This window comes from Zingiber officinale, chromosome 8A (assembly GCF_018446385.1).
Source record: "Zingiber officinale cultivar Zhangliang chromosome 8A, Zo_v1.1, whole genome shotgun sequence".
Lineage (NCBI taxonomy): Eukaryota > Viridiplantae > Streptophyta > Magnoliopsida > Zingiberales > Zingiberaceae > Zingiber > Zingiber officinale.
In genome coordinates this window covers 36483581-36555669 of record NC_056000.1, presented here as the reverse complement: position 1 = coordinate 36555669, position 72089 = coordinate 36483581, and the positions used below count along the sequence as shown (strand labels likewise).

The following is a 72089-nucleotide window of genomic DNA, read 5'->3' as shown; positions in this document are numbered from 1 at the left end:
AATCCTACACGGCCCAAACACCTTGGAAGCTCTAGACTCCACTTAAGCTCATTTTTGCTCCAAATTGTGTCCTGTCAATGAGAAAGCATACAAAGAGCAGATTTCTGAACAAAAGAGTATTTATGCAGAATATATGCTAAGAAAGGTGAACATGCATAGAATATACGTGAATAAAGTAAATGATTGTGCGTTAAAATATGTATAAATGATCATAAGATCTACATACATCAAATATACACCACTTGGTTTGGGAATAAAATTCTAACCCGCTATATGAATTATCATCCTCTAATATGAATTTAATTTATTATAATAACTTTGATCCTCACTAACTGAGAATTGTATATTTCATCCATAATCCTCATCAGATATGAATAGTTCACCATGATATGTCCAATTATAGTAATTCAAGGTAAAACCAAATATACATGAATGTTCACATATGTTAGGGTCGATTTATGCTAGAGGGGGGGGTGAATAGCTCATCGTGTGCTCGTCGTTGCTTGCTTTGTGATGATGTGCAACGAAAAAGGGATTTACTTGGTATCCACCTCAAGAAGAGGTGACTAATCCAAGGATCCACACACGATGCTCGCTCCACTAATAAAAACACTCCTTCTCAGTAACTACTTGAGGTGGAGAAACCTCGTACAAGACTCACACAACAAATACAACACACGCAAGAAGAAAAATACAAGAATACAAAGAAAAACCTTCTTCTTGCTCACTTGTTGTTTGTTGATGCCTCTTGAACCTTGGAAGTGCACCTACACTTGTCTCCAAGTGCCTCCAAGTACTAGCAGTGAATGTCGTGGAAGAGCGCGTGAAGATCGGGAAGAAGGGTTGCAGCGTTTGAATGCTTTGTCGCCTTTATATCTACGCTTCTAGGGCTTCCAATTGATTGGGGCTCATTCCAATCGATTGCCACGTCATATCCCAACAATCTCAGTCGTCCAAAACCTATATCCTGCGCAAAGGTTGTATCCCAATCAATCAATTGATTGATTGGGGAGGCTCAAATCAATCGGTTGATCGATTCAGAGTGCCTCTGTGCTCTCTGGACGAAGGCTTGAATCGATCGACCGATCGATTCAAGTTTCCTCGCTATCACGCGATAAAACTAACTGCCAATCAATCGGTCGATCAATTGGCGGTGCCCAATCGATCGGCTGATTGATTGGGAATGCTTCTGTGCACGCGATATAAGCTCCCAATCGATTGGCTGATAGATTGGGCTATTGTTTATCACATCACTATCCCAATCGATCGGTTGATCGATTGGGCTTCGGTTAATCGATCAACCGATCGATTGATATCCCCTTGACTTGCCTAACTCAAGTCCAAGGTCCCCAAACCCAACATCCGGTCAACCGTGACCTGTTAGGACTCCTTGTGCCTAGCATCTAGTCAACCTTGACCTGTTGGGACTTCTTCATCAAGTGTCCATTCAACCCTTTGACCCACTTGGACTTTTCTCCTCGTGCCAAGTGTCTGGTCAACCTTGACCCACTTGGACTTACCATCTCGCGCCAAGTGTCCAGTCCTCATGACCCACTTGAACTTCCAACAGATGTTCGGTCACCCGTGACCTATCTAGATTTCCTCATGTCAAGTATCCGATCAATACTTTAACCTACTTGGACTTCCCAACACCATGTGTCCGGTCAATCTTGACCCACCTAGATCTCTACGTGTCTGGCTTCACTTACCAGGTCTTTTCCATCTGCCTAGCTTCACTCACTAGGGCTTTCCATCTGTCTGGCTTCACTCACCAGGACTTTCACCTAACTCCACTTACTAGGATTTTTACCTAGGTTTACTCACCAGGATTTTCCCACTGCCCCACTTCACTCACCGAGACTTTCCCATAACCCGTCTTTACTCACTGGGACTTTCACCTGTCTAGCTTCACTCATTAGGTATTTCACCTGGCTTCACTCACCAGGATTTTCCAACTACCTAGCTTCACTCACTAGGTCTTTCAACTAGCTTCGCTCACCAGGATTTTTCCTTGTCTAACCTCCAGTTAAGACTTTCCCAGTCAAGTATCTGATCAACCTTGACCTACTTAACTCTTCTTCATATCTAACTGGTTAGTCCTTGACTAGAGAGAAATTGTATCAATAATCTTTCCAATCGAATGATTGTACCTGCAATCTCCATGTATTGTCAAATATCAAAATCCAAACATCAAGACTCAAACTTGAGTCAACTCAAACTTAATCAACCAGGTCAACCTTGACATAGGGATATTACACCAACAATCTCCCCCTTTTTGATATTTGACAATACCTTTAAGTTACGATAATCTCATAGCCTCAACTTATTCTTCATGTCAATGCCCTTTGGATAATGAAGGCATAATTTAGACTCTACATTCTCCCCCAAACTTTCCTTGATGGACAAAGGCCTAACTTAAACCCTACATTTATCCCCCTATTGGCACACATCAAAAACTCTCTCCCTGAAGAGTTACTCAACATTGTTCACAACCTTACATGTTGTTCACAACACCATAATGAAGGTCCCATACCCTTCACTATATCCAATGCTCACCCTTGAGCATTAAACAACTTCACACTCATAATGAAGGTCTCATACCCTTCATTATATTCAATGCTCATCCTTGAGCATACTCTTTTTCAACAATGAAGATATCCCATCTTCCATTGATCCCTAATGCTCAACCTTGAGCATTTTTCTAAATGAAGGATTTACCACCTTCAATGGTTTCCGAAAAATATTTCCATGTTTTTAAAGAGTAGCTTCCCCTAAAAACATGCTTCAACCTTCTGTCATTGCGTCAATAATGGCTTGGAATTCCTAAACTTTTAGGAAACCCAAAACTTGAAGTTTTGAGGTTCAAATATCAATATTTGAATGCAAACCTCAACCTAACTTCAATCTAGTGGTCCTTAACCAATCCATCCTTGTTTTCATCATGAAAATTTCTCCTAAATGTATACAAATGTGTTTCAAGGGATTAGGAATGGTTACCTAGACTAAAAATGGTTTAAAGTGTAGAAATTAGACATTTACAGTCAAAAATAGCCTTCCCAATCGATTGAAGTTGGGACTCAATCGATTGAAACCATTCCAATCGATCGTTTGATCGATTCTGCGAGCTTCTGTTCGCGGAGAAAGTGTTTGGATCGATCCACTATTCGATCCTGACTTGAGTGAATCGATCAGCTGATCAATTCAGTGAGCTTCTGCTCATGGGAAACCCCTCTCAATCGATCGTCCGATCGATTGAGACACTCCAATCGATTGGGTGATCGATTGAAGGTCTGATTTCCTGAAAATGAATTTCAACCGAAATTTAGAAACTCCCAAAAATTCTACAAAATTCAAAAAATCATGGAAACTCTTGTAGACATTATTTAGGGTATATACTATCATGGAAAAATAGTTTATAAAATACATCTTATTTTCAAAGATTGACATAAACTTGGAAACTTGTAAAAACTTCAATGTTTCTTCCAAGTTTGTGTCTAACTTTTCAATGATGAGTACTATCAAAAGATAGCCTTCACCAAGGTTTTTCAAAATATATTTAAAATTATTTTCAAAACCAATTTCCAACCATGTTCTTTGCGCTCAATGCACATGACTTGTACATTAGCTTTCCCAATGATTAGAGTACACATAACTATATGTTTTGATGAAATCAAAACTCAACTAGATGCACTAAATCAACATCTTAAGTCTTGTTCATCATCCTAGCATCTCACTTGTATTTAATGTGTACTAAAACACATGCAAGTCACCTTATAGTTTTTGTGAGATGTAGATTTTGGTTTTGCCCTAAACTAGGGATCATGCATATCTATCTAGGCATTTTGAATATTAAACATCCACTTAGAATGTTACTTGTTAGTAAATGTCATTATCCTTAATTGTAAGGAATTAAAAAATAATGCATGATGATTTATGACATACATCAAAAAGAAATGATTTTCAAAAAGAAAATACACTATAGCTACATGATGTATGTATGACATGCCATGGTATTTTTTTTTATATAATGAAAATGAATGCACACATGATGTCATGGCATATGATGGGAAAACAAAGCATGACAATTTAGTATAAGTAAAATACCTAGATTATCTATCTAAGTATCTTTAAACCTTAGCTAACTTAAAATTAAATCCTACATTGCCCACTTTTTCCCAAGAACATGTCAAACTCCCAATTTGATATTTCTTTTTCTTTTCCTAATTTGTGCCAATTTAAATTAAATATAATTCCTCAAGGTTTGGCACACTTTACTCTTTCAAAGAGTAATCATTTTAAATTAAGGCCTAAATTACCCTTATCTGCCTAAGAAAATACCAAAATCCCAACTTGACATTTTTATCCTTATTCAATTTGTGTCAATTTAAATTAAGTCCAATTCCTCAAATTTTGACACATTTTACTCTTCTAAAGAGTGAACAATTAATCCATTTCATTTTCAAAGGTTAACAAAAACCTTAAAAATGCTCTCCAAGTGCCAACTATATCAAGGTTGGGTTAACTACCCTTCTAATTGGAGTTGGCACTCTCTAACCCATCTAGAGTGTGGAGAATATACTCCTAGGAACCCAAAATCTATTGGTGCTCCTTGAGTATTCTAGGTATTCACTAGGGATAACCTTCCTAGATACCTTCCTAATCTTCTTAGAAGCCTTGGTCACTTTTTCTAGGTCAACTCTAGAGATAGCTTCTCTTGTGACCTTCTTGGTGACTTTCTTTGACTTCTTAAAAATCTTAGTCACATTTGTTGTTACAAAAATACTCCTAGGGATAACTTCTCTTGTATCCTTGACTTGACTCCTAGACCTAGGATTGGTTCCATAGGTATATGGAACCCTATAATATGAAGCTACATCCTCCTTAGCCTTAGGTTTGTATTTCAAACCTCTATGGCCATTGGATGACTTTCAATGTCCTAAACCTAGGTTATGCTCATTTTGCCCTTCTAGAATATTTTCCATCCTTTTTAGGACCTTTTCTAATTTATCAAGCCTTGACCTCAAGGTTTAGTTTTCCATCCTTAAATCCTTAGTTTTGGAATTTTTTTTTTTCATTATTCCCATGAGCATTTTTATGTTTGGGCCTATATCTAAAATTCTTAGAATTCTTTCCCAAATTATTATCTATTTTTCTAGCCCTAGGTGAGGTAGTCTTGGCATGAAGAGCCACATAATTTTCATCAATTCTATTATGCCTCCTATTTTTATGGTAAATTACATTAAAACGATATAAATTAGAACTAACATGCTTTTTACCATGATTCAAAGGGATAGACTCAATAAATGATACCTTGAGTTTTATCTTGGAAGCTCCCCCTTGACTTGTGCTTCCACCCTTGGCTTTGACCGATTTCTTCCCTTTTGGACATTGGCTCTGATAATGTCCTTTTTGGTTGCAAGGAAAACACACAATGTGCTCCTTGCTTTTCTTTGTTGTGGGGGTGGTCTCCTTGGGCTTCTCCTTGCCTTTTAGTGTCATTTGGCCTTTCATCTTGGCCAATTTAGGATACTTACTCTTGTAGTACCCATGTTCCCTACTCTCAAAATATATAATATGATTTTTATTTTTAATTAAACTACTTATACCTTCACATGTAGAGATGACACTTGATCCTCCATTTGATGTCTCTTGATTTTTGGAGGATGCCCCTTTTCTCCACTTGATCCAAAAGTAGAAGCTTCTCCTTCTTCTTGGTCCGGAGTCACCAAATGTCGCTCCCCCTCAATCCTAGAGGTGAAGACTTCTTCATCTTCATCTTGTACATGGAACAAAGAGTATGCTCTCTCTTTTCCCTTTACGTTGCATTCTTTTGAGGATGAAGCTTCTTGGACTCCTTCTTCGGATGTTAAGCATCTCTCAACTTCCGAGTCCTCTTCCTCTTAGTCTTGATCCAATGAGTTGCCCTCTTTGGATTTCTTTTGATTTGGTACAGTGGAGGGAACCTCATGGATTTTAGCCAATTTGCTCCATAACTCCTTTGCGTCTTCAAATTCTCCAATTTGCTCTAAGATATTGCTTGACAATAGATTGACCAATAGCTTAGTCACTTTATCGTTGGCCTCACATCTTTGGATTTGCTCTTGCCTCCACTTGCTCTTCTTGAGAATTTTGCCTTTTGAATTTGTTGGAGCTTCAAAGCTTTCCATTAGAGCAAACTATTGCTCTATGTTCATCATAAGAAAATTTTCGATCCTTGATTTCCAAGAATCGAAGCTCATCATCGTGAATGGTGGAGACGCCCTTGTGTCGAATCCCATTCTATCTTGGAATTCCATTTAAAATTGAGCCTTTGATGAAGTCTTCGACTTGTAGAAATTTACTTCAACTTCTTCTCCCTCTATCTCGTTGCCCCTTCTGGCAATGATTCTGGTGAAGAGCGACCTCGCTCTGATACCACTTATTAGGGTCAATTTGTGCTAGAGGGGGTGAATATATCGTCGCATACTCGCCATTGCTTGCTTTGTGATGATGTGCAGTGGAAAAGAACTCGAAGCAAACACTCACAATGCTAACACAAGGGATTTACTTGGTATCCACCTCAAGAAGAGGTGACTAATCCAAGGATCCACACACGACGCTCGCTACACTAATAAAAACACTCCTTCTCGGTAACTACCGGAGGTGGAGAAACCTCGTAAAACACTTACACAACAAATACAACACACGCAAGAAGCAAAATACAAGAAAACAAAGAAAAACCTTCTTCTTACTCACTTGTTGCTTGTTGATGCCTCTTGAACCTTGGAAGTGCACCTACACTTGTCTCCAAGAGCCTCTAAGAACTGGTGGTGAATGTCGTGGAAGAGCGTGTGAAGATCGAGAAGAAGGGTTGCAGCGTTTGAATGCTTCGTTGCCTTTATATCTGCGCTTCTAGGGCTTCCAATCGATTGGGGCTCCTCCCAATCGATTACCACGTCAGATCCCAGCAATCTCGGCCGTCCAAAACCTGCATCCAGTGCAATGGTCATATCTCAATCGATCAGCTGATTGATTGAGGAGGCTCAAATCGATCGGTTAATCGATTTAAAGCGTCTCTGTGCTCTCTGGATGAAGGCTTGAATCAATCGATCGATCGATTCAACCTTCCTTGCGATCACGCGAGAAAACCAGTTGCCAATCGATCGGTTGATGGATTGGCGGTGCCCAATCGAACAGCTGATCGATTAGGAATACTTCTGTACACACAATATAAGCTCCCAATCGATCGGTCGATCGATTGGGCTGATGTTTATCGCAGCACTCTCCCAATCGATCGGTTGATCGATTGGGCTTCGGTTCAATCGATCAACCGATCGATTGATACCCCCTTAACTTTCCTAACTCAAGTCCAAGGTCCCCAAACCCAACATCTGGTCAATCGTGACCTGTTGGGACTCCTCGTGCCTAGCATCCGGTCAACCTTGACCTGTTGGGACTTCTTCACCAAGTGTCCGGTCAACCCTTTGACCCACTTAGACTTTTCTCCTCGTGCCAAGTGTCCGATCAACCTTGACCCACTTGAACTTACCGTCTCGTGCCAAGTGTCTGGTCCTCCATGACCCACTTGGACTTCCACCAAATGTCTGGTCACCCGTGACCCATCGGAATTTTCTCATGCCAAGTATCCGATCAATCCTTTGACCTACTTGAACTTCCCAACACCCGATGTTTGGTCATTCTTGACGCACCTAGATCTCCACATGCCTGGCTTCACTCACCAGGTCTTTTCCATCGACCTAACTTCACTCGCTAGGGCTTTCCATCTGCCTAGTTTCACTCACCAGGACTTTCACCTAGCTTCACTCACTAGGATTTTCACCTGGCTTTACTCATTAGGATTTTCTCATTGCCCGACTTCACTCACCAGGACTTTCACCTGCCTAGCTTCACTCGCTGGGTCTTTCACCTAGCTTCACTCACCAGGAATTTTCAACTGGCTAGATTCACTCACTAGGTCTTTCACCTGGCTTCACTCACCAGGATTTTTCCTTGCCTAACCTCCAGTTAGGACTTTCCCAGTCAAGTATCCGGTCAATCTTAACTTACTTGACTCTTCTTCACATCTAACTGGTCAGGCCTTGACCAGAGGGGAATTGTATCAACAATCTCCCCAACCGGACGATTGCACCTGCAATCTCTATGTATTGTCAAACATCGAAACCCAAACATCAAGACTCAAGTTTGAGCCAACTCAAGCTTAGTCAACCAGGTTAGCCTTGACCTAGGGATATTGCACCAACAACGTACTTTATTATACTGTAAAAATTTACCATTATAACACTTTCTGTATAGACACTTTATCTTATCTCTATAAGTACCCCGTGGTAGTTTTGATGTGATTAACCAAGTCAAGTTAGGCCCTGTTATATTTTGATGTCCTGTGTAAGTGTGCAGAAACTTAGGAGCACAGGAAGTTGAGCAAAAGATGCAACTAGTGAAAAGGATGACACGGGAGAGAGTTGACGGACTTGGTGCATCCGAGGGACGAGATGTTGCGGAAGAGTATGCTGGCAAACGAGAAGGAAATGTGCGTTGGTTCTGAGGGACGAGAAGACGAAGTGAAAGACTGCTCGAGAAGGCCGGAAAAGGGGTTCGAGTGAGCCCTATTTAGGATGACTGAAATCACCCAGAGCGGAGCTAGAGCAGAATGTTGGTGCAATATTCCCTAGGTCAAGGTTGACCTAGTTGACTAAGCTTGAGTTGGCTCAAGCTTGGGTCTTGATGTTTGGGTTTCGATGTTTGACAATACATTGAGACAATACATGGAGACTGACAGGTCGTGGAGATTGCAGGTGCAATCGTCCGTGTGGGAAGTCCTGGTGAGTGAAGCCAGGCAGATGAAAATCCTAGTGAGTGAAGCTAGGTGAAAGTCCCGATGAGTGAAGCCAGGCAGTTGAGAAGTCTTGGTGAATGAAGCCAGGAAAGTGAAAGTCCTAGTGAGTGAAGTCGGGCAATGGAAAGACCTGGTGAGTGAAGTCAGGCACGAGGAAATCCAAATGGATTAAGGGTGACCGGACATCTGGTAGAAGGAAGTCCAAGTGAGTCATGGAGGACCGGACACTTGGCACAAGAAGATAAGTCCAAGTGGGTCAAGGTTGACTGAACACTTGGCACAAGGAGAAAGTCTAGATGAGTCAAAAGTTAACCGAACTCTTAGCGATCGTAAGTCCAATAGGAAGTTGGCATGGAACTAGGAAGTTCGGACGTAGTGAGCTTCCGAAGGCCATAACTTTTGACTCGGATATCGGAATGAGGTGATCTTGGATGCGAAACGAAGATAATTTCAAGCTCTACATAAATTTCTACTTCCCAATCAATTGTCTAATCGATTGGGGGGTTCAATCGATTGGTCAATCAATTGGGCGACGCGATTTTGTGCAGAAATGCTGTGAATCGATTAGGTAATCGATTGAAACTTCCCCAATCGATCGACCGATCGATTGGGAGAGTTTCTGAGCGAACAGTAAGCTTCTAAATCGATCGATTGATCTGTTGGAGTGTATACTGAAAGCCTAAGCTTTTGTAAACATTTATGTTAAATAAAGAATCACATTTGGTCAATTTATCTACATTTAGTTGTAGTTGTTCAATTAATTTATACTGTAGATAACATAGTATGTGGTGTCACATGCAGAAGATGATGTTATCAATACCTTATAAATTATAAACAGTAGCTCACGACCAAAATGGAAAGGAACAAACCATTAGAAGTTCGTAGTGTAATTAGGTATCAGTTTATCTTGACTGTATAATTACACTAGTACACTTAGAGTGTATTGAGTAGAACCATTTGAGGTCGTTTCTTTTATACTGATTTTATAAAGAAACAAAGACCTCGGTTATTATGGAAGTGTGTGCTCTTAATCCTGATATAATAACAAGCACATATATTTGATATTTATTTCTTTAATTTATCAATGGGTGAGATTTAGTTCGATGAATCAATAAGCCCGATAAGTTGGGAAATGGTATCACTTATAGTGTGTGTTGTTGATTATAGAAGGAAACTGTGTCCTAGAGATACTAGGTTGATAATGTCCCCAAGAGGAGCTCATAAGGATTGTCATGTTAAACCCTGCAGGTGGACTTAGTCCGACATGACGATAAGGTTGAGTGGTACTACTCTTGCACTAAGATATTAATTAAATGAGTTGTCAGTAACTCACTTAATTAGTGGACATTCGATATCTTAAACACAGGGAGACTAACACAGTCATAATAAGAAGGAGCCCAAAAATGTAATTTGGGATTGGTGCGGTAGTTCAATAATAGTTCTCTAGTGAAATGAATTATTATTGATAAAATTAAGTTGTGTGTTCGGGGCGAACACGGGATGCTTAATTTTATCGGGAGACCAAAACCAATTCCTCTTCTTGGTCCCTATCGTAGCCTCTTATTTATAGAGTACTATACCCACCTATACCCACCTTCTATACCCACCAATAGGGGGTCGGCCAAGCTAGCTTTGGAACCAAGCTAGGGCCGGCCTAGGTATAAGATTGGGTGGCCGGCCCTAGCTTGAACCCAAGCTAGTGGGGGCCGGCCAAATTAATTTAAAAAGGGAGTTTAATTTTAATTTTTATTATGTGGAAGACATAATTTATTAAAGAGAATTAAAATTAAAATATCTCTCTTGTAAAAGATCTACAAAAGATTAAAGAAAGAGATTAGATCTCTTTCCTTATTTGTAGATTGGTGAGATATTTTATTTTCTCTTTAAAAATTATTCACATGTTGAAAAATTAAAATTATAGAAATTTCCTTTTATCAACCATGAAGAGATTTTGAAGAGAAATTTTATTTTTTAAAATTTCCGGAAACAAATTAGGAAGTTTTAATTGTTGATTGAAACTTGTCCAATTTGATTTCATTGATGTGGTCGGCCATAAGATTTCAATTGGGGAAATTTTATTTTATTTTTCTCAATTAAATCATGTCAAGGAAATTGAGGAAATTTTATTGTAATTAAATTTCCTAATTTGCCTAGGCCAAGGAATATAAAAGAAGGGGTGAGGGTGCCTTCAAGGGAACAACCTCTATTATTTTCTCTCCCTCTTTTTTCCTTGGTGTTGTGGCCGGCCATCATCTCTTCTCCTCTTCCTCTTTGTGGTGGCCGAAACTCTCTATTGCTTGGAGCTCTTGTGGAGGCCGGATACTACTTGGAGAAGAAGAAGAAGAAGAAGAAGGAGAGAAAGCTTGCATCTCTTGGAGCTTGGTTGGTGTTTTGTTCTTCATCCTTGGTAAAGCTTTTTTGTGGCCGAACCTAGCTAGGAGGAGAAGAAGGTGGTTGGTGGTTTCTCATCTCGGAAGATTGTTGCCCACACAACGTCCGAGGTTAGAAGAGGAATACGGTAGAAGATCAAGAGGTCTTTCTAAAAGGTATAACTAGTAATTTTTCTTTCCGCTTCATACTAGTTATTTTTGGAAAAATACCAAATACAAGAGGCTTATGATTCTAGAATTTCGAATATGTTTTTCGATGTTGTGTTCTTTTGTTTTTTCTTTTCCTTGTGATTTGATTGTTCTTTTCGGTTAACCTAAAGTTATTTTAGGAAATTAAATATTAGTTTTCTATAAAAGGTTTTGTCTAGTCGGTGGTGGTTGCTCCCATATCCAAGAAGGTCATGTGCCTCGCCACGTCAGTACTGGGAACCGATTATGGAAATTAATATTTAATGAAATTAATAACTTAAGGTGATTTGGGTCGAACGTGTTAAGTTCCGCAGGAGACCCAAGTCAAAACCTAAAAGAACGAATAGATTAAGTTTTGGATCAAACGTGTTAAGTTCCGCAAGCGATCCAAAATTTAATTTAAAAGAACACATGGTAGCTAGGAAAAGGTTCAGACCTTTATACAAAATTTTTGTACAGTGGAACCTCTAGGTTTTCCAAGTAGCAACCAACAATTGGTATCAGAGCTAGGGTTTTGTCTCTGTGTATTTGGTATTAGTTTAATTATGCACATGTCATACATAATTTAGGCAGGATAATAGTAGGATGTGCTAACTTTGTGGATGTAGGATCCAACTATTATGGCTTTTAGTTATTATGTGTGTGATTGGACCCTTGGACATGTCAAGGGCATTTATATGTGTGTGCATGATTGTATTATAAAATACAGCAGGAGCTGTATTTAGTTTTATTAGGATTTTATTTTTGATCTAGATATATGTACATTCCTTTTATGGAATATAGGATCAAAAATGTAAAATTCTATTTATGTCGCGGATCGAATCTTGCAAAGCGTGGAACCTTCTAAGGACTAGAGGCGCAGCGGAACTAGGAGCAAGATGGATGTGACAGCTAGACCCGGTGGCGGTGGCCAAATATGGCAGCAACTTGGGATGACAACACACGGAGGACAACTAGAGATAAAAGCCATAATAGTTGAAAATTAGATTTTCTATTTATTGCTTTTATATTGTGCTGTGTGTGCATGTTGGTTTACATATTTAGTAGGCTAGCATAGTTAAAATTCCTCATTTATAAATAACTAAGTGGGAGAGGGATTTTTAAGTAAATCCCATGGTCTCCATTACTGGTTTGTAAGTGATGTAAACAAGCTTGCGCGTTGGCTCTGAGTGCCTTCCTCCATAACGGATGAGCTTGTTTGTGGATCACTAGAACAGACTTCCATTTTTGGATGACTATAGGACGTTAATTAAGAGCGTGTGATCTTCCCCAACGGAAGGGGCATAATCTTATTAATGGACTTAGTGTCAAGTAATGGTATACACTTAGACACATTTAATAATATCCACCCCAACGGAGTCACTACTATCACTTGTGTGACCAAAGGGAAACCAACTATTGATTTGTCATAAAACTAGATTGGCAATATAATAAAATTAATAAACCTCTCTTACAAATGTTTGAATTTGTATACGTCCACACTAACGTGGCATACAAGATTCATGGTGTTTGAGGTAATTTTATTTGTCAAAAGTTATATTGACAAGATAGTCAATGGGTAAAACCCTCCTCTTACAAATGATGAATTTGTATACGTCCACACTAACGTGGCATGCAAAATTCACGGTGTTTGAGGTGTTGGTGAATTTAAATAATATTGTTTGAGGAATCAATGTTATTTTAAATTCAAAGAGTTTTGACCAAATATTTGATCAAAGACAGATCAACTATTAATTTTATTCGTCATAAAGTAAAGTTGACGAGATAATAAAATTAATGAATAAAATCTCCTCTTCGATTTTGTATACACAAAATTCATGGAGATTTTAAGGAGTTGATCTTGACCAAGTATTTTTGTGATTCTTAGGATTTAAAATATTTGTCAATCCCCTAGTAGTCATACTATAAGAAAGACTTAGTAATCCCAATTGTAATGATTGGAAATAGGACTTGGACATTAAGGTAGACTGTCTTCTTAGAACTAAGAACAATATAGGTGTATTTAATTCATTAGTTGAAACATGTTTAGTGGTGTTATCTACCAGAACCTGGAGTGTAGATACAGATGCCATTAATCATGTCCGTAATTCATTGTAGGGTTCCAGGAAACCCGGCAACTAAATGAAAAATTAAAACACCGTCTACATGGGCACTACTATAAAAATGGTAGCTGTTGCAGTGGGAGATGTTTATCTTTTGATAAGAATAAAACATGGATTTTTGAGTAATTGTCTTTACGCACCTAGTTTAGAAAGAACTAGTTTTCAGTTTCTAAACTATTCAAAGAACTTGATATTCTGTCTCTTTTAAATAACAAAGTTGTTATTAAGAAAAAGAGAGAAGTTATCTGTTCTGGTACGTTGGTTGGCAATTTATAAATCCAATAACTCTCACGATGCAACAAATGGAAATTAGTAACACATCTTCTAACTTTAAGAGAAAGTAACCTTCGAAAATGAACCAATTATATCTTTGGCTTCTAAGGCTAGGTTATATTAACTTGAGTAGGATTCATTGGTAGCTGATGAACTTTTGGGTTCATTAGTAGTGGAAATCTTTTCAACCTACGAGTCTTACTTGGAAGGAAAAATAACCAAGAAGCTTTTAAGTCTAAGGGGTATGGAGTCAAAGATATATTGGAATTGGTTCATTCTGATTTGTGTGATCCTATGAGCATCCAGGCAAGAGGTTGTTTCAAATATTTCATCTATTTTATAGACAACTATTTGAGATACGGATATATTTACTTGATGTGCCGCAAGTCTAAGTGCTTTGATTAGTTCAAAGAGTACGAGGCTGATGTGGAGAAACGACAAAGTAAAAGTATCAAGACACTACGGTAAGATCGTAGTGGCAAGTACCTCTTAGGAGAATTTAGGAGTCATTTATCAGAAGTAGAGATTGAATCCCAACTAACTGCACCTGGTACACTCCAACAGAATGGTGTAAGAAAAGGAAGGTATAGGACTCTTATGAAAATAAGTAGATTGATGAGTTATTAAGAATATCATTTTAAGGATATACTCTGGAAACGGGAGTGAATATAGTACCTTCTAAAGTCAGAACTCTCTATTCATATAGAATTGCTGAATAGGCGTAAGCCTATTTCGAAGCATATTCGGATTCGGGTAATCCAGCATATATGCAGAAGAGAGATAATGATAAGTTGGACAGGAATTCACTTGTTTATGGGTTATCCTAGTGAAATGAAAGTAGGTTTATAGTCTTAAAAATCAGAAGGTCATTGTTAGCATCAATGACCGATTTTTAGAAAAGGACTATGTAATAAACCATGTGCCCATAAGAAAATTTGTTCTTAAGGAAATAATAAAAGACATGTCAATCTAGTACCAACTGTACAAGATGAGATACCACAAGGAAACTGCAACATGTATCACAAATGATACACAATTACAGAAAGTGTCTTATCGTAGTGGGAGGGTTGTTAGGCAACCTAAAAAGATTCATGTTTTGGGAGAGTTTTTGGACTCGATCCCTGGAGGACATGAACCTGATATCCGGACATATGACGAAACACTCCAAGATAAAGATGCAACATCTTGGCAAAGAGTAATGAATAACAGAATTAGAATATATGTATTCTAATAAAATCTAGAAGCTTGTAGAACCACCAAATGGTATAAAAGTCTTTGGGTGTAAAAAGGTCTATAATAGGAAAAGAGGGATAGAAAGGAAGGTAGTAACTTTCAAAGCAAGGCTTGATGAAAAAACTTTTTCACTGGTAGCCATGCTTAAGTCTATCCGGATTCTTTTATCTGGCAAGTGGATGTCAAGACAGCATTCCTTAATGGAAGTCTTGATGAAAGCATCCATATAAAACAACCAGAAGGGTTCATTGCAAAGGGCTAAGAGCATCTTGTGTGCAAGCTCAATCAGTCTATGGACTGAGGCAAAGCTTCAAGGTCTTGGAACATCCGGTTTATCAAAGTAATCCAGACCTATGGATTTATTGAGTAAACGGATAAGTCTTGTTTACACAAAAGGTGTGATGGAAACGTGGTGGTATTTCTTGTACTATACGTAGATAACATTTTTGGTAGTTGGAAACAATATCAAAATGTTGTCAGAAGTAAGGGTATGGTTGTCCAAATAATTCAATATAAAGGACTTGGGAGAATGTATATATTTTTGAGATCAAAGTAATAAGGGATCAAAAGAAAAAATATATTTTACTTATCCTAAGCTTGATACATCGGAAAATCCTTGCTCGTTTTAAGCATGCAAAACTCCTCGAAAGGTTTCTTACCTTTTAAGCATGGAGTGTCTTTATCTAAAGAGATGTCTCCGATGACATCAAAGGAGATTGAGGACATGTAGGCAGTTCTTTATGCTACGGCTGTTGGAAGCCTAATGTATGCTATGCACGAGATCAGAAATCTGTTTTGCCAAGGGCATAGTTAGCAGATATCAAAGTAACCCTGGACAAGGACAGTGGACTGCAGTAAAGCATATATTGTAGTACCTTAGAGGCACTTGAGATTATATGCTAGCTTACAAGGCAGTTGATTTAGTCCTTGTGGGTTGCATGGATTTTGACTTCCAATCGGATAGGGACAATAATAAGTCAACCTCGGGGTTTTGTGTTTACTTTAGGAGGTAAAGTCATAACTATGGAAAAGTGATAAGCATAGGTGTTTTTCTGGACTCCACCATAGAAGCTTAATATATGGCAAGCCTCTGAGGTAGCCATAAAAGCTGAATGACTCAATAACCTCAAGATAGACTTAGATATGATTTCTGGTTTGTCCAAAGATTATTACAATTTATTATAATAATGTTGGTGCAGTAGCAAACTCGAAGAAACCATAAGTCTATAAGGCAAGTAAACACAATAGAGCGCAAGTACCACCCAATACGAGAAATCATATAAACGAGGAGAAGTTGTTGCCGCCTAGATTGCATCAGGTAATGACCTATAGATCCTTTCACTAAGGTCCTTAAGGCAAGAGCTTTTGATAGGAATGTTGAAGGGTTGAGAATCAGATGTATGGCAGCAGATATGGTAGCTTAGTCTTTTAGTATAAGTGGGAGATTGTTGGAGTGTATACTGAAAGCCTAAGCTTTTGTAAACATTTATGTTAAATAAAGAATCACATTTGGTCAATTTATCTACATTTAGTTGTAGTTGTTCAATTAATTTATACTGTAGATAACATAGTATGTGGTGTCACATGCAGAAGATGATGTTATCAATACCTTATAAATTATAAACAGTAGCTCACGACCAAAATGGAAAGGAACAAACCATTAGAAGTTCGTAGTGTAATTAGGTATCAGTTTATCTTGACTGTATAATTACACTAGTACACTTAGAGTGTATTGAGTAGGACCATTTGAGGTCGTTTCTTTTATACTGATTTTATAAAGAAACAAAGACCTCGGTTATTATGGAAGTGTGTGCTCTTAATCCTGATATAATAACAAGCACATATATTTGATATTTATTTCTTTAATTTATCAATGGGTGAGATTTAGTTCGATGAATCAATAAGCCCGATAAGTTGGGAAATGGTATCACTTATAGTGTGTGTTGTTGATTATAGAAGGAAACTGTGTCCTAGAGATACTAGGTTGATAATGTCCCCAAGAGGAGCTCATAAGGATTGTCATGTTAAACCCTGCAGGTGGACTTAGTCCGACATGACGATAAGGTTGAGTGGTACTACTCTTGGACTAAGATATTAATTAAATGAGTTGTCAGTAACTCACTTAATTAGTGGACATTCGATATCTTAAACACAGGGAGACTAACACAGTCATAATAAGAAGGAGCCCAAAAATGTAATTTGGGATTGGTGCGGTACTTCAATAATAGTTCTCTAGTGAAATGAATTATTATTGATAAAATTAAGTTGTGTGTTCGGGGCGAACACGGGATGCTTAATTTTATCGGGAGACCAAAACAAATTCCTCCTCTTGGTCCCTATCGTAGCCTCTTATTTATAGAGTACTATACCCACCTATACCCACCTTCTATACCCACCAATAGGGGGTCGGCCAAGCTAGCTTGGGAACCAAGCTAGGGCCGGCCTAGGTATAAGATTGGGTGGCCGGCCCTAGCTTGAACCCAAGCTAGTGGGGGCCGGCCAAATTAATTTAAAAAGGGAGTTTAATTTTAATTTTTATTATGTGGGAGATATAATTTATTAAAGAGAATTAAAATTAAAATATCTCTCTTGTAAAAGATCTACAAAGGATTAAAGAAAGAGATTAGATCTCTTTCCTTATTTGTAGATTGATGAGATATTTTATTTTCTCTTTAAAAATTATTCACATGTTGAAAAATTAAAATTATAGAAATTTCCTTTTATCAACCATGAAGAGATTTTGAAGAGAAATTTTATTTTTTAAAATTTCCGGAAACAAATTAGGAAGTTTTAATTGTTGATTGAAACTTGTCCAATTTGATTTCATTGATGTGGCCGGCCATAAGATTTCAATTGGGGAAATTTTATTTTATTTTTCTCAATTAAATCATGTCAAGGAAATTGAGGAAATTTTATTGTAATTAAATTTCCTAATTTGCCTAGGCCAAGGAATATAAAAGAAGGGGTGAGGGTGCCTTCAAGGGAACAACCTCTATTATTTTCTCTCCCTCTTTTTTCCTTGGTGTTGTGGCCGGCCATCATCTCTTCTCCTCTTCCTCTTTGTGGTGGCCGAAACTCTCTATTGCTTGGAGCTCTTGTGGAGGCCGGATACTACTTGGAGAAGAAGAAGAAGAAGGAGAGAAAGCTTGCATCTCTTGGAGCTTGGTTGGTGTTTTGTTCTTCATCCTTGGTAAAGCTTTTTTGTGGCCGAACCTAGCTAGGAGGAGAAGAAGGTGGTTGGTGGTTTCTCATCTCGGAAGATCGTTGCCCACACAACGTCTGAGGTTAGAAGAGGAATACGGTAGAAGATCAAGAGGTCTTTCTAAAAGGTATAACTAGTAATTTTTCTTTCCGCATCATACTAGTTATTTTTGGAAAAATACCAAATACAAGAGGATTATGATTCTAGAATTTCGAATATGTTTTTCGATGTTGTGTTCTTTTGTTTTTTCTTTTCCTTGTGATTTGATTGTTCTTTTCGGTTAACCTAAAGTTATTTTAGGAAATTAAATATTAGCTTTCTATAAAAGGTTTTGTCTAGTCGGTGGTGGTTGCTCCCATATCCAAGAAGACCATGTGCCTCGCCACGTCAGTACTGGGAACTGATTATGGAAATTAATATTTAATGGAATTAATAACTTAAGGTGATTTGGGTCGAACGTGTTAAGTTCCGCAGGAGACCCAAGTCAAAACCTAAAAGAACGAATAGATTAAGTTTTGGATCAAACGTGTTAAGTTCCGCAGGCGATCCAAAATTTAATTTAAAAGAACACATGGTAGCTAGGAAAAGGTTCAGACCTTTGTACAAAATTTTTGTACAGTGGAACCTCTAGGTTTTCCAAGTAGCAACCAACACCTTCAACTAGAAGAAGGTGAAACCATCGCACACCTTCACTCAAGGATCAAGGAACTCATCACTGGACTCACGAATCTCAGAGAAAAGGTAACTAACTGAGATTCTCTAAAGTACGTACTTAACGTATTTCCTAGGAATCCTGGATGGTCAACCTGAGTAGATGCTTATTACATCTCTAAGGATCTAGAAGTAAGTACATTAAAAGAATTATTTTCTATACTTAAGTACATGAAACTAGATGTGCAGATCTGAAGAAAGAGCTCAAGCACAACATTGCCTTAAGGGCAAAAATGGACTAATCAGAATTTGAAACGACTCTCAATGATGATGAAATGGTCTTTATGGTAAGAAAATTCAAAAAAAATATTAAAACTAATAAGTTTAATCAAGTGCAGGGTAATAGAAGGAAAAGAAAGGTAAGATGCTACCACTGCAATGAAGAATGGCACGTCAAGGATAACTGCTTAAAACAGAAGAACAAGAACAAGGAGAAAGATAAAGAGGCGACCCAGGCGACCCAGAAAAGGCACAAGAACCTAAAGGTGACATGGGATGAAACTTCATCAGAATCAGAAATCAAAGTCTACACCGGACTTACACTAATGGCAAGTCACGAAGAAGGTGATGAAGCAAGCTCATCAGAAATGAGCATCGAGAGTATCGATGAAGGGGGAACAACGTCAAAGGCAAGCAGCTCTTCAAGGGAAGCATCTAAGATCGATAAGGTAAGTCATGTACAATCTCTACCTCTGGATAAATTGTTTAAATTTATAAAAATGTTGTCAAAAAGTTCTTGTAAATTAGAAATCGAAAATAAAAAATTATTAAAAGAAAATAATGAGTTAAAAGGAACTTTAACAATATCTTATCAATTAGAGGATTTCGACAAGATAAAAATTTTTCACATGTTCAACAAGCTTAAATTTATAATAGATTAAATTGATATTTTAGATATGATCAGGGCTAAATTAGAAAATTATCACCAAAGTATATTCCTAAAAAAATTTTACTTAACCCGGTTGGAAGGAACCTATTTTGGGTTCTAAAATCATGCATAATTTTTTTTTTTTTTTTTGCATATCGTACTTTTTAGTTGCTTAAAATTATCAAATAAATTTCTTTGCATGATTTCTATTAGAAATTAATTAAATTTTAATTTTTTTTTAGAAAGAAAATTTCATTATCATTTATGGAAAAAATTTTAAATTTTTTTACCATTGTCTTATTTTTCTATGATTTTTTTACAAAATTTATATTTTTTAATTTAAAAATATTTTACGGTGATATTTTTTAATAAAATTTATTTTTCTATGAAACTTTATCATTTTCTCTATCTAAAAAAAAAATTTAAATTTTTTGACCATTGGTAAATTTTCTATAAATTATTTATCCAAATACAAATTTTTAATATTAAAAATTCTTGAAAATTAAATTTTTGAAAGTTTTTTTTTTTGTAAAAATACTTCCACTATTCCATTATTAGAAAAATTCTTAATTTTTTTAGCTTAGAAGCCATTTTTAAGAAATTTTTAGTGAAAATGAATATTTATACAGAAACAGCTTAAATTTAATTCAATTTTAAAAAAAAAATCAGCTTTGGATATTTAATCTTAACAGTTAGAAAAATTCTTACAATTTTTTAATAATTAAAAATTATTTTAAAATTATGTTTTTATAAATGATTTATAAATTATAAAAATCTAGATTTTTGAAATTTAAATGTTCATGATTTTTTTTGGATAATAATCACCTTATTTTTATCCCTTAGACTCTGATTTAAATTTATTTTCATGGAATACTCCATTTTTAATATGATCCAAGGGGAAGAACTAGAAATTAAGTATAGGGAGAGGGTACATTCATTTTTGCACATTTTTTTCTTAAATGCAACATATGTACTTGCCATTTCTATTACTATTTATTTTTGGTTTACCTAACTTAATTTGGGGTTGCTCACATCAAAAAGAAGAAAATTGTAAATATCCCATGATAGTTTTGATGTGATCAACCAAGTCAAATTAGGTCCTGTTATGTTTTAATGTCATGTGTCTAAGTATGCAGGAACTTAGAAGCACAGGAAGAGCGAAAGACGCAGCTATCGAGGACGGCACAGAAGAGAGTCGACGGAATCGATGCTTCCGAGGGACGAGATACTGCGGAAGAGTACGCTGGCGAACGAGAAGGAAATGCGCGATGGTTCCGAGAGACAATAAGCCAGAGCGAAAGACTACTTGAGAAGGCCGGAAAAGGAGTTCGAGTGAGCCCTATTCCAGATGGACAAAATCACCCGGACCAGAGCTGCAGCGGAAGACCCAGATAGGAAGTCAACTCTAAGTTGACCCTGGTTTGAGCACCCGGAGCTATTCCGGCGCCCGGATCACCCGAGGCAACCAAGGCACACCCTTGGTTGCCCCGGGTGTAAGCCTGCTGTCGCGGGCTGGTTCAACCTAGTATGAGTGTCTGGACTAAAAAACTTATCGAAACACGCATTATCACGATCCGGTGCGATGCAGATAAAATTCTATCCACGTCCAGGCGTCTGGTACCCTTCCAAGCGCCCTGATCAGGGTTATAAATATAGCCCTGATCCTAGAAGCTAAAAATAATACTTGTAAACAATCTATTTTCAGTTTATCTTTGTAATTGAGTGCATTAACTGTTGTAAAAGACTTCTCCGCCTGAAAGAGGCTTTAGTGGGCTTTTTCAACATCTTGGATTAGCAATTTTTTTATTGCAAATCAAGTAAAATCTATGTGTCTCTCTTCTTTTAATTTGCTTACTATTTTTTTTACAAGTGTTTATATTAATTAAGCTGTAAAGTTTGAGAAAGGTATTTATTTTTTATTTTAGGCTATTCACCCCCTCTAACCGACCACAAAGGACCTACAATCTCTATCCATAAACTCAACATTATTACAAGTAAAATCTAAAATTATTCCAACCCAACTTTAAACTCATAAGTTAACCTCTGATGTTCAAAAAAAATTTTTTATACATTCAACTTATTTCTTTCTGCTTTTTTTTTTGTTTTCATCACACAATCCATACAATACATTTGTCTATCTTAAACATAATGATTTAAACTTGATTTCAAGTAATTGTACGAAAGAAAATGAAGGCAAATGAAGTATAATATCCTCAGCCAAAAGATTTAATACAATACATTTTTGTTAAAATTGTAAATCAACTAAAACAGTTGAAAACAAGAAGTAACAAGTGTAGATATACCTAAAATAGTTGAAAAAAAAATGAGTGTCCCTAAATACACTAAGCTCACGCCAAAATGAGACATGCACAAATAATATTTCAAAGTCAACAATCAAATATAAGAGTACACAAACAAGATAAATCAACACCTTATTGAGTTCATAAGGTATAAAATTTAACTCCATTATGAACAATTTATAAGGTGTAGATTCAAGATCAATTACTCATGGAGTATATTAAGATATAATTGACACATGATCCACAATTCACAATCGTGTGATCTAATAATCGGTTAGAATTTGGAACTACCATCTTCTATAACTACTAACCTCACACAAATAATCCAGCATTTATTCATCGCAAAAGAAATTCAAGACCTTGACTATCCAAAGAAATTCAAAGTCATAGCTCAGCAACAGCCAACTAACCACACGCCCGGCCAACCTCACTGCCCACCTAGATCCAACAGCCGAGGGATATGGCATATGATAGGGGGAGTGGGGAGGGAAAAGGAGAGGAGAGGAATCTTACCACTGCATCTCTTCAAGCTCACGAAAGTCGCTAGATTGGGGGAGTTGAAGGGATTGGGGAGTTGAGGGGAAGCAAGTAGATTTGGGGGTAGGGAGATCGGGAAAATTTGTTAAGTTAGGGATTTTTGCGACGAATTGAAGTTCGTCACCAGATTTGTCACCAAAATAGTGACAAATCAAGGATTTATCACTAAATTTGAGATCCCTCCCTTTTACACTTGGCTTAAATTTGGCAACGAATCAAGGAAGCAAAAAAAAAACGAATATGCTCACCCCCAGCGCCCCCGTCAACCCGTCTCAGGACCAACACGGAGGAGGTAAATCACGAGCGACTACTAGCTTTTGGAATAATGACTAGCACATAAGGGAGACATTTACCTCAACTTTGTCGAGGTTCGAACCTCATACCTTATGATGGCAACACCTCATGCGCTAGCCACTAGAACCATCCGAGGGAACAATGAATTCAAGATTCATCATCAATTAACACAAATTATTAAGATCATAGAATGAATCAGAATCAATTAGCTTGATTGGGGGCAAATCTATGACTTTTCATGAAGATTCTTAATCGATTAGCTCAGTTAATCGATTTAGTGATTTGGCAACAAATCTTGAATTTGTCATCAATTTGACGACGAATCTAGGTTTCGTCGCTAAATTGAAGACAAATTCAAAGTTCATCGCCCATTGGCATAAATTATTTGGATTACAAAATGACTCTGAATCAATTTGGGGCAAATTTGTAACTTTTTGCGAAGCTTCTTAATCAATTAGCTCAATTGATCGATTTAGCGATTTGGAGACAAATCTTGAATTCGTCCCCAAATTGGCGACAAATTCAAGATTCGTCGCCAATTGACATAAATTATTGGAACTACAGATGACTCGGAATTGATTGAACAATCGATTGGGTAATCAATTGGGAGGAAATCTGTTACTTTTCGCAATACTTCTTAATTGATTAGTTCAATCGATCGATTTAACGATGAAGATTCGTTGTCAATTGGCATAAATTATTCTGATCACAAAATTACCCGAAATAGATTGGACAATCAATTTAGGGCAAATCTATGACTTTTCGCAAAGCTTCTTAATCAATTAGCTCAATCGATTACCAAAACGAATCGATTATTCATCCCCAAATTGAAGACGAATTATGAATTCATCGCCACATTAGGGAGGAATGAAGAATTTATCGCCAATTTGGCGACAAATCCATTATTCATCACCAAATTTAAAGAATTTCACTGGCGAAAATCTTTAAAATTGGTGATGAATCTAGGATTCATCCCTAATTTGACGACTAATTCTTTATTCATCGTAGATCTGGCGATGAATCCAAGATTCCTCTCCAAATTATGGATGAATCTTATATTCGTCGTCAATTGGCGACGAATTTTGTCGACAAATTTTTTTAGCGACAAAAATTGCGATGAAATTCTTTTATTGTTAATTTATGGACAAAATTGTTTTTTGCAAATTTCATTACTAATTTATGATAATTACTTATTTCGTTGTAAAATTCATTATCAATTTTTGATAAAAATAATTAGTCGCAAATATTCACCACTCAATTAATAATTTTTTTAGTGCCAAGATCTATTGAGGCAAATCCACGTATAGGTACTAACTAGTAACTGCGATGAATATTATATTGTAACAATTATATATTTTCGCTGCTATAATATAGATTATTCATTTTTGACCATATTAATCAACATTATAATATAGTAGTTATGATCAAGTCAAGTGTCAGCTATAATGGTGTTTATATTACAAAATCATAACCTATATATAGTAATTTTAAAGAGAGGATTATAAATGTATAATTGTTACATAATTATTATATCGCTTAGCAGTTACTCATAAGTTGGTTATAATTATGATCTCATAATTATTATAATTGTTTAATAATTAGAAATTTATAGTTATTATAATAATACGAAAAATAAGGATATTTTCGAGAATAGAAATGGATTGAGACCGGATAAGATATTGTTTCGACAATAAAGAAACGTCAATTCCAATAATAAAAAAAACATACCTCTTTATTTTTTCCTAATTAATTTAAGAAAATAACATTGAATATAAAAATTAGTTTAAAATAACGGTAAATTAGAGAAAAATTCTCAATCATAATGTTAACTTTGCATGCAATCCCCATGTCTAAAAAACTTTGTTTCCACTCCCTGCATGCAAAGTATTACTTGTTTCAACTCCCTCATGCAAATATTGATACCTAAATTGCCCCTCAGATTTTTTTTAGTACAAAAATTTCAAAATTGAGTACAAAAAGTCCAAAAATGAGTATAATTCTTCTTAAAGTCAGTACTTTATATTAAAAATCGAGTATATTTTCTATCAAAATTGTTCCTCTTATTTTTTAGGGTTTAGGGTTTAGGGTTTAGGGTTAGGGTTTAGGGTTTAGGGTTTAGGGTTTAGAATCGTACTCAATTTGATAGAAAATATACTAGATTCTAAGTTAATATACTCAATTTAAGAGGATTTATACTGATTTTTAGACTTTTTTACCTAAAAATATCATGGGCAATTTGGTAAAGATACTTAACTGGGAAATGAAAACAATGATTTTAATGGATGGGAACTACATGCAAAGATTTATTTGTCAATAGGGACTGCATGTAAAATTACCCTTAAAATAAAATAGTCGCATGCGCGTCAGACATGATGGTCCCGCCCTTGCTGGCATCCTTCATTCCAATCAGGTTCAGGTAGAGAAATCGTAGATGTTTTTGAGGCGAAGCATTGCCGACAGCAAAAAGGCAAGAAGATCCATTGCATCTTTGCATTCCCATACGACAAACTCTCACTTTTGACCACCAAATTTTACTTCTCCTTCCATACTTTGAAAAATATCAATTTTATCCCTTCAGCTGCTACATCCATCTTCATTTCAACCCTAACATCTTTGTATTTTATTTTTATGATACATATTTGCTCAAATTAGAATGTAAATTGGCATAATATTTTATAAACAAGCTCTAATTCAAGCAGATAAAAAAATAGACATGTGTTTATGTTGGAGATTTGTGAATGGAGAAGAGGTAGAAGATGTTGGAGATTTGTGAATAGAGAAGAGGTAGAAGAGGCACGGAGTTCCATTGTGAATGAAACTTTAGTCTCATATTGGGAGCTTCGAGGTAAATAGGTTGATTTATATTGATTCATATGCATTGAGAATGTGAATAAATATATGGAGAGATATTCTTTCTCACGCGTGGGTATGTAGGGGGTGTAAATTCAGGGCTCGGATTGTACTGAACCATGTTGATTCGTGTGTGGGCACGACCTGCCCGTGCCGAATGCCGGACTGGTTGGGGCAAAATTTGTCCAAGCGGAACCACCAACATTTTGCTAGGCAAAAGGGAAGCAATATCGCATGCCTCAGTTCACTCAGCTCTAGACCGGTTGCTTCGCTCAGTTGTTCGCCCACCCGGTCACTCGGAAGCGTGCTCGTCTGGTCGCTTTCTAGTCGTCGCCCGGCCGGCCTCCAACTCACTCGGTCAGACTCTTCATTCGGTCGACCTCTTCGCTCAGCCGGCCTTAGCCTATTTTGCTCGATCGGTAGCTAACTCGCTTGGTCGGCCACTGTGAAGCCTGCGTTAAGCACTTGGTAAACACCAAGCCCTGCTGGCAACCTGAGATTATCAGCTCAGGCTATTTTGACATATAAGTGAATTTAATTCAGTATATTTAAATTCAGCTAATACTCGATAAATCTCTGACAGCAGATTGTTTTCGTCAACAATCTTGAAATAGATTTTGGTTCTATTGAGATGACCACAGAACATAATGTTGAGGTGCAATAGACTCAACACCTGAAGACTCCCTCCGCCCTGATTGAAACTGTGGCAATCAATCATTGGAAAAGCCAGAGAAGTTCACTGAAGTTCAAGAGGTGGCAGCAGAAGATGCTCTTCTACTTGACCACACTCAACCTGGCTCGGTTCTTGATCGAGGGCCCTCCCAAGCATACTGAGGATGCTGATCTGCAGACCATCAGTGCAATGGAGGCATGGACTCATTCTGAGTTCCTTTATCGAAACTACATCCTCAACTACCTTGTTGACTCGTTGTACGCTATGTATAGCATGAAGAGAACGACTAAGGAGTTGTGGGAGTTCCTAGACAAGAAGTACAAGACGGAGGATGTAGGGGCCAAGAAGTTCATCGTGGGCCGATTCTTGGATTACAAAATGGTTTACTCTAAGAAAGTGATCAGCCAAGTCCAAGAGATTCAGGTGATCTTGCACAAGATCCACTCAGAAGCAGGGGCGTAGTTACTGTGGGGCGGGAGGGTGCGATCGCACCCCCTCAGATTTAGAGTAAAAAAAAATTAATATGATTAAAAATAAAATAAAAACCATTTATTTATAAATCTAAAAGTATGTGGGCTTTTATGTAAAACTCCAATCAAAAGTCAAAACTTGCGGCGTGTTTTAATTGTTATCTCTTGTCCAAAAAAGTTATCTCTCTTTTCTCTTGATTTTTCTCTCCGCCGCCGAAGCTTTTATTTTTCCCTTTTCACTATTTTTTTCCCTATCGGCGAAGCTTCTTCCTCTTCCATTTTCTTCTTCCTCCACCATTACTCTTTCCTTTTTCCTTTATCCCATGTTCTTTTTCCTACCCTAATTCTCATCTTATTTTTCCCTAATCTTAATTTTGCCCTCAAAATCCTCCATCGCACATTGTCGTTGCCATCCACGCCATTGTCGGCCTGTCATCGCACGCCCCTGCCAACGCCGTTATCGTTTGCTGCCAACGCTGTCATCATTGCTTCGCTACTATCGCTACTATCGCTACTATCGTTTGCTGACAACGCTATCGACGCTCCACAATAAATTTCTTTTGATTGAGGTAAAATTTTCTTACTTGATTTCTTTCGATTACGAATTTAAGTATTGAAAAAAATATGTAGTGTTAATTTTGCATATATTCATATTTTTGTTTGTTATTCAAGTATATTAAATGTTTACACATATTGAGGTGATAAGTACATTTGATGTTTGATTTGTTATATGAATGTGAGGAATGTCATTAATGATCATTCAAAAATTTGATCAATTGAATCATATCATTTATTCCATGAATAGACTTATCATATAATTTACACCAATATTTTATAATAATAATAATATGCATATAAAATGAATCATCTTTATGATAAGAATTAAAATTAGATAGTCATATAATTAGAAAAATATGTTTTTATAATGTAAACATTTGACTTTATATCTTTACCAAGGGATCATTAACTCTCTATCAATTTTGTTTATTATTTGTTTTTGAATATAAATTTTTGAAAACAAATAGTCATTAATTAGATGATTATGTTTCTGAAATATTATGTTGATGATAAATTAGGTGAAATAACAATGTTGAGGTATTTTAAGAAAATACGAGATGAACCTACTTCAAACAAGTCATCTCCCCCTCCACCACCTCCTCCTCCTCCGCCTCCTCTACCAGCTCCTCTTGATGCTAACTCAAATGAGTATCCTAGTGATCCTGGGCTAAGAAAGCACATTCTTGAGTATAATGTTAATGAAAGGGAGATTGTTCGACGTTACTATTTGCAAAAAGGTCCTTTTCAACCTAAAAATCATGAATTTCCTTGGCGTTCTTGTCCCAAAGAGAAACGAAGATTTCGAGCTATATGGTTTAGTCTTCATCCTAATTGGCTAGAATACAGCATTGCAAAAGATGCGGCTTTTTGTCTTTATTGCTATTTATTCAAAGCGGATCATGGTGGTCAAAGTGGTGGTGATTCTTTTGTTACTGAGGGATTTAAAAATTGGAGAAAGAAAGAAAAATTTAATGAACATGTTGGAAATCAGAGCAACATTCACAACAGGTGCATGATGGCGGCTTATGATTTAATGAATCAAAAACAACATATTGAAACTTGTTTGGTCAATCAGTCTAGTCAAGTAGCTATCGATTATCATGTTCGTTTGACAGCATCAATTGATTGCATAAGATTTCTTGTGCGTCAAGGATTAGCATTTCGTGGTCATGATGAATCAACAAACTCACTCAATCATGGTAATTTTCTTGAATTGTTAAGTTTCTTGCTGACCATAATGAGGATTTCAATAGAGTTGCACTAGACAATGCTCCCTCAAATCTCAAATTGACATCGCCTGATATTCAGAAAGATATTATCAGATCCATTGCTTATTTAACCACTAATTCTATTCTTGGAGATCTCGGTGATGAATTATTTACTATATTGGTTGATGAGGCTCGTGATATATCTGTTAAAGAACAAATGGCAGTTGCTTTACGGTTTGTAGATGAAAGGGGAAATATTGTTGAGCGCTTTCTAGGCCTTGTACATGTAAGCGACACTACTGCCTTATCACTTAAAACTGCTATTGATTCTTTGTTGTGCCAACATGGATTATCTATATCTAATTTGCGGGGGCAAGGATACGATGGAGCTAGCAATATGAGAGGAGAATTCAATGGCTTAAAAAGCTTAATTATGATGGAGAACCCTTCTGCTTATTATGTTCATTGTTTTGCTCATCAACTGCAGCTTACACTTGTAGCTGTTGCTGAAAATCATATAAGAATTTCTACTTTTTTTGATGTGGTTGCACAATTGAACAATATTGTTGGAGCGTCATGCAAGCGAAGAGATATACTTCGTGACAAACAATTTGAAAAAGTTATTAAAGGAATTTGCAATGGTGATATCTTCACTGGACAAGGTATGAATCAAGAGATGACATTAAAAAGAGCTGGGAGCACACGTTGGGGTTCACATTATAATACATTGTTAAGTTTGATACATTTGTATCCTTCAATTATTGATGTTCTTTTATTTGTTGAAGAGGAGGGAAAAGATCACAAGCAAAGGGCACAAGCAAATAATCTGTTGGAATTGATTGGAAAATATGAATTTATATTTCAGATGCACTTAATGAAGAATATCTTGGGAGTCACGAATGATTTGTCGCAAGCTTTACAAAGAAAAGATCAAGACATTGTAAATGCCATGATTCTTGTAAGATCAAGCAAACATCAACTGCAAACTATGAGAGATGATGGTTGGGATTTGTTACTGAATGAAGTTTCTTTATTTTGTGTTAAGTATGAGGTAGTCACCCCGCACATGGAAGACTTGTTCGTCTTTCATGGGAGATCACGACGAAATATTGAAGGAAGGACAAATCTTCACTATTATCGTGTTGAAACATTTTATGAAGTGATAGATTTGCAACTTCAGGAGTTGAACAGTCGCTTTAACGAGGTGAACACGGAGTTGTTGTTGTGTATGAGTTGTCTTGATCCATCAAATTCATTCTCTGCTTATGATAAGAGAAAATTACTTCAGTTTGCTCAGTTTTATCCATCCGATTTTTCCCCAATGGAGTTAATGCATCTTGAGCCCCAACTTGATAACTTTATTTTTGATATGCGGAGTAGCAATCAATTCTCTGAGGTTGTGGGGATTATCCAACTTGCTAAAAGGATGGTTCAATTGAAAAAACATCGTCTGTATCCTTTGGTGTATTTACTTTTGAAGTTAGCATTGCTATTACCTGTTGCAACTGCAACTGTAGAGAGAGTGTTTTCAGCAATGAAAATAATCAAAACCTCACTTCGAAATCGGTTGGGAGATGATATGGTAAATGATTGTTTGATACCATATATTGAGCGAGATATGTTTGATACCATTGATACTGAAGCTATTATTCAGCATTTTCAAAATATGAAATCTCGAAGAGTGATATTGTAAAAAACATATGAAGTTCATATATAATTTATTTTTATACATTTTCTGTGTTGTATTATTTTTTTTAATTTGTTGAATTCGCCCCCCCTAATTGAAAATCCTAACTACGCCACTGCTCAGAAGGGATGGTTCTAAGTAAAATCTTCCAGGTGACTGCTATCATTGAGAAGCTACCTCCCGACTGGAAGGATTTCAAGAACTACCTGAAGCACAAGCGGAAGGAGATGAATGTGGAGGAACTCATTGTTAGACTTCGCATCGAAGAATACAACAAGAGTTCAGAGAGAAAGTTGTTCTCTCAAGCTACTGTGAAAGCCAAAGAATCCCAACTCTTCCAAGATGGGACCCAGAGGAGGCATCAGCAAGAAGAAGTTCTCTGGGAAGTGCTTCAACTGTGACCGAGTGAGTCACAAAGCTTCTGAGTGCAGAAAGCCAAAGAAGAAGAAGCAGGAGGTCAACCTGAACGAGGGACCAAAAATGGACGACCTCTGTGCAGTGGTCTCAAAACTAAAGCTAGTCGGTTCAAACCCACTGCAATAGTGGATCGATACTAGAGCCACCAGACATGTGTGATGTAACAAGGAGCTACTCCACAACTTCGAAGAAGTCACTGGAGATAAACTGTTCATGAGGAACTCAGCAACCTCGGACATCATGGGTCAAGGAAAAGTGGTGTTGAAGATGACCTCGGGCAAGGACCTCACTCTGAATACTGAATAATGTGTTGTATGTTCCAAAGATTCGGAAGAATCTAGTGTCCGGATCACTGTTAAGCAAGCATAGCTTTCACATTATTTTTGAGTCGGATAGAGTTGTATTATCCACGAATGGAATATTTGTATGAAGGGGCTATGTATCTGATGAGTTGTTTAAGCTCAATATAATGGCGATTAGGCCTAAGATAAATAAAAATGAAAGTGTTTCCACTTATATGCTTGAGTCTTCATGTTTGCGTCATGGTAAACTAGGACATGTTAACTGCGATGTGTTGCGTAGATTAATAAACATGCAAAGCATACCTACATTCCACCTTGACCCAAAACACAAGTGTGAGATTTGTGTTAAAGAGAAAATAACAAGGTCATCCTTTCAACATATTGAAAGAAACAACGAACCACTCGGGCTAATTCACACTGACGTATGCAACCTCAAAGGTACACCAACATGTGATGGGAATAAATACTTCATCACTTTTGTAGATGATAATACAAAATACTGTTATGTGTATCTTCTCAAAAGTAAGGATGAAGCTATAGAGAAATTTGCTCTCTATAAAAATGAGGTTGAAAATCAACTTAATAAAAAGATTAAGGTGGTTCAAAGTGACCGAGACAGTGAATACGTATCACCGTTCGCTGAGTTATGTGCTGAACATGGGATCAGACACGAGACAGCAGCTCCTTATACTCCTCAGCAAAATGGAGTTGTTGAGAGAAAGAATAGAACTCTAAAGGAGATAATGAATGCTCTTCTATTGAGCTCTGAATTGCTAGAGTTCATGTAGAAGGAAGATGTATTAACAGTTAATTATCTTTTAAATAAAGTGCCTCGAAAGAAAATAGATAAGAGCCCTTATGAGTTGTGAAATAGAAGACAACCATCCTACAGATATTTACAAATATAGGGGTGTCTTGCCAAAGTGTTGGTGCATGATCCGAAAAGGATTAAGATATGACCAAAGACTGTTGATTGCATATTTATTGGATATGCACAGAATAGCAGTATGCATCGGTTTATTGTGTATGAATCACAAATACTGGAGATACACAAGAACTCAATAATAGAATCGAGAAATGTCTCATTCTTCGAGTATGTGTTTCCATATAAGACCTGAGAAGTTGCTAGCTCCTCAAAGTGGGCATATGAAACACAAGGTGAAGATGATGATGAGGAACCAGTGGAGGTTGAGATTAGATGGAGCAAAAGAGCTCAGGTAGAAAAATCCTATGGATAGGATTTTATCACTTTCATGTTGAAAAGTGGGCCCCGAAGTTACTCAGAAGCTGTAGGCTCTTCTGATGGACCTCACTGGAGAGAGACAATTGCATCTAAGATAGACTCTATCTTGCAAAATCGTACTTGGGAACTTGTGGATCTTCCTCCTAGAAGTAAACCATTAGGTTGCAAGTGGATCTTCAAGAAGAAAATGAAGTCAGATGACACAATTGATAAGTATAAGGCCAGATTAGTAATCAAAGGATACCAATAAATAGAAGGCCTTGATTACTTTGATACGTATTCTCCAATGTCGACGATAACTTCCATTAGAGTATTGTTGGCTATTGCCGCTATATGGAAATCTCAAAATACATCAGATGGATATAAAAACTATCTTTCTAAATGGTGATTTAGAAGAAGAAATCTACATGGAGCAACCAAAGGGGGTTTCTGTGCCAGGACAGAAAAATAAGGTATGTAGATTGGTGAAGTTATTATATGTCTTGAAACAAGCATCAAAGTAGTGGCATGAGAAATTTGATAATACCATGAAGAAATGTGGATTCAAGATTAATGAATATAATAAATTTGTCTATATGAAAACCACATAGAATGACTATGTCATCTTGTGCCTATATGTAGATGATATACTTATCATTGAGAGTAATGATAAGATAATCAAATCCACTCAAGATATGTTGAACTCAAGATTTGACATGAAAGACATGGGCATAGCTGATGTGATTCTAAGAATCAAAATTCTTAGAACAACAGAAGGATTTATTCTTAGTCAGTCTCATTACGTTGACAAGATTTTTGAGAAATTCACCAAGGGTGATACTGCATTGGCACGAATGCCGATAGATACGAGTCAATATCTATAGAAAAATTGAGGTGAAAGTATCTTGCAGATAGAGTACTCTCAAGTGATTAAAAGTCTAATGTACTTGATGAGTTTTACACGACCAAACTTGGCCTACGTAGTAAGTAAACTGAGTAGATATATGAGTAATCCCGGTATTGCGCACTAGAAAGGGATAACAAGAGTACTGAGATACTTGAGGTATACTTGTGAATATGGAATGCACTATACGAGATATCCTGCTGTGATCGAAGTATACAACAATGTAAGTTGGATATCTAATATAAAAGACTCTAAGTCTATAAGTGGATATATATTCACTCTAGCAGGTGTAATCATTTCCTGGAAATATTCTAAACAAACTGTAATAAACAGATCCACAATGGAATCTGAGTTTGTAACTCTTGACAAATGTGGTGAAGAGGTTGAATGGCTACGGTAATTCTTAGAAGATATTCCTAGATGGCTGAAACCTGCTCTGGCAATTTGCATACATTGTGATAGTCAATCAGCAATCGGTTGGGCACAAAGTCATCTGTATAATGATAAGTCTAGACATATACATTGTAAACATAATGCCATTAGATAACTACTCTCAATGGGAGTTATTACTTTTAACTATATGAAGTCGAAAGATAACCTAACGGATCCGCTAACCAAAGGGTTAAACAGAGAGTTAGTTGCAAGTTCATCATGTAGAATGAGCTTAATGTCATTATCAGCGTTCAGTGCAGAGGACACCCATCCTATGCTGACTGGAGATCCCAAGAACTAGATTCAAAGGGATAACTAATTTGCACTTACTAGACACACTATGGGGGAATGACCCAATGAATCAGTGAAGGATGGAGGTTAAGCACACGACTTTTAATAATCCAAGATGAATAATGTGGAATACTCTTAAGGGATCACCTATGTGAGAAAGAAATGGGGCCGCTTCGAAAAGAATTAGAGACACAATTTTTAGAGCTTCTCATAGGACTAGGTGTGTTCATGGCTAAGAACGAACACACTCATGAGAACTGAGTTGTATCAGGAAGAGTCCTGGATGAGATATGTCAATGATTACACAGATGGTAGAATAGTTCAAGGATATCATGTCTACTATCAGTCAGTAAGTAAGCAGATCTTCACAAAGCAAGGTTCAAAGGGTTAAACCTACCTGTCTTATACTAATCTCAACTGCTAAATGCTATCACATACCCTATTTCCATTCATGTAGGGGATTGTTGGAGATTTGTGAATGGAGAAGAGGTGGAAGAGGCATGGAACTTCATTGTGAATGAGACTTTAGTCCCATATTGGGAGCTCCAAGGCAAATAGGTTGGTTTATATTGATTCACATGCATTGAAGATGTGAACAAATGCATGGGGAGAGGCTTTCTCTCACGCGTGGGTGCACAAGGGGGTGCAGATCCAAGGCCTGGATTGCATTGAACCATGTTAACTCATGTGCGGGCACGGCCTGCGTTCCCCAATTGTCGGACCGGTCGGGGCAAAATTTGCCCAAGCAGAACAATCAACATTTTGCCACGTAAACCTTTTTGCTGCTTGTGTATCGGATGCTTTAAAAAAAGGCATTAAAGAAATATTAATACAACAAAGTGAAATGTTGGCGTTACCCAGCTGGTAAATAATGATCATTAAACGATCATTAATGTTGTCATTGGTCGGAGCTCCTATATATGGAGGCTGCGACCACAGGCAAAAGGTTACGCACATAGAAAAGCAGTAGACACTCTCCACTTACGTTTCCTCCTCCTTTATCATACAACTTTTGCTCGGCGGAGTGTCCGTAATAGTTTAGGTACCACTCAGTTCGACGTGACCACCAGTGCTTGGTGGAATCACGGTTCACCGTTTGTATCCTGGGAAACAGACGTCCAAAAAAAGCCTCGAAGCACAATCGGAAGTGGGGCAAATCTGTTTCAAGGAAACTTCGTTTATCGCAGGCTTCTATTCGCTCAACTATAGACTGGTCGCTTCGCTCAGTTGTTCGCCTGCCCAGTCTCTTGGAAGCGTGCTCGTCCGGTTGCTTTCTAGTCTTCGCCTGGCCGGCCTCCAGCTCGCTCGGCCTCTTCACCCGGTCGGCCTCTAGTTCGCTCGGTCACTCACCCTTTCGCTCGGTCGGACTCTTCGTTAGGTCGGCCTTAAGCTTCGCTCAGTCAGCCTTAAGCTTTGCTCGGCCAGCCTCTTCGCTCGGTCGGCCTCTTCACTCGATCGGACTCTTCGTTCGGTCAGCCCTAAGCTTCGCTCGGTTGGCCTAAACCTCTACTTTTGGTCGGCATCTTCGCTCGGTCAGCCTTAGCCTATTTCGCTCGGTCGACAGCTAACTCACTTGATCGGGCACTATGAAGCCTGCATTAAGCACTTAGCAGACACCAACCTCTGCTGTCAACCTGAGATTATCAACTCAGACCATTTCGATAGATAAGTGAATTTAATTCGGTGTATTTAAATTCAGTTAATACCCCGTAAATCTCTGGTAGTACCAACCATTTATTTATATTATATAAATTTTAAGTTTATAATAATCAATAATAAAAAAATAAGATTTAATGATTTAACTAAATTTATCTTTAGCTGACCATTTTTTCTACGAATTCGAATATTCATGTGGAAAATCTAAAACATGGCGGATTCGAAGACATATTATCGGGTTCGGGTTCAGATTTAGATTCAGAGATTTTTTAAAATTCCTGTAGTAAACTAGGGCAAGTATGGGGATATTATCCTATGTCTGAATATGTCTCGATATCCCTAATAATAATAATAATAATAATAATTAAAATAATTTCTGAGGATGAAAATTTAATCTCCGGGCCTAGGATCTGCCCTCATCCCCGCCCCATTGTCATCTCTGTGGTAGGAATAAGGACGTGAATAGGGACGGAGCCAAGAATTTCATATTGAGGGGGTGAAATGTATATGTTTACGTTGAGGGGAGGCGACCGTGTCGTTGCTCGTTGCCTCCTATTCACTTCTTTTTCATTCCCTATTCCTATACTCCATACATTTCTTATACTTAAAATTTGAGGGGAGGTAGTCGCCATCATCACCCCCCCCCCCCTCCGGCTCCGTCCCTGAACGTAAATAAGGTTTAATCTCTGTGGATTTAGAAATGAGGATGAAGACAGGGATAGAGGATGACAAATCCATCCCCACTCCAGCCATTACCATCCTTACTTTAGCCTCTAGATATTAACTTTACAATAATAAATATTAAGGGTATAAATTCTAGGATAAAAATTAAGTGGGCATTTCTTATTTTTATTATTGTTAGAAAGAATTGTTGGATATTGGGGCCTTAAATGGACCAAAAATAATTTTGAGGAAGGAAGCCATCAATTGTTGAAAGTCGTAATTGACTTCAAAATTGAAATCTACGATTCGCGTAGATAGATTTAGACTATTAATTTGCTCAAAATCGATTAAGGGTGAATGAGAAATTAATGTTTAAAGTCGGCACAAAATAACATTTATTATTCATTAATAAAGTGCATGGGAGAATAGTCCCACATCGAAAATTCTCGATGTGTATTCTCTACTTATTAATGAAGATGTGTTAATAGAGTTAACACAAAAATAAAAGGACAGGTGCTCCCTTAGCCCAGGGCGAGCAGGTGCTCGCACCTGTGAGCCCGCCACGTGCGCACTTCGCACGTACGCATCGTCGTGAGGAGCTTAAATTTATGCTCCAGGTGACATTGCAGTGCCTACGTAGCACTCGGGTGATGTGTCAGGCTCGTACCTGACGTGGCAGTACCTATGCGGCATCCTCGTGGGCAAAGGGAGATGATTGGACAGTTGACTTAGGGAATGGATGGCTACCGTTGATCAAATAGGTATGATGGATCGCTTGTGATGCGATCTAGAGCATTGGATCGCAAAGAGTAACGATCTGACGGCTTGGGATGAGACTTGATCTAAAGCATCGAATCAATGGATCCAGATCCGATGGCCGATGACAATAGGCGGGATCTGAGGGTCACAACTCCTCAGATCTGATGGATGAGATTGAAGTGGGCTTGGTGAAGGGTTACAACCCTTCAGAAATGGATGATCTAAATTGATCCAGCCCAAGGAACACATCCACTCACCCAAAGGACACTCAACCTCTTCTTTCAGTATAAATAGAACCCAGACGGAGTGCTACGATTCCGAGACGTTCATCGTCGTTGTATCTTGGGAACGAATTGTAACAATCCATTAAGCACCGTAGCGGAGCAATATCGTTTACGGAGATAGTGTCGAACACTAGTCTCGACGATCAGTTTGCATACTCCAGAAGTTACCCGGGAATAATAGTCGTAAATGATATTTCGTGCAAACTGATATGGCTACCAACGACATTCCGACGGCCGTTCCGACCGTCATTCCGACAACCATTCCGTACGGAGAAAATTCGGAGAAATTCACCGGAACCGACTTCAAAAGATGGCAGCAGAAGATGTTGTTTTATCTAACAACGCTAAACCTTGTACGGTTTTTGCACGAATACACGCCAGCCGCTACGAAAGGTAGTAAGGCTGCTAGAGATGCGTGGTCTCACGGAGATTTTCTGTGCCGCAATTATATACTCAACGTCTTGGACAACACGTTATATAACGTATATTGTTCTCTGGAGACGGCGAAATCTTTGTGGGAATCCCTTGAGAAGAAATACAAGACCGAAAATGCTGGATTGAAGAAATTCATCGTCGGTCGGTTTCTGGATTTCAAGATGGTGGACTCAAAAAGCGTCTCATCTCAAGTCCAAGATATGCAATTAATACTGCATGATCTGGACGCCGAAGGCATGAAGCTGAACGAGACATTCGCAGTTGCTGCGGTAATTGAGAAGCTCCCTCCGTCATGGAAGAATTTCAAGAATTACCTAAAGCACAAGCAAAAGGAGATAGGGTTGCAAGACCTGATCCTGAGGCTACGAATAGAGGAGGATAATCGAAAGTTATCCGACTCCAGAGGAACCAAGCGGACTATAGACGAAATGTCCAACCTGGTCGAGCCGAACGCTAAAAAGCCGAAGCAGTTCAAAAAGAAGGCTCAAGCAAAGAAGTTCAAAGGCTCCTGCTACAACTGTGGAAAGGCAGGACACCTGTCCAAGGACTGCAGACGCCCAAAGAAGCCAACCAAGGGGCCAAAGGATGCTGCGAATCATGTCGCAACCTCTCTTGAGGACTTGGATCTCACTGCAGTTGTATTTGAAGCCAACTTGGTGGATACCAACCCGAAGCAGTGGTTCATTGATACTGGAGCAACTCGTCATATCTGTTCCGATAAGGCGATGTTCTCCAAGTATACTCCGATAAATGGCAGGAAGCTCTATATGTGTAATTCCACGACGTCGCCAATTGTTGGACTCGGAAAGGTTGTTCTGAAGATGACGTCCGGAAAGGAGCTAACACTCATTGATGTACTCCATGTTCCCGACATCAGTAAGAACCTAGTTTCTGGAGCGGCATTGGTCAAGGCCGGATTTAGGCTAGTGTTCCAGTCAGACAACTTTGTACTTACGAAGAATGGTGTCTTCGTAGGAAAGGGGTACCTAGAAAAGGGTCTATTCAAAATGGTTATAATGCCTGTACTCCGAAATTTTGATGGTAATAAAATAAATGCTTCCAGCTATGTTGTTAAGTGTTTTAATTTATGGCATGATCGACTCGGACATGTGCATAATAATACTCTCAAATGTCTCGTCAAATTAAATTTATTACCAAACGTCAATGTTGACGGAACACACAAATGTGAAGTGTGCGTGGAAGCGAAAATGACGAAACTACCTTTTCATTCGGTGGAAAGGACAACAACTCTTCTAGAGTTGATACATAGTGATCTATGTGACTTGAAATTTGTGCAAACTAGAGGAGGTAAAAAATATTTTATTACTTTTATCGATGACTGCACAAAGTTCTGTTATGTCTTTCTTTTAAGAAGTAAAGACGAAGCCCTAGAGGCGTTCAGAACCTATAAAACAGAAGTTGAAAACCAACTTGACAAACGAATTAAAATAATTCGAAGCGATGGAGGTGGAGAATATGGTGCACCGTTTGATGAATTTTGTACAGAATCTGGCATTATCCATCAAACAACGGCGCCTTACTCACCTCAATCAAACGGTGTTGCCGAACGTAAAAATCAGACACTAAAAGAAATGATGAATGCCTTGTTGATAAATTCATGCTTACCTCAAAACTTGTGGGGGGAAGCAATATTATCGGCAAATCACATTCTCAACATAATCCCTCATAAGAAAAATGATAAAACTCCATATGAACTATGGAAAGGCCGCGAGCCATCGTACAAATACCTGAAAGTGTGGGGGTGCTTGGCAAAGGTCGAAGTACCTAAACCAAAGCAAGTAAAGATCGGACCTAAAACGTTCGATGCGGTATTTGTCGGATATGTCCATAATAGTAGTGCATATCGTTTCCTAGTTCACAAATCAAACATTCCTGATATACATGTGGGAACAACCATAGAATCTCGGAATGTGATATTCTTTGAAAACGTATTCCCAAATAAAAAGGGAAACGTTGAAAGTGATAACAACGGAAGTTCAAACAAAAATGACGTTACCGAACTTAGCTGTTATAAAAGGACTATTGATGATCAAAGTGAAGAGTCACGTCGTAGCAAACGGGCTAGAGTTGAGAAATCGTTCGGGCCAGATTTCATGACTTTCATGTCAGAAATGGAACCAAGAACATTAAGTGAAGCTCTCTCTAGACCCGATGCTCCAATGTGGAAAGAAGCTGTCAATAGTGAAATTGAGTCTATCATGAATAATCATACTTGGAAATTAGTAGACCTTCCTTCTGGTAATAAACCATTAGGTTGTAAGTGGATACTAAAACGTAAGTATAAAGCTGATGGATCAATTGATAAGTATAAGGCCAGACTTGTAGCCAAGGGGTACAAGCAAGAGGAAGGCCTTAATTACTTCGATACATACTCACCGGTGACAAGGATTACGTCCATACGAGTGCTAATAGCCATTGCAGCACTGTATGACCTTGAAATACATCAAATGGATGTTAAGACTGCGTTCTTAAATGGTGAGTTGGAAGAAGAAATTTATATGGAGCAACCCGAAGGGTTCATGGCTCCTGGAAATGAGAAAAAGGTGTGTTGACTTGTTAAGTCGTTGTACGGACTTAAGCAAGCGCCTAAACAATGGCACGAAAAATTTGACAAAGTAATGCTGTCAAACGAATTCAGAATAAATGAATGTGACAAATGCATTTATGTCAAAAACACACCTGAAGGCTATGTAATTGTCTGTCTATACGTAGACGACATGCTAATAATGGGCAGTAATCATGATGTAATCATGACTACAAAGAAAATGTTGACCAGAAATTTTGATATGAAAGATATGGGTCAAGCAGATGTTATATTGGGAATTAAAATTCTCAGGACATCAGAAGGGATAGTTTTAACACAATCCCATTATGTAGAATCTGTATTGAAAAATTCAATGCGTACGATCTCTCTACAGTGAAAACACCTATGGATCTAAGTCAACACTTAACGAAAAACCATGGTGAGACCATATCGCAGTTGGAATATTCTGGGATAATAGGCAGTTTGATGTATCTCACAAAATGCACACGTCCAGATATTGCCTGTACAGTCAACAAACTGAGTCGTTTTACGAGTAATCCAAATGACACCCATTGGAAAGCATTGATGCGAGTTCTCAGATATTTGAAATATACTATAAACTATGGATTACATTATGGAAAATATCCCGCTGTGTTGGAAGGATATTGTGATGCTAATTGGATATCAGATACAAAAGACTCCAAATCCACTAGTGAATATGTATTCACGATCGGTGGGGGAGCAGTATCTTGGAAATCCACTAAGCAGACTTGCATTGCTCGGTCAACTATGGAATCCGAGTTTATAGCACTAGACAAAGCAGCTGAGGAAGCTGAATGGCTGCGGAATTTCTTGGAAGATATTCCGAGCTGGATGAAACCTGTGCCTGCCATACTAATCCACTGTGATAGCCAATCGGCGATTGGAAGGGTACAGAGTAATATGTATAATGGGAAGTCACGACATATACGTCGTAGACATAATACCATTAGGCAGTTGATCTCGAATGGAGTGATTGCAATCGACTATGTTAAGTCCAAAGATAATTTGGCAGATCCTCTAACGAAGGGGTTGAGTCGAGATCAAGTATACTGCTCATCAAGAGGAATGAGATTAAAAATCTACAACTGAAAACGACTGTAGCGGTAACCCAACCTTGTTGACTGGAGATCCCAAGATCTTGGTTCAATGGGACAACGAAGTTACAGAAGTTGTGGTCCAGCACATTAGATAGTTTATCTCTATCCCAATCCTAGGATGAATTTGTGCTGTCCTACCTCATGTAGTGAGGTTAAGCTTATGCTTTTAGTGACTTCTATACCTGATAAGGTGGAGTATGGTAGGATACTCTTGATAGAAGTGTCACCTATGTGAGTGTGTAGACAGGCCGCTTCAATGAAACACTCATGAATCCAAGATGGTATCCATGGCCGAAACGGAACCAACCATGAGAACCTAAAGTAGGCGAGATAGATCTCTGTGTGGGTGTTATTGTCTAAGTATACACCAACAGCTGAGCAGTTCAAGACATCACTGCGCAGCCTAGTATACTCGATAGCATTTCACTACGGAAGGTTCAAAGCCACAAGCTACCTCTCCCGATGCAGTGACTTATCGATTGGACTCTTGTAAAGTGTCAGCATGCATACACGCATTGCATTAACTTCCATTCATGTGGGGGATTGTTAGATATTGGGGCCTTAAATTGACCAAAAATGATTTTGAGGAAGGAAGCCATCAATTGTTGAAAGTCGTAATTGACTTCAAAATTGAAATCTACGATTCGCATAGATAGATTTAGACTATTAATTTACTCAAAATCGATTAAGGGTGAATGAGAAATTAATGTTTAAAGTCGGCCCAAAATAACATTTATTATTCATTAATAAAGTGCATGGGAGAATAGTCCCACATCGAAAATTCTCAATGTGTATTCTCTACTTATTAATGAAGATGTGTTAATGGAGTTAACACAAAAATAAAAGGACAGGTGCTCCCTTAGCCCAGGGCGAGCAGGTGCTCGCACCTGTGAGCCCGCCACGTGCGCAATGGGCGCTTTATAGGCGCACTTTGCACTTCGCATCGTCGTGAGGAGCTTAAATTTATGCTCCATGTGACATTGCAGTGCCTACGTGGTACTCGGGTGACGTGTCAGGCTCGTACCTGACGTGGCAGTACCTATGCGGCATCCTCGTGGGCAAAGGGAGATGACTGGACAGTTGACTTAGGGAATGGATGGCTACCGTTGATCAAATAGGTATGATGGATCGCTTGTGATGCGATCTAGAGCGTTGGATCGCAAAGAGTAACGATCTGACGGCTTGGGATGAGACTTGATCTAAAGCATCGAATCAATGGATCCAGATCCGATGGCCGATGACAATAGGCGGGATCTGAGGGTCACAACTTCTCAGATCTGATGGATGAGATTGAAGTGGGCTTGGTGAAGGGTTACAACCCTTCAGAAATGGATGATCTAAATCGATCCAGCCCAAGGAACACATCCACTCACCCAAAGGACACTCAACCTCTTCTTTCAGTATAAATAGAACCCTCCAGATGATGGAATATTCACTCAATCCTCTCTTCTCTTCCTCAAGCATTCATCTCATCTTGTGCATTCAAGAGTCCAAGAAGTCTACTAGAAGGTTTGCTGGTCTCGGAAGTCGGAGTGCTACGATTCCGAGACGTTCGTCGTCGTTGTATCTTGGGAACGAATTGCAACAATCCGTTAAGCACCGTAGCGGAGCAATATCATTTACGGAGATAGTGTCGAACACTAGCCTCGACGATCAGTTTGCATACTCCAGAAGCTACCCGGGAATAACAAGAAAGCCCTCTCATTTTAAAAAGAATATTAAAAAAACATCTCATTTTATTTTCATTTTGAAAATACCTTTATTTTAATATTATTATAGCAGTTAATCATAGTTTGTATAATATACTACTCTAATTTAATCAAAATTATTATTATTGACTATTTTATCAACTTAATTAAAGTTATTCAAATTGATGGAAAATGCCCACTTTAACTGTTATAACTAGCAGTTATGATTATAACTATTACGATATATAACAATTACGACTATAGATGCTATTACTTTCTCTATGGAGGGGTGCAGTGGTAAAGTACTCAAAAGAAGCAATATGAGTATCAACGTTTGAATTTCAAATGAGCTAATATTATAAAAGTTTACTTTCAGTATATGCATAAATTGTGCTCTAACCTTATAGTTAAATTACGAGAAAGACCATTTATCTTTAGGTTTAATTAGGTAAAATTTAGAAACTTGGATTAATTTTAAAAACTATGACTATAGATATTATAACGTGAAATAAGTTAATCAAAATTAATTGTTATACGTTATAACAGTTATGATTATAATAATATTGAGATAAATGTGATTTTGTGATGAAAAATAGGATAGAAATCCTTTTATATATATTCTTGATATGGCGCCCAACTTCATGTGCATGACATCTAGAATTTTAAGTGTTCAGATCATTTTCGGACACTCTGTACATTTATCGAACATGGGATCAGATAATATATCATTTTCTAAAGTGAATACACTTAAAGCGTCAGATCACTTTTGAGCGCCCCTACCAGTTAGTCGTTGACGAGCATAGCGAACAGACAGTCGGACAGAATATCATAATCCTATATATATATAGAGAGAGTTTTAATACCCTATACACCTTACCTTGGACACTTAAAAATTTTTTCCGATTTAATTTTTTTTTTTTATGCTTGATACTATAACCCAAGTACAGATAAACACCTTATACCAAGTGGAGCAATGCATAAGAGAAGAATAATTATCTTATAAAAATAGTTTTTAATTTTTGAGTATTGTCCCTATTTTTATTTTTTTTAGTAATATTTTTATAATTTTATACACCTTACGTGGCTCCATCCCTAATTACGTGTGTAAAATAATACATGAAAAATATTAAACTGATAAGAACAAATACTACATTTATCTTAACCAAAAGGTCACCCATAAATTTAGTAAGGTCATACCCATATAATAGTACAATGCTAGGGTGACACTTGAGAATCCTCGCAGCTTACTATTATAACGAACTCCCCTTTATAAAAAAAAATAATTTAATATCATACTTGATGTTAATCAAAATGCTAAAAAAAATATGTTTTTTAACATCGCCGACTCAAGGTATTTATAGAAGCATCTCTGCTCGTAGTATTATCAATTTTAAAACGTGAGACTAAATATAACTTTAAATTTTTATTAATAAATAAAAATTTTTTTAATAATATATCGTAATTAAGTTTCGAATTCTAAATGATTGATACATTTATAAAAATTATTAATAAAATTTGAATTATTTTCAATGTGAATAATAAAAAAATATTAACATACATTCATTTTGGGATATATGTATATATCAAAGCCGTCCTTTTGAATAATAAAAATCAGAGGCTTCCTTTTGATCTTTATCATAGATTCTAATAAATTTTGGGGGCAAAGAATTAATCCTAAGAAACATTAGGGCAAAGTGAAATTTTGCTTTTCCGTTGTCTTGGCCATTTAAACGAACACATCGTGGCATTCCCGACGGCTCCCATTCCCTTCCACCACCAGATCGGGATCGGATCTCGACCTCAATCCGTCCTCGTCTTCGGCATGGGGAAGAAGGCAGTCTTGATCGGGTGCAACTACCCGGGCACCAAGGCCGAGCTGCGCGGTTGCATCAACGACGTCAAGCGCATGCGCCTCTGCTTAGTGGAGCGCTTCGGGTTCGCCGAGGACGACATCACCGTCCTCATCGACACAGATGACTCCTACACCATGCCTACCGGAGCCAACATCCGCCGCGCCCTAGCTAGCCTCGTCGCCGACGCCCAGCCAGGGGACATCCTCTTCGTGCACTACAGCGGCCACGGCACCCGCGTCCCAGCCGAGACCGGAGACGATGACGATACGGGCTACGACGAGTGCATCGTGCCCTGCGACATGAACCTCATCACTGGTATCCCTTTCCCCCGTCTTTTCCATCTTATCCTTCTTTTTATCTCGACGCTTCACATGGTGTGTTGATTATGTTATGCAACATTACTCTTTTCACCAATGATGTATTTTGTTCAAGGAATATTTGAGAGATCAAACCTATGTTTGGGTTTATTGAAAACAGTAGATTTTATTCTCTGATAGAAGATTTTAGATCAGATTTTGGGGGAAAATTGTTCTTTGAATCAGATCTAAACGTCATGGAGTGATATTGATTCATCGTTTATGCTCTCTGTTCTATTTTGCATTATTAACGTCTTGGTCTGGCAATTAAGAAATTGAATCTTGAATTTTCAAAGTTTACCATGAATGCTTGACTTTTGATTTGTGTATCTTTGTTAGCGTGGTGTTTCGTTCGGTGCACTACGTATTCTTGTTGAGGAAATCATGTTTTACTTCAAATATGGGAAAGTTTGCTGCTTTTTTTTTTTTTTGCTATTTTGAGTTCCAAATCATTCAAACATGCTTTAAGCCATTTCTAAACAGCTCGAGGATATTCAATTCATGATAATATGTGGTATTTTCGTTTGTTATTCTGTTTACTGTCATGATGTACAAGATGTTTAGCATATTTCATCCACATGATTAGTTCTTCCAGGAGTGTATATATGGTTGTAGATGTGACTGAGGTAAAAAACGATGGATAATTTTAGTTGGATGTCTGTCCCATAATGTCACCAAATTATGCTTAGTTTCCTTTATAACAATCATGGTGATGACCAACTAATCATCGTGCTAATGGAAAAGTTCATGTCCTATCGCATTCTGTTTGTATTCTATATTCTTATCATCTCACTTGAAATTTCTCTTTAAAAAAAAAAACTACTTTAAGTATTCAATTTTTGAAGAAATATTTTGAGTGAAATTACTTGCAGGAGCATATGTTGCTTATATTTTTACATATTGCATCTTGCATCCTACTTGATCTATTCAATTTTAATGATATGAGGCAAATCACTTTAAATTGAATTAATAAATATTCAAAGCCAAGCGCATTAATTTAAGACATTGAAATAAGATTATCTTTGAACCTTCTGTAAATAGAAATTCATTGCTCTCTCGATACAAAAAATGATCCCAAATATTTTATTTTATGAGAAAAATGTCAGTGAAACATGCTCTTACAGGTAATATGTTTAGTGAACATTCTTGTTATTCAAAATTTGCTAAGCTTTCAGAAGTGCAGATCAATTTACCTAATTTGCTAATTAACCTAAACTCCTACACTCTACTTTGGGCTCAAGTCTCTGAAATTTTTGTTGCATTAGACTAATACATTAATGAATTATGTTTTTCGTTGTTTCACAATTGGGAAGTTTGTGTCCTAAAACTGCTTGGCTGATCTATGGCACTTGTATGTCTAGTTCATTGAGATGTATCATTGAATTTCTAGACTAATTGCCATATCGATTGATCTCCCCTATTCCAATTATCTTTTCTTTATTCCCAAATTTGTCTATTTACCATATTTGGGAACATGCTTGAGCAAATACTGATCCATCGACCTCATGTGGATGTGGGGGAAAAAACAAAAATTGTTAGTTTATAGAATGCCGCTAACACAGAGATTGATTTTGAATTTGCCTGTTTCTATAGATGACGATTTCAGAGATTTTGTGAACAAGATTCCGGTGGGGTGCAAGATCACGATTGTTTCTGATTCTTGCCACAGTGGGGGCCTCATCGATGAAACCAAAGAGCAAATTGGCGATAGCACCAAGCAGGACGAGGACAGTTCTGATTCTAACTTCAGCTTCAGATCCTTCTTGAAACAAACAGTTCAAGATGCATTCAAAGGCCACCACCATGCCGATGATGATACTGACCGAGGGTATGATGCAAATGATTACATCAAGAGTCGGTCGCTGCCTCTTTCCACATTGATCGACATGTTGAAGCAAAAGACTGGGAAGGAAGACATTGATGTTGGGAAAATCAGGCCAACCTTGTTTGATGTATTTGGTGATGATGCGAGCCCAAAGGTGAAGAAGTTCATGAATGTCATCATGAGCAAACTGCAGCAAAATAGTGGAGAAGGTGGGTTCATGAGCATGGTTGGTAACCTGGCACAGGACTTTCTGAAGCATAAACTAGACGAGAATGACGAAGGGTACATGAAGCCAGCACTAGAAACCAAAGTGGAAAACAAACAGGAAGTCTATGCCGGAGCCAAGCGGGATAAGCACCTGGACAATGGCATTCTGATCAGCGGCTGCCAGACCAATCAAACATCTGCCGACGCCACACCACCTGGTAGTGTAGATGGATCGTATGGAGCCCTCAGCAATGCAATTCAGACCATTCTGAAGGAGACAGGAGGTAATATTTCAAACCAGCAGCTGGTGATGAAGGCAAGGACTTTGCTATCCAGGCAAGGGTTTGCGCAGCAGCCTGGTCTCTACTGCAGTGACAATCATGTCGATGATCCTTTCGTCTGCTGAGAAGAGATGTTGAATTGAAGGGTGGTTGCTATTGTGTTTGTGATTTTGGCATGATCTAAATAAGTTGCTAAAAATGTTGAAGTGTTGCTGTTGTGTTTGTGGTTTTGGCATAATTCAAATAAGTTTGTAAAATGTTGTACTTAGAATCTCTTTTCAGTGTGTGAATTGTGAAACATGGAAGATTGCTAAGAAAGTTTATACTCATAAATAAAGTGATTATAGGTGAGTTATCGATATTTCCTTTTTGTGTTTGCAGTGTGTGCGCGCGGCGGCGGTCACCTTTTCTATTTTTGCATTACCAGTCTAAGGGCATCTCCAATCCATCACCAAAACACCAAATTTGATGTCAATTTGACACCAAATTGTTCCAACCCATACACCAAAACTCATCCCATATTTGGTGATGGAGAGATTTTTTTTTTTTATTTTTATTATATTATTATAAAATCAAATGTAATTAATTAATAATTATTATTTTTTTTATCTTTATTTATAGTATAATTAAATGTAATTATTATTTATTATAAATTTAAATTAAGTGCATTTAATAGAATATATAAATTTTATTATGTATATTTGTAAATATTTAATTTATTAAAATTATTATTTTAATTTTATTTAATATATTTTAATTATAATTACATTTATAAATTATCACTAATTTCATAAACATAATACAATAAAATATTAAAAAAATTTATATGCATAAATATACAATATATCACTCATTACATTGGCATACAAAATAAAGATAATAATGACATTAAATTAAAATATTACTAATACAAATTTAAAAACATAATTAACTAAGCTTAACAAATAAGTACATGCTACAAACGATACTAATAAAGCACACATAAACTTAAAATTACTTTAATAATATTATAATACTAATATTCAGGAAGATCACTCCCCATTTCCGCTAAAATAATTATGAAATTGCCCAAAAATATTTGTAGGATTCTGAGATTCTTGATCTTCACCTTGATATTGATTAAGTTGTGATCCTTCTCCCTGTATTTGAGATGTTTGAGATCCTTCTCCTTGATGTGCAACTGAATGAGATCCTTGTACTTGCATTCTCTTTTGCATAATTCTAATTTGCTCATTGTGAATATATTCACGCATCATCGGGTTAGAGATCGAGTTTAAATCTTTGAATAAAATTTTGGTTTCTTCCTTGTAAAGCATAGTATCTGCCATTTTTGTAGTAGCAACAGTACTTGCATTCATTGGCTCAACAAGTTGAGCATTAATATTAATTACCTTTGCAATTTGTTCATCATTCTTTTTCTTCATTTTTGCTTTTTTCACCCCTGGAGGTCGTTTATTAGAACTACCACCGCTATCTGAATCAGTGATATTAAGATCAAAAGCAAACACACAAGGAGATGAAGGTGTATGAAATGCTTCCTCGAAGAATTGTTGTTCAGATGAACCAGCTTTAGCATTTGTTGTCGCGATTTCATGGATCCAGTATTCATAGTGTCAGTGCCAAATTTTTCAATGTCTTGGAGAATATTCCAGACATGATCAAATTTGAAACCCTTTGTGTATTTTGGGTCTTCTGTAAATAATATTTTGCCACGAGTTACCTGCAAAAAAATAATTGAGCATCAGTTATGAAGATAATAATATGTATTAATAAATTTAGACTTACATTTTAAAATTTAGATAGTCTAAAATAAATATGAGCATAGTAACTTACAATATCTTGTTCCGATGCTCCACTAGGATTCAGATGTTTGATTTGTCGAATGCAACCTTTCATTTTGGATACTGCACTTAGCATAAGAAGCATTCTTTTTTGCAAAGATCTTAGCGGTCGGCTATGATGCGCAAAATGTAGGACCGTGATCGTTCGATAGAGGGGGGGGGTGAATATCGATTCGAAAATTCGAATGTAAAAGTACGCAGCGGAAAAGTAAATGAACACAATTGATTTTACTTCGTTCAGAGCCTGTGACGACTCCTACTCGAAGGCCCGTGGTCCTTGACCACTTTCGTTGGGCAATCACTAGCAATTCGAATGTGATTACAAAAAAAAGAGTACAAGAAATGCTAATGAAACAAAGCACAAAGCTGTACCGACAGAAAAGAAAACTTAAGGAGCAAGGGCGCGTTGTCGGAGCTTTGTTAGCGTCGCTGGAGCACAGAGCAGCAAAGCAATCTGGGAATTCTGAGAGATGTTGTTTTGGAAGCTCCACCCCTGGGGCTTCTTTTATATGCTGCTCCGGGCGCCTGGATCCCTTCCGGGCGCCCTGGTGCGACGTGGTAAGTCCAGTCAGGATGCTTCACGTGGCGAGCACCTTTTTCCAGAGATTCCTTCTCCTGCAAAACAAGGTTAGTCAGAGGCAAAATATACCCTGCAACACAGATTGTTAGCACAATGAATTAACAGAAAAAGTATGACTTAGATTCCGTCTTTCCGAGACCGGAATCTAGTCACGATCTCGACTTAGATATCCGAAATGGATCTAAGCCGGATCGACGCCTAATGTTCCCTTTCCGGGAACGCGTCCTCGCAATCACTCCCCTCCAGTGACTTACCTTACTTATCTGCCAGACGTCCGGTCAGCCCTTCGACCCGTCTGGACTTCTCGCCAGCTATCCGGTCAGCCCGTTGACCTAGCTGAACTTCTTGCCAAGCGTCCGGTCAGCCCGTCGACCCGCTTGGACTTCTCGCCAGCTATCCGGTCAGCCCGTCGACCTAGCTGGGCTTCGTGCCAGACATCCGGTCAGCCCGTCGACCTGTCTGGACTTATCCTGCACACTCGACCAGAGTGTTAGATCAACAATAAACCTAACTTAACCTATTTGTCATTCATCAAAACCTGGGTTAAATCGTTAGTGCAAACCGCACCAACAATCTCCCCCTTTTTGATGAAATAACAACCTGGTTAAGTTAGTGTAAACATATGCATAAAACAACATGCATTTAATGTGGTTTTTAAGTTAGTTTGTATTTTCAAATGGGTTTAGCTAACTTAACCACCTAACCCTCCCCCTTTGGCATTCATCAAAAACATAGATTTTTGAAATGTCAAGATAAGCAGATAAAGAGAAAGAATGTCATGATAATCTGGGGGAGTTCAAATTTTTGAAAAACTTGTTTAAAGCATTAGCTTTTAGCTTTTAGAAAAACAGCTTTTCAAACATAAGTGTATAAGTTCTAAATTTCAAGATCAAGTTTTAAATTTTCAAAACACGTTTCAACTTTGAAACGCTTTTCAAACATAAGTTTTCAAAATCAAAATTCTAAAACTAAGTTTGAAAAATCCAGTTTTCAAAACTGATTGAAATTAATTTTTCAACACTAAGTTTGTAAAAGATTCAATTTTCAAAATTAAGGAAAATGATTTTAAGAAGCTTAGTTTGTAAACTTAAGTTTGAAAAATCTAATTTCCACAATTTTCAATAACAAAGTAATTTTTAAAACTAATATTTGTAAAATTTTAACTTTTAAATAAATTGTCAAAATTAAATAAAATCTAATTTTCAAAGTGAAGTTAAACATTAAGAAAAATTTTGAAAAATATTTGCTAAATATATTCAAAGTAGTTTTATTTTGAAAATTTTTTCAAAAATTCGATTTGAAAAACTGAATTAGTTTTATTTCTCCCCCTGAACATGACATAAAATTTTGAAAATATTTGCTAAATATATTCAAAGTAGAAAAAAAATTGAGGTAGAATTTTCTAGAGAGATTTTAAAGAGAGGATTAAAAAATAACACTTAAGGAGATAATTAAAAAATAAACCTCCCCTGAATTTGATACTCCTTTAATTTATTAATCCTCCTTATTTATTACTCCCCCTTAATATAAAATTTTACAACCGTAACATATTTTCGTACCTAAGTGTTTTAGGCGATTGTATAATTATCCTTATAAAATTGTTCATTTAAATTTGACTAAATGTAATTAACGTTAGATTCAGTTGAAATAAGTTAACCTTTAGTGTAATGTTAAGTAAGATAAGTTGTTATTAATTCAATAATTAATCAATATTAATAATTTATTGATTAAATTTTGCTTGATTAAATAATTTAATATAATCTAAATTTTGTATTAATTGATGAAGGTGTTAGTTATAATTTAACTTTTCATTTACTTCCTTTTAAGTTGGATTAACTTAGTTTAAAGTTGGTAGTAATTTGAAGTTAAACTCGTTATTAAACAAGGTGTAACGACCCGCCTTCTACTGACTAGGCTGTAAGGCCGGACCGTCACATTATGTTGTGCTAAACTATTCCATGACCATTACTAAATCTATGTGCGGAAGCTGTACTAATTAAAATTTTGCTAAACTATTATCCTTTCTTGGTTCTACATGTGCTAAGAGGTGTAATCTAAACTATTCATGACATATATTACATCCCCCAATGGTCAAGGAACTTAACTAAGAGTTTCTTGCTGATATCAGGCCTCCCAATCGATCCACGGATCGATTGGAATGGCCGGATCGATCCATTGATCGATCCAGGTGGCTACTGTATACGGAACTTAGGTTGGATCGATCCAGTGATCGATTCAGCACGCTACTGTGCTCCGGGCAATATTCTGGATCGATCGGCTGATCGATCCAGTGATCGATCCCGGGGCTTTCTGTTCGCGACAGAAGGCATCCGGATCGATCGGCTGATCGATCCAGGAGCTTACTGTTCACGGTGCGAACTTCTCGATCGATCGGTTGATCGATTGAGAAGCCCCAATCGATCGGTCGATCGATTGGGGTTTCTGATTTCACACCAGAAGCCTGATTTCAGCACTGTTTCGTACCAAAATCCCTCATATCAATTCCAAACTAAATGAAATGCCTCCTAACATCAATTCTCTAGCATTCTACACATGTCATGGTGCATAATCCACTAATTCATAACATTTAAGCAAACTGAACGGCAAAAACTAAAATAACATAGTTCTAATAGTTAAACTTGCTAAAACTCCTAAGATCTTTGTTCCAAGTTCCATCCACACACATCTTCATCACATTGCCCTCCAGCTTCCTCTAGTCCATCTTTCCTTTACCTTTATCTGCAGTATAAGGAAAAAGTATCTGTAAGCTTTCGCTTAGTAAGAAATCATCTACCTCACTAAAACATACATACGATGCAATTTATGATTTTAAAACATGTTATTTGAAATGTGTACTGATTAAACTAAAACATGGCATGCTATCATACATAGAAATCAAAGCTAGTCAAGGCATACTATCATCTAAAGCATGTGTAATAAAAACTGAACATAGAGCTATCATACATAATCATAAGAGTTATAAGCTGAACTGAAGCATAAACTGAGCTAATTCTAGCAAATGCTTAAGCTATACTGATCTCACCTAATTGTTTTGTGAGAGTTTAAAACTACATACATAATAGATGAAAATACATATACATGCTGCTGTTTGGGCCCGGCAACTGTACATGCTATGCGCGCGTCCCTAACTAGACCCGGGTTTGCAAGTCCCGAATTTAATAGGATTTACTAGGTTATCTAAACCTAGGGACCGACTATGGGAGCCCAGCCCAATGGATATCTAATCCTATACAGTGCCGCTGAAAAGTAAAATACTAAATATAACTAATTATTGCTTGCCTTGCTCTTTCTAGGTTATCTGAACCTAGAGCCAGGTTATCTGAACCTAGAGCTAGGTTGTCTGAACCTAGAGGCGACTATGGGAGCCCACCCATTGGACATCTAGTCCTGTAAAAGCTGAAGCAAAGCTAAAGCAAAGCTAAATAATTTGTAAAAATGCTTCTATTGCATTTATCTAAGCTACTAAAATGCCTAAGTTGCATTTTACTGCGATGAACAATTTAATCGAACACTTGGTGTGCGCTAATTCACATCCCTTGTGTCGAAAGTCTATGTACTGCTCAACTAAAACATAAAATTCACACGGAAGCTACTTATACTGCAGGTGAGGGGTTTCTTACCTCGTACGCTAGTTTCCTTACGGTTCTAGTCGCTAGGTTTCCGGAGAAGACGATCCTTTCGATAGTCTTCTTACGCCAACACGTTCCTCTCGCGGAGGGGAGCGTCCTTGTGTCGTTGCCGCTGTCGGAAGATGTCCCTGGGGCCCTAGGCTTGGTGGGCCGAGAGAGAAAGAGGAGGGAGAAGGGGCGTCGGCGGTGAGGGTTGGAGAGGAGGAGAAGTTGCCGAACCAAACAAAATAAACCAAACCCCACTTAACTTTTCTATTTATATTAAGTGGAACTTTCGGCCCAACTCTAACTTAAATAAAATTGTCTCCCTTTCCTTTCAGCACGGCCCTGCTGGGTTCAACTGGTTACTAGAATTATCCGTAAACCATAGGTCTCGGGTTCAACTCCCGCTTAGGCCGTTTTCGTTTTCTATTTATTTTTTGCTACTTCCGCTACTCTAAAAATTCTGTAAAAATATCCTAAAATTTCAGAAAAATCATAGAATATTTCTAAAGAAATTCTGAGAATTTTCGGGCGTTACAATCCTTATCCTGCACATACTAAGACTAGCAAACAAACGTTAGTGCCCTGACCAAGTGGCAGTCCCTGGTAAGGTCCTCCGATTCTCAAGTTGGTACATTCCAAAAGGGTCAATGAATAACATTAGAGAATGTGCTCGCGATAGCAAGCTTCAAATGTTTACAGAACGTACATTGCCAATGGAAATGACACCCTTTATATAGCATCTTCATAGACATGAAATACATTATGGACAGCTGACATTTCCTGGGGCAGCTCTAGCTCATATGCTACCTTGCCCACCCTTCTGCTGATAAGGTATGGTCCCACATATCTGGGACTTAGCTTGCCCTTCTTCCCAAAACGCATTACTCCCTTCATGGGAGCTACTCTAAGGAACACTGAATCCCCAACTGAAAACTCTAAAGGTCTGCGCCGTATATCAGCATAGCTTTTCTGGCGGCTCTGAGCTGTCTCTATCCTCTGGCGGATCCGCTGTATAGCTGCTGTGGTATCTGCTACTAGATCTGTCTGAAGTTCTAGCTCTTTCTGTTCACCACTCTCATACCAACAGATTGGAGATCTACACCTCCGCCCATAGAGAGCCTCATAAGGTGCCATACCGATAGTGGACTGATAGCTGTTGTTGTATGCAAATTCTGCTAGACTCAGATATTTGCACCAACTTCCTTTGAAATCTAGGGCACATGCTCGGAGCATATCTTCGAGTACTTGATTTACTCGCTCTGTCTGTCCATCTGTCTGAGGATGGAAGGCTGTGCTAAACTTCAACTTCGTGCCCAAAGCTGACTGTACACACTCCCAGAAGTGTGATGTGAATCTGCTATCTCTGTCTGATATAATGGTTCGTGGGACTCCATGTAGTCTAACGATCTCCTTGAGATACAACTGAGCTAGCTGTTCCATGGAGTAGGAGATCCTGATAGCTAAGAAGTGGGCTGATTTAGTCAATATGTCGACTATTACCCAGATGGTATCAAAACCATTCGTGGTTCTGGGTAATCCCACGATGAAATCCATAGATATGTCTTCCCACTTCCATTCTGGTATCTGTATGGGCTGCAAAACTCCCCCTGGTCTCTGATGTTCTGCCTTAACCCTCTGACAGGTTAGACAGGTGCTGACATATCGAGTGAGGTCTCTCTTATCCCAGGCCACCAAAAACGTTTCTTCAAGTCCTGATACATTTTGGTGGAGCCAGGATGCATCGCATAAGGAGTCTTGTGAGCCTCGTCTAGGATTTTCCTCTGTAGTTCCTCCTGATCTGGAATGCATAATCTGTCACCAAAATATAATACCCCGCTATCTGATATTCTGAACTATCCACCTTCTGATTCTGCTAAACCTTGCTTGATTCTCTGAATTTCAGGATCCTGCTCCTGAGCTGTCTGGATGTCACCGAGCAAGGTAGACTCTAATGTCATATTAGAGAGCTGTCCGACTACGAGCTCGAGACCGAAATCTGAGATCTCTTTCTGTAGGGGTGGTGACATGACTGCTAAAGATAATAAGGCAGCACTGGACTTTCTACTAAGTGCATCTGCTACCCTATTTGCCTTTCCTGGGTGGTAGAGGATTTCTATATCGTAGTCCTTGACCAGCTCTAGCCATCTGCGCTATCGTATATTCAGATCCTTCTGAGTGAAGAAGTACTTCAGACTCTGATTATCTGTATACACTCTGCACTGAGCTCCATACAAGTAATGTCTCCAAATCTTGAGAGCGAACACCACTGCCGCAAGCTCAAGGTCATGAGTGGGGTAATTCCTCTCATAATCCTTGAGTTGTCTGGAGGCGTAGGCGATTACCTTGACATCTTGCATCAGCACTGCTCCTAGTCCCAACTTCGAGGCATCACTATATATATATCAAAGCTATCTGCGTTTTCTGGTAGAGTCAGTATAGGTGCACTGGTCAATCTTCTTTTCAGCTCGCTAAAACTATTCTCACAGTCCTCTGTCCACTGAAATTTTCTGTTCTTTCTAGTAAGAGCTGTCAGTGGGGAGGCTATCCTGGAGAAATCCTCTATAAACTTTCTGTAATAACCTGCTAATCCCAGAAAGCTTCTGATCTCACTAGCGTTATTGGGTCTTTTCCAGTTGCTCACAGCTTCTATCTTACTGGGGTCTACCATGATACCATCCTTTGAGATGATGTAACCCAGGAAGGACACCTGATCTAACCAAAATTCACATTTCGTGAACTTGGCATACAGTTGGTTCTGCTGAAGGGTCTGCAATACTGTTTTCAGGTGCTCTGTGTGTTCTTCCTGAGTTCCTGAATAGATAAGAATGTCATCGATGAATACGATAACAAATTTATCTAAGTATTCTCTGAATACCCTGTTCATGAGGTCCATGAAAGTAGCTGGAGCATTTGTCACGCCAAAGGGCATGACTACGAACTCGTAATGTCCGTATCTAGTCCTGAATGTTGTCTTGGGTATATCCCCTTCTTTAACTTTCACCTGATGATAACCTGATCTGAGGTCTATCTTAGAGAACACTGCTGCTCCCCTTAGCTGATCGAACAGGTCATCTATTCTGGGAAGAGGATACCTGTTCTTGATGGTAACTTGGTTCAGTGCCCGGTAATCTATACACAGGCGCATGCTCCCGTCCTTCTTCTTCACGAACAACACAGGCGCTCCCCATGGTGAGTGACTAGGGCGTATGAAGCCTTTGTCAAGCAGCTTCTGTAGTTGTTCATGAAGTTCCTTCAGTTCTGCTGGAGCCATGCGGTAGGATGCCTTGGAGATAGGATTTGTACCAGGAATGAGTTCTATCTCGAATTCAATCTCCCTATCTGGTGCTAAGCCTGGTAACTCTTCAGGGAAGACTGCTGGGTAGTCACATACAACTCGGACCTCTGCTAGCTGTTGGTCCTTGTCCTGACCGGTACTGACTACATGTGCTAAAAATCCCGTACACCCTGAATCCATTAATCTCTATGCCTTCATAGCTGAGAGAAATTTCTTGGCTTTTCTCTTGGGTTCCCCGATGAACTCGAACTGTGCTTCTACTTCAGGTTGGAATACGACTTTCTGTTTACGGCACTCTATAGAGGCACCGTATCTAATCAGGAAGTCCATTCCAAAGATAACTTCATAATCAGTCATATCTAGCACTATCAGATCACAAAAGAGTTCTCTGTCTGCTATAGTGACCGGCACTGCTCTGAGCCAGTGCGTAGACGCCATGATTTCTCCTGAGGGTAACGTCGTAAGGAACTGGCTACTGAGTACCTCTGGAGCTACTGCTAACATCTCAGCAAATGCCCTGGATATATATGAATGGATTGCCCCAGTATCGAATAAGACAGTTGTACTTTGCTGTAAAATACTAATCTGACCTGTAACAACTGTCGAGGCATTCGCTGCGTCCTCTCTGGTGAGTGAGTAGATCCTCGCATTGGTCGTAGCTGGAGGAGCTTCTAGTCTGCCCTGGCTGATGTGTGGACCATCTAAAACGGCCTGCATCTGATGTAGCTGTGCTGGCTGGCCTCTATACTGTATTGGCTGTGGTTGAGGAAGACTTGTCTTGTTCGGGCATTGCTTAGCCATATGCCCTTCTTGTCCACATTCAAAGCATCCTCGTGTACCCTTGCGACAAACTCCTGGGTGAAATTTCCCACAAGTAGCACACTTGGGATAACTAGGCTGGGTGGTCCTCCCTTTGGGTAACTCCAGTTTGCGCTTGGAGTTCCTTTCCAGCTTAAGTGGCCTGTTGTTTCGAGTACCGAGCCTCCTTACCCTTTGGACTCGAGAGGACTTGCTCGCTTGATATTGTTCGGTAGTGCTCGGTGGTCGAGCACTGACTAGTTCTTCGGTGGTTTGCGGCCTATGAACGCCGCTAGCCACGTTCATTGCTATTTCCGGCCTCAGCATCTTAAGCATCAACCGGACTCGTTCTTTTTCTGTGCTGACTAGTTCAGGGCATAGACGAGCCAATCTGTTAAATTTCTTCACGGCTTCCTCCACTGAAAGGTTGCCCTGGCGAAACTCTGTGAACTCGTCGTAGTGGCGGTTCGTGACCCGCATGTGAAAGAACTCCTCGAAGAATTCTTTCTCGAAGGCAGCCCATGTCATCTGGTTTACTGGGCGCTTTGCTCTAATTCTCTCCCACCACATACGTGCATCTCCTATCAAGCAGAAGGAGGCGCACTTCACCTTTTCATGCTCTGGCCAGTCCAAAAGCTCCATCGTGCTCTCCAGTGTTTTGAACCAGGCTTGAGCATCCCATGGTTCACTGGTGCCAGAGAAGTTCTCGGGCTTGACTCTCTGCCACTGGATCAGATAGGCTTCTCTTCTTGCCTCTGTTGCTGGGGCTACTGGTGCTGTAGGCTGGACTGGTGGAACCTCTAAGACTACTGGCGTTGCTAGGTTTGGTTCCGGGGTGACTGTGGGGGTATTCTGCTGACTAGCCTTTAAGGTGGCTATTTCCTGTTGCTGTTCCGCTAGCTGCTGCTGTAACTGAGCCACTAGTGCTGTAAGGTCTGGGGGAGGCACTGAACTGTCTGCCTCATGCTGGGGCTCAGTGGCTGGTGCCCTTCTAGCTGGGCGTCCTCTTGCCATTTCTAAAGGAAGAGAGGACATACATAACTAAAGCATCATGTTTACAAAGCTAATACTATCATGTTAGTTACTATCACAGATAAGCATACTTTAGTTATCTACAAACAGGAAAATAATAAACTAACAAAGTGAGAGGTATTCTTACTTGGAAGCTGCAGGTTCAATGCTGATGTGTGTGAAGGAAGTATGAAACTTTGCTCTGATACCACTCTGTAACGACCCGCCTTCTACTGACTAGGCTGTAAGGCCGGACCGTCACATTATGTTGTGATAAACTATTCCATGACCATTACTAAATCTAGGTGCGGAAGCTGTACTAATTAAAATTTTGCTAAACTATTATCCTTTCTTGGTTCTACATGTGCTAAGAGGTATAATCTAAACTATTCATGACATATATTACATCCCCCAATGGTCAAGGAACTTAACTAAGAGTTTCTTGCTGATATCAGGCCTCCCAATCGATCCACGGATCGATTGGAATGGCCGGATCGATCCATTGATCGATCCAGGTGGCTACTGTATACGGAACTTAGGTTGGATCGATCCAGTGATCGATTCAGCACGCTACTGTGCTCCGGGCAATATTCTGGATCGATCGGCTGATCGATCCAGACTGGCCAATCGATCCAGTGATCGATCCCGGGGCTTTCTGTTTGCGACAGAAGGCATCCGGATCGATCGGCTGATCGATCCAGGAGCTTACTGTTCGCGGTGCGAACTTCTCGATCGATCGGTTGATCGATTGAGAAGCCCCAATCGATCGGTCGATCGATTGGGGTTTCTGATTTCACACCAGAAGCCTGATTTCAGCACTGTTTCGTGCCAAAATCCCTCATATCAATTCCAAACTAAATGAAATGCCTCCTAACATCAATTATCTAGCATTCTACACATGTCATGGTGCATAATCCACTAATTCATAACATTTAAGCAAACTGAACGGCAAAAACTAAAATAACATAGTTCTAATAGTTAAACTTGCTAAAACTCCTAAGATCTTTGTTCCAAGTTCCATCCACACACATCTTCATCACATTGCCCTCCAGCTTCCTCTAGTCCATCTTTCCTTTACCTTTATCTGCAGTATAAGGAAAAAGTATCTGTAAGCTTTCGCTTAGTAAGAAACCATCTACCTCACTAAAACATGCATACGATGCAATTCATGATTTTAAAACATGCTATTTGAAATGTGTATTGATTAAACTAAAACATGGCATGCTATCATACATAGAAATCAAAGCTAGTCAAGGCATACTATCATCTAAAGCATGTGTAATAAAAACTGAACATAGAGCTATCATACATAATCATAAGAGTTATAAGCTGAACTGAAGCATAAACTGAGCTAATTCTAGCAAATGCTTAAGCTATGCTGATCTCACCTAACTGTTTTGTGAGAGTTTAAAACTACATACATAATAGATGAAAATACATATACATGCTGTTGTTTGGGCCCGGCAACTGTACGTGCTATGCGCGCGTCCCTAACTAGACCCGGGTTTGCAAGTCCCGAATTTAGTAGGGTTTACTAGGTTATCTAAACCTAGGGACCGACTATGGGAGCCCAGCCCAATGGATATCTAATCCTATACAGTGCCACTGAAAAGTAAAATACTGAATATAACTAATTATTGCTTGCCTTGCTCTTTCTAGATTATCTGAACCTAGAGCCAGGTTATCTGAACCTAGAGCTAGGTTGTCTGAACCTAGAGGCGACTATGGGAGCCCACCCATTGGACATCTTATCCTGTAAAAGCTGAAGCAAAGCTAAATAATCTGTAAAAATGCTTCTATTGCATTTATCTAAGCTACTAAAATGCCTAAGTTGCATTTTACTGCGATGAACAATTTAATCGAACACTTGGTGTGCGCTAATTCACATCCCTTGTGTCAAAAGTCTATGTACTGCTCAACTAAAACATAAAATTCACACGGAAGCTACTTATACCGCAGGTGAGGGGTTTCTTACCTCGTACGCTAGTTTCCTTACGGTTCTAGTCGCTAGGTTTCCGGAGAAGACGATCCTTTCGATAGTCTTCTTGCGCCAACACGTTCCTCTTGCGGAGGGGAGCGTCCTTGTGTCAGAGCCGCTGTCGGAAGATGTCCCTGGGGCCCTAGGCTTGGTGCGCCGAGAGAGAAAGAGGAGGGAGAAGGGGCGTCGGCGGTGAGGGTTGGAGAGGAGGAGAAGTTGCCGAACCAAACAAAATAAACCAAACCCCACTTAACTTTTCTATTTATATTAAGTGGAACTTTCGGCCCAACTCTAACTTAAATAAAATTGTCTCCCTTTCCTTTCAGCACGGTCCTACTGGGTTCAATTGGTTACTAGAATTATCCGTAAACCATAGGTCAAAAATATCCTAAAATTCCAGAAAAATCATAGAATATTTCTAAAGAAATTCCGAGAATTTTCGGGCGTTACACAAGGTTAAGTAAGGTTCAATTTAAGTCAAACTTTAATTATGTTTTAATAAAAATAATTAATATTTTAAAGGTTGATTAAAAAAATGACTTAGAGTAATTTTAATATTTTTACTAAGGCTAAACCTAGGTGCTAATCAAATCAAGCTTAGTTCTCAAATAAAGTTAAACTTAAATAGTTAAGTTCTACTTATTAATTACATAATTAAGTTTAAAGTTAAAGTTAACGGAATTTAAGTTTTTAAGTTAGGTGTCTAAGTTTTAAATGAATTTAAAAGAATTATTATTATTATTTTTTTTAAGGGATTTCTAACAAGATTTTAAAATGATTTTTATAATTATTTAATGGCAATACGTTCAATTCAGTTTTGATTTTAGATTTAAATTAATATCAGTGATTAATTTAGGTTTAAGTTTTAAGTTTAAGTTAAATTTTTAAATCTTAATTGTAATTAAGTTTTAATTTTCAGTTAGGTTAAATTAAGTTGAAAAGTAATGTTTAAATTAAGTTTTAATAAGTTTTAATAAGTTTTAATTTAAGATTAAAATAATGTTTAAGAAAAAAATTTAAAATCTAAATAATAATTTTTAAAGTTTAAATAATCAATAAGAATAATTTTTTGTAAGTTAACAACATTTTATCAAAGTAAACAATATTCTTAAGAAGAATTTTTCAAAATGATTTATTAAAGATTTAATTTTTAAAAGATTTTTTTTAAATTTTTTTTTTTCTGTTTTTGAAAGAGTTTAAAAAGTAATTTTAAAATAATTTTTAAAATGGTTTAAAATAATTTTTTAAAAGAGTTTTTAAAATAATTTTTAAAATGTTTTAAAATAATTTTTAAAAGAAATTTTTAAAATTTTTAAAATAATTTTTAAAAGAGTTTTTTTTTAAAACAATTTTTAAAATGTTTTAAAATAATTTTTAAAGGAATTTTTAAAATACTTTTTAAAATAGTTTTAAAAGAATTTTGAAGATAATTTTTAAGTTTAGAATAAAGATTTTAAAGTTAAATATAAAATTTTTAAAGTTAAATTTTTAAGTTAAATAATTTTTAGGTTAAAATAAATTTTTAATTTAAAAAATTTTAATTTTTAAAATAGATTTTTTTAAAAAAAAATTAATTTTAATTTAATTTAATTTAATTTAAAATTCGAAATTTAATTTTAATTAATTTTAATTTGAAATTCGAAATTTAATTTTAATTTGAAATTCAAATTTTAATTTTAATTTAATTTGAAATTCGAAATTTAATTTTAATTTGAAATTCAAAATTTAATTTTAATTTAGTTTGAAAATTAATTAATTTAATCCTTATTTATCTCACCCGATCTAGATTATCAATCAGGGAATCCTATAATTTTGTGAGATGAATTAGATTTAATTACAGAGTTTGGTTTAACTTGTGTTAGATTCAGGTTTAGCTTTGGTCTCAACAAATAGGCATTCTTCGGATAAACTTCTAAGCTTTGTGAGTCACTTGGACGTCATTAGAAGTAACCAACCTTTCGAGGTTTTCCGAATAGTCCTATCCACGGAGCTTAGTACTAAACCTTGGTCTAACTAGTTAGGATCCATTTAAAGGTAGCTTTGGTCGGTTCAACTTGGCCAAATGCACCAGATTGAAGTCATATCTTTCTAGACATACGATGCCCAAGCTTCCCCAACGTACTATCATCAAAAAACTTCACCAGTACTATGATTCAAGTTAAACTTGAACCCTCTTTAACTAGTCCTAATTACCCTGTCGGGTAGGTTGGTTGGGGTTACCCTTTTCGGGCAGATTAGTTTTAGAGGTGTCAGCTATTCTAGAGCCTCCCCCAAATTATTGGCCATTAATTTAAGATTTTTGTATAATTAGAGTTGGTTTTAGTTAAGTTTTAATGTTTAATTTGTAATTTAAATTTAAGTTTTTAATTTTGAATTAATTAAATTGGTCAAATTATCTTTCTTTAAGAGAGTGTATTTAATATTTGAGTTTTTTTTCAATTTCAATTTTATTGGGTTAATTGAATTATCTTTCTTTAATAACTTATTTTTAAAGTTTAAGTTTTTATTTATTTTAAAATTTGAAATAACTAAACTGTTTGAATTATATTTTCTTAACGGTTTATCTTTTAGCTTTTTATTAATTGTTAATTTTGAAATTTCTAGATTATTTTTGTTTAATTTGTTATCTTTAATATTTAATTTTAAGTTTGTTAAATTCCGTTTTGATTTTATCAAAGTGTTTGATTTTATCCTTATATTTTCTTTGTCTTTTAAATTGATATGGTTAATTGAATTTATTAGAATAGTTTTATCTTTAAAGTTTAATTTTTTATTAATTAAATTATCTTGGTTTTGGATAGCATTTTCTAGACTGATTTTATCTTGATTATTAAATATTTTATCAGGGTATTTATTGATTTGATCCATTTTCTCATTTTTTTTAGCATTTAAATTCAAATTTATTTTAATGTTTGACTTATTTACGTCTAAATGCTCACCTAATTTTAAATTTTCTGAATTAATTAAATTATTTGAATTGATTTGGTCATTGTTCTGTTTGACCAAGTCAAGGTTGATGCCAAATTGATCAGAATCTTGATTGACTTGATCAGAGTCTAGATTATTTTGTGATTTTGAATTTAAATCATTTAAATCTAGATTATCATGCACCATACTTGGACTAATTTCATACTTATCATCATGCTGATTATTTAAACCACTATTAGCAGGGGTATTTTGATAAATATTACTAATCTTGAGCGCAACCCCTAATTCAGTAGGCTTCTCCGTTGGATTTGACTCGAGTCCATATTTGACTTTAACTTGATCTTCTAGCTCCATCGGCGTCTCGTGAAGCTTGATCAACTAGGTCCACAGCTCATATGCATTCTTGTACTTTTCTAATCTGCATAAAATATTGTTAGGTAAAACATTACAAATAATGTTACTTACCTTTTTGTTCAGTTCCGAGTTTTGAGAAGGTTTCCTCAAAATTAGCATATAATCGATGTCTACGCTTCCTAAGAAGTATTCCATTAATCGTTTCCAGTAGTTGAAGTCTTCATGATCGTATGGTGGTGATTCGCAGGGGTTCCATCCTTCTTAAAGAGTCATTATTCTTGCACACAGAGAAACAGAAAAAAATCCCAAGACTTGGTCTTGGATTAGCAGTGCTTTTTCGAAAAAAATAATAAAATATTATTAAAATATTTGAAAAAATATTATTTCAAAATTTTGAAAATGTAATATTTTTTAAATACTAAATAATGGTGAAAAGATGGCGATGTATTTTTCAAAAACTATTTTGGAGGGGAAAAACGAAAGGCGTAAGGTTTTATTTAAAAGACAAACAATATCTAATAATTTTTTTTCTTTAAAACGACCCCCCTTTGCTTGATTGGTGGTTGCACCAAATCAGAGCGGTACCTGCTCTGATACCACTTGTAGGACCGTGATCGTTCGATAGAGGGGGGGTGAATATTGATTCGAAAATTCGAGTGTAAAAGTACGCAGCGGAAAAGTAAATGAACACAATTGATTTTACTTCGTTCGGAGCCTGTGACGACTCCTACTCGAAGGCCCGTGGTCCTTGACCACTTTCGTTGGGCAATCACTAGCAATTCGAATGTGATTACAAAAATAAGAGTACAAGAAATGCTAATGAAACAAAGCACAAAGCTGTACCGACAGAAAAGAAAACTTAAGGAGCAAGGGCGTGTTGTCGGAGCTTTGTTAGCGTCGCTGGAGCACAGAGCAGCAAAGCAATCTGGGAATTCTGAGAGATGTTGTTTTGGAAGCTCCACCCCTGGGGCTTCTTTTATATGCTGCTCCGGGCGCCTGGATCCCTTCCGGGCGCCCTGGTGCGACATGGTAAGTCCAGTCAGGATGCTCCACGTGGCGAGGCGACGCAGAGGATAAAACTTGCCTCCGGGCGCCCGGATCACCTTTTTCCAGAGATTCCTTCTCCTGCAAAACAAGGTTAGTCCGAGGCAAAATATACCCTGCAACACAGATTGTTAGCACAATGAATTAACAGAAAAAGTATGACTTAGATTCCGTCTTTCCAAGACCGGAATCTAGTCACGATCTCGACTTAGATATCCGAAATGGATCTAAGCCGGATCGACGCCTAATGTTCCCTTTCCGGGAACGCGTCCTCGCAATCACTCCCCTCCAGTGACTTACCTTACTTACCTGCCAAACGTCCGGTCAGCCCTTCGACCCGTCTGAACTTCTCGCCAGCTATCCGGTCAGCCCGTTGACCTAGCTGGACTTCTTGCCAAGCGTCCGGTCAGCCCGTCGACCCGCTTGGACTTCTCATCAGCTATCCGGTCAGCCCGTCGACCTAGCTGGGCTTCGTGCCAGACATCCGGTCAGCCTGTCGACCTGTCTGGACTTATCCTGCACACGATCAGAGTGTTAGATCAACAATAAACCTAACTTAACCTATTTGTCATTCATCAAAACCTGGGTTAAATCGTTAGTGCAAACCGCACCAACACAAAATTTGGATCTGCATGAAACTCTTTCTCAACTCTTGCCCAGAATTGATCCTTCGATTGGTTGATCCCAATGATTGGATTTTGTGAAATATGAAGGTAAACATAACATAAGTGTTTATCTTCTTCAAATGAGTATGAAGCTTGTCAGGGGGTTGCACTCATTTTAGTAGAAGAGAAACCCTCACAAAAATTGTTGACATACAATGTGTTATACCAATATCGGGTAAGTCATTATATAGTGAAAAAATGTGAATATAAAATTATGTAAATTTTGATTCAGTGTCATGTCACGTCGCCTGCCAAACTTGTCCTGATGTTGTCATTATTGTGTCACGTCATCTGTGCATATTTGTCCAAATGTTTTCATTGTTAGGTCACATCATCTGGGCACACAAAAATATGTGTTCAATGCTCGGTCACGTTGCCTGCTAAACTTGTCTCGATGTTGTCATTGTTGTGTCACGTCATCTGTGCATATTTGTCCAAATGTGTTTATAACATACATTATAAATACATACCCCATAAGCAACATGTACCTCATCCATTCAATTATCTCAGAAAATGGATAACAATATTGAAGGTTCATCAAATTTATCATCTTCAAGCTCTGATGATGATAACAATGCAGAAAGTTTTAGTGCAAGGCAACAACTGATCGCTCAGGTGATTTCTACCTATAATCAAATTGTCTTAAATTATCTCAATGAAGGAAGCAACAAAAGCAGGCATTGAGGCTCAATTCCTGGTCATAAGATGATCAATCGTAATCATGAAGCTGCTGATCGTAATCTATTCAATGATTATTTCACCGAAAATGCATTGTATAATGATGCAATGTTTCGAAGAAGGTTCAGAATGAGACGGAATTTATTTATGCGTATCTGTGATGTTGTTACTAATCATGACAACTATTTTATACAAAGAAGAGATGGACTTTGAAGACTTGGTTTGTCAAACTTGCAAAAAATAACAGCTACATTTCGGATATTAGCATACGGTGTACCAGCAGATGCTACTGATGAGTACATTAAAATAGGAGAATCAATTGCTATTGAAAGTGTGAAACGATTTTGTCGTGCCGTTGTTGAAGTTTTTGGAGGGCAGTACCTACGATCTCCAAATGCTCACGATGTTGCTAGGCTACTTTATATTGGTGAGCTACGAGGTTTTCCAGGTATGTTAGGTAGCCTAGATTGCATGCATTGGAGATGGCAAAATTGTCCAACGGCTTGAGCAGGATAATATTCTGGTCGTAGTGGAAAGCCAGCAATTATTCTAGAAGCTGTAGGCGATTATGATATGTGGATTTGGCATGCGTATTTTGGGTTGCCAGGATCGAACAATGATATTAATGTACTTGAGTCTTCTCATCTTTTTGCTAATCTTGCTGCAGGCAGTGGCGTAGTTAGGATTTTCAATTAGGGGGGGGCGAATTCAACAAATTAAAAAAAATAATACAACACAGAAAATGTATAAAAAAAATTATATATGAACTTCATATGTTTTTTACAATATCACTCTTCGAGATTTCATATTTTGAAAATGCTGAATAATAGCTTCATTATCAATGGTATCAAACATATCTCGCTCAATATATGGTATCAAACAATCATTTACCATATCATCTCCCAACCGATTTCGAAGTGAGGTTTTGATTATTTTCATTGCTGAAAACACTCTCTCTACAGTTGCAGTTGCAACAGGTAATAGCAATGCTAACTTCAAAAGTAAATACACCAAAGGATACAGACGATGTTTTTTCAATTGAACCATCCTTTTAGCAAGTTGGCTAATCCCCACAACCTCAGAGAATTGATTGCTACTCCGCATATCAAAAATAAAGTTATCAAGTTGGGGCTCAAGATGCATTAACTCCATTGGGGAAAAATCGGATGGATAAAACTGAGCAAACTGAAGTAATTTTCTCTTATCATAAGCAGAGAATGAATTTGATGGATCAAGACAACTCATACACAACAACAACTCCGTGTTCACCTCGTTAAAGCGACTGTTCAACTCCTGAAGTTGCAAATCTATCACTTCATAAAATGTTTCAACACGATAATAGTGAAGATTTGTCCTTCCTTCAATATTTCGTCGTGATCTCCCATGAAAGACGAACAAGTCTTCCATGTGCGGGGTGACTACCTCATACTTAACACAAAATAAAGAAACTTCATTCAGTAACAAATCCCAACCATCATCTCTCATAGTTTGCAATTGATGTTTGCTTGATCTTACAAGAATCATGGCATTTACAATGTCTTGATCTTTTCTTTGTAAAGCTTGCGACAAATCATTCGTGACTCCCAAGATATTCTTCATTAAGTGCATCTGAAATATAAATTCATATTTTCCAATCAATTCCAACAGATTATTTGCTTGTGCCCTTTGCTTGTGATCTTTTCCCTCCTCTTCAACAAATAAAAGAGCATCAATAATTGAAGGATACAAATGTATCAAACTTAACAATGTATTATAATGTGAACCCCAACGTGTGCTCCCAGCTCTTTTTAATGTCATCTCTTGATTCATACCTTGTCCAGTGAAGATATCACCATTGCAAATTCCTTTAATAACTTTTTCAAATTGTTTGTCACGAAGTATATCTCTTCGCTTGCATGACGCTCCAACAATATTGTTCACTTGTGCAACCACATCAAAAAAAGTAGAAATTCTTATATGATTTTCAGTAACAGCTACAAGTGTAAGCTGCAGTTGATGAGCAAAACAATGAACATAATAAGCAGAAGGGTTCTCCATCATAATTAAGCTTTTTAAGCCATTGAATTCTCCTCTCATATTGCTAGCTCCATCGTATCCTTGCCCCCGCAAATTAGATATAGATAATCCATGTTGGCACAACAAAGAATCAATAGCAGTTTTAAGTGATAAGGCAGTGGTGTCGCTTACATGTACAAGGCCTAGAAAGCGCTCAACAATATTTCCCCTTTCATCTACAAACCGTAAAGCAACTGCCATTTGTTCTTTAACAAATATATCACGAGCCTCATCAACCAATATAGTAAATAATTCATCACCGAGATCTTCAAGAATAGAATTAGTGGTTAAATAAGCAATGGATCTGATAATATCTTTCTGAATATCAGGCGATGTCAATTTGAGATTTGAGGGAGCATTGTCTAGTGCAACTCTATTGATATCCTCATTATGGTCAGCAAGAAATCTTAACAATTCAAGAAAATTACCATGATTGAGTGAGTTTGTTGATTCATCATGACCACGAAATGCTAATCCTTGACGCACAAGAAATCTTATGCAATCAATTGATGCTGTCAAACGAACACGATAATCGATAGCTACTTGACTAGACTGATTGACCAAACAAGTTTCAATATGTTGTTTTTGATTCATTAAATCATAAGCCGCCATCATGCACCTGTTGTGAATGCTGCTCTGATTTCTAACATGTTCATTAAATTTTTCTTTCTTTCTCCAATTTTTAAATCCCTCAGTAACAAAAGAATCACCACCACTTTGACCACCATGATCCGCTTTGAATAAATAGCAATAAAGACAAAAAGTCGCATCTTTTGCAATGCTGTATTCTAGCCAATTAGGATGAAGACTAAACCATATAGCTCGGAATCTTCGTTTCTCTTTGGGACAAGAACGCCAAGGAAATTCATGATTTTTAGGTTGAAAAGGACCTTTTTGCAAATAGTAACGTCGAACAATCTCCCTTTCATTAACATTATACTCAAGAATGTGCTTTCTTAGCCCAGGATCACTAGGATACTCATTTGAGTCAGCATCAAGAGGAGCTGGTAGAGGAGGCGGAGGAGGAGGAGGTGGTGGAGGGGGAGATGACTTGTTTGAAGTAGGTTCATCTCGTATTTTCTTAAAATACCTCAACATTGTTATTTCACCTAATTTATCATCAACATAATATTTCAGAAACATAATCATCTAATTAATGACTATTTGTTTTCAAAATTTATATTAAAAAATAAATAATAAACAAAATTGATAGAGAGTTAATGATCCCTTAGTAAAGATATAAAGTCAAATGTTTACATTATAAAAACATATTTTTCTAATTATATGACTATCTAATTTTAATTCTTTTCATAAAGATGATTCATTTTATATGCATATTATTATTATAAAATATTGGTGTAAATTATATGATAAGTCTATTCATGGAATAAATGATATGATTCAATTGATCAAATTTTTGAATGATCATTAATGACATTCCTCACATTCATATAACAAATCAAACATCAAATGTACTTATCACCTCAATATGTGTAAACATTTAACATACTTGAATAACAAACAAAAATATGAATATATGCAAAATTAACACTACATATTTTTTTCAATACTTAAATTCGTAATCGAAAGAAATCAAGTAAGAAAATTTTACCTCAATCAAAAGAAATTTATTGTGGAGCGTCGATAGCGTTGTCAGCAAACGATAGTAGCGATAGTAGCGAAGCAATACTGACAGCGTTGGCAGCAAACGATAACGGCGTTGGCAGGGGCGTGCGATGACAGGCCGACAATGGCGTGGATGGCAACGACAATGGTCTATGGAGGATTTTGAGGGCAAAATTAAGATTAGGGAAAAATAAGATGAGAATTAGGGGAGGAAAAAGAACATGGGATAAAGGAAAAAGGAAAGAGTAATGGTGGAGGAAGAAGAAAATGGAAGAGGAAGAAGCTTCGCCGATAGGGAAAAAAATAGTGAAAAGGGAAAAATAAAAGCTTCGGCGGCGGAGAGAAAAATCAAGAGAAAAGAGAGATAACTTTTTTGGACAAGAGATAGCAATTAAAACACGCCGCAAGTTTTGACTTTTGATTGGAGTTTTACATAAAAGCCCACATACTTTTAGATTTATAAATAAATGTTTTTATTTTATTTTTAATCATATTAATTTTTTTTTACTCTAAATCTGAGGGGGTGCGATCGCACCCTCCCGCCCCACAGTAACTACGCCCCTGGCTGCAGGTATTACAATTCCTGCTCATTATGTCATTCAAGGAAAAGAGTACAATATGAGTTACTATTTAGCTGATGGTATATATCCAAAATGGTCAACACTTGTTCAAACGATTCATGCTCCACAAGGTTGAAAGAATAAATTATTTGCAATGAAGCAAGAAGCGTGTAGAAAGGATGTTGAGCGAGCATTTGGCGTGCTCCAATCATGCTTTGCAATTGTTGCAGGACCTTCACGTTTTTGACAGAAAAATATTTTACATGATATACTGACATCATGTATTATTATGCATAATATGATAATTGAAGATGAACGTGATTTAAATGCACCAATCGTGGAACACTTTGAGGTGCTGACTCAAGATGTTGAGCCTGCAGGAGATGATGGTACTCGATTTGAAGAGTTTCTAGTTCGATACAGACAAATCAAAGACAAAGAAGCTCATATTGCCCTTCTAAATGCATTAATTGAGCATTTATGGGAATAATATAGTAATTCTGAAAGTTAAAGTCTTGTAATATTATATTTTCAATTAAGTATCCTTGTTTGTTTTAAATATAAAATAGTAAAATATTTTATCCTAATTGTGTGTGATTTTATAATATTTTTAAAATATATTTATGCCTGAGTAATTAAATAATAAAATTAAAAATAAAAATTATATATATATATATATATATATATATATATATATATATATATATATATATATATATATATATATATATATATATATATATATATATATATATATATATTAGTTGGATACTGAATTTTAAAAAATTTAAAATATTAAATATTAAGAAGTATCAATTTTAAATATAATAATTATCATATAAAAAAAATTAATAAGAATTATAGAATATTCTAAAGAATATTTTTTTTTGTTTTGATATGGTGATGATGGGTTGGAGTTGAAATAGTATTTGGTGTTCAAATATCATTATTTTGGTATGAAAATTGCACCAAATTTGATGTTATGGATTGGTGATGATCTAAGGGATCGGAAAGATCTCGAGAGTGAAAGGTCTTCATCTCGATCATCATTGAAGATGAGCACCATGATTAGGAGAGATTCAACTTTCCTTCCATTCTTGAACTTCATAAGGTCTCCTTGCTTCGACGACAATTTTCACACTCAAAATTCACATGAACGTCGATCTAATACGACATATGTTCGGTAGCAAAGAAATATACGAAAGCAATAACACCCAAAAGGTGATATTTATAAAGAAATCGTTGAAGATATTGTTCAAACTTCCAAGTCGGGCCGTGTTCTTCACATTTCAAATCTTAACCAAGTACAAAAGTCAGCCTGACGTCATGCTGATGCCACCAATCTTCCTGCCGAGTGCCGACATATATCCCACTGGTCAACCTTCTCCGTTCGCTGCCACAAGT

At 37.4% G+C, this 72089-nt stretch overlaps 3 protein-coding genes across 3 annotated transcripts; 2 read left to right on the top strand and 1 right to left on the bottom strand.

Annotated features, from left to right (window-relative positions):
* Nucleotides 1-28012: 28012 nt before the first annotated feature.
* On the top strand, nt 28013-30384 carry LOC122010689 (zinc finger MYM-type protein 1-like). The gene is made up of 3 exons (XM_042567192.1): nt 28013-28220; nt 28323-28491; nt 28737-30384. The coding sequence occupies exons 1-3, from the start codon at nt 28013-28015 to the stop codon at nt 30382-30384; spliced, it is 2025 nt and encodes a 674-aa protein (XP_042423126.1).
* Nucleotides 30385-44842: 14458 nt separating this feature from the next.
* LOC122008482 (metacaspase-5-like) lies at nt 44843-47998 on the top strand. The gene is made up of 2 exons (XM_042564228.1): nt 44843-45283; nt 46918-47998. The coding sequence occupies exons 1-2, from the start codon at nt 44938-44940 to the stop codon at nt 47760-47762; spliced, it is 1191 nt and encodes a 396-aa protein (XP_042420162.1). The 5' UTR covers nt 44843-44937; the 3' UTR covers nt 47763-47998.
* Nucleotides 47999-67224: 19226 nt separating this feature from the next.
* LOC122010687 (zinc finger MYM-type protein 1-like) lies at nt 67225-69597 on the bottom strand. The gene has a single exon (XM_042567191.1). The coding sequence runs from the start codon at nt 69595-69597 to the stop codon at nt 67225-67227; it is 2373 nt and encodes a 790-aa protein (XP_042423125.1).
* Between the last annotated feature and the right edge of the window lie 2492 nt (nt 69598-72089).

Coding starts and splice junctions, on each gene's coding strand:
- LOC122010689 (XM_042567192.1), top strand. CDS start 28,013: ATGTTGAGGTATTTTAAGAAAATACGAGATGAACCTACTTCAAACAAG. Junction 28,221..28,322: donor ACGTTACTATTTGCAAAAAG/GTCCTTTTCAAC, acceptor CTAATTGGCTAG/AATACAGCATTGCAAAAGAT. Junction 28,492..28,736: donor CAGAGCAACATTCACAACAG/GTGCATGATGGC, acceptor GGATTTCAATAG/AGTTGCACTAGACAATGCTC.
- LOC122008482 (XM_042564228.1), top strand. CDS start 44,938: ATGGGGAAGAAGGCAGTCTTGATCGGGTGCAACTACCCGGGCACCAAG. Junction 45,284..46,917: donor CGACATGAACCTCATCACTG/GTATCCCTTTCC, acceptor CTGTTTCTATAG/ATGACGATTTCAGAGATTTT.
- LOC122010687 (XM_042567191.1), bottom strand. CDS start 69,597: ATGTTGAGGTATTTTAAGAAAATACGAGATGAACCTACTTCAAACAAG.